General features: G+C 41.3%; 1 protein-coding gene across 1 annotated transcript; it reads right to left on the bottom strand.

Moving 5' to 3' along the window:
* Positions 1 to 21,539: 21,539 nt before the first annotated feature.
* On the bottom strand, positions 21,540 to 49,661 carry kcnk10a (potassium channel, subfamily K, member 10a). Its single transcript, XM_061929336.1, has 7 exons — positions 49,437 to 49,661; positions 34,348 to 34,718; positions 31,396 to 31,513; positions 31,162 to 31,322; positions 26,199 to 26,391; positions 25,818 to 25,960; positions 21,540 to 22,780 (listed from the first exon to the last, which is right to left on the bottom strand). Exons 1-7 carry the CDS (start codon positions 49,486 to 49,488, stop codon positions 22,106 to 22,108), a joined length of 1,713 nt encoding a protein of 570 aa, XP_061785320.1. The 5' UTR covers positions 49,489 to 49,661; the 3' UTR covers positions 21,540 to 22,105.
* Between the last annotated feature and the right edge of the window lie 22,428 nt (positions 49,662 to 72,089).

Below are 72,089 nucleotides of genomic sequence, written 5' to 3'. Positions count from 1 at the left end.
CGCCTATACTGTATGAAACTACAAAATAACAAACACGGAGGCTCCAGTTTACACGAGGACCACTTTATTTACCTTCTTTCAAAAACCTCCGCAACGTGACATCACTTCCGCTCTTAGCGCCTTCAAAATAAGAGCTTAAGGCACATACTGTATAACAGCGCATAACAGGAACTTAACATCACAAAGAAGAAAGCCCATGAAAATAGGTTACAAAAGTTATTTAATAAGAAGCCAAAAAGTGCAAAAACAATAATGTTCGTGTTGGAGGAGTTGTGAATTAGGTACACCTGCAGTCTGCAGGTGTATCTGCACAGCAGGCCAGCAGTTAGCCGAGTCATTGCGCAATCCATGTTGCGGCACTGAGTGACGTGCCTCAACTGGCTGCTGTTCACCGCACCGTCTCTTCTCAGTATTTGAACGGCAAATGTGAAAATTCAGCGATTTTGAATAAAAATAATCTAAAACTGGTGAAGTTAAACGGAAAATAACGTTATAGTATAATCACTGGATACATATAACAATTTATTTTTATTTTTTTGTCCCTGCAGTCATTCACAACTCCTCCAACACCAACATTATTGTTTTTGCACTTTTTGGCTTCTTATGAAATAATTTTTTTAAATAGATTCAATCTTGCACGTGGAAAGTTTAAGTGTGGGCTTTAGTTGATATAACAATTCTACGGCGGGGGTGCAGGAGGCGGAATTACTGGAGCCTCAGCCAGTGCATCTTTTGCAGCCGTTTTATGATCGCTCAGCACAAGAAATACTTTACACACATTGTTGACAAAATACACTGTACATTATATACCTCAGCTAACTAAACTATGGAAATGTATAATATAGTTCATATAGCAATACAGTCTCACTGCACAGCAGGCCAGCAGTTAGCCGAGTCATTGCGCAATCCATGTTGTGGCACTGAGTGACGTGCCTCAACTGGCTGCTGTTCACCGCACCGTCTCTTCTCAGTATTTGAACGGCAAATGTGAAAATTCAGCGATTTTGAATACAAATAATCTAAAACTGGTGAAGCTAAATGGAAAATAACTTTATAGTATAATCACTGGATACATATAACAATTTAATTTATTTTTTTTCTTTTTACATTTTTTTTCTTTCCATGATGGCAGGTGAGGCTTTTTGCCGATATCCGAAATTCCGATATTGTCCAACTCTTTACCGATACCGATATCAACCGATACCGATATCAACCGATATATGCAGTCGTGGAATTAACACATTATTATGCCTAATTTGGACAACCAGGTATGGTGAAGATAAGGTACTTTTAAAAAATTTTTATAAAATAAGATAAATAAATTAAAAGCATTTTCTTGAATAAAAAAGAAAGTAAAACAATATAAAAACAGTTACATAGAAACTAGTAACTAATGAAAATTAGTAAAATTAACTGTTAAAGGTTAGTACTATTAGTGGACCAGCAGCATGCACAATCATGTGTGCTTACGGACTGTATCCCTTGCAGACTGTATTGATATATATTGATATATAATGTAGGAACCAGAATATTAATAACAGAAAGAAACAACCCTTTTGTGTAAATGAGTGTGAATGAGTGGATGGGGGAGGGAGGTTTTTTGGGTTGGTGCACTAATTGTAAGTGTATCTTGTGTTTTTTATGTTGATTTAATAAAAAATGTAAAAAAAAAAACAAAAAAAAAACGATACCGATAATTAAAAAAAAACGATACCAATAATTTCCGATATTACATTTTAACGCATTTATCGGACATCTCTAGTTGTGAGTTCAAACCCCGGCCGAGTCATACCAAAGACTATAAAAAAACGGCACCCATTACCTTCCTGCTTGGCACTCAGCATCAAGGGTTGGAATTGGGGGTTAAATCACCAAAAAATTATTCCCGGGCGCGGCCACTGCTGCTGCTCACTGCTCCTCTCACCTCCCAGGGGGGGATCGAGGGTGATGGGTCAAATGCAAATAATAATTTCGCCACACCTAGTGTGTGTGTGACAATCATTGGTACTTTAACTTTAACTTGACTAGGAATCTCAGGGTACTTTACAATACATCCATCCATCCATCAATCTTCTTCCGCTTATCCGAGGTCGGGTCGCGGGGGCAGCAGCTTAAGCAGGGAAGCCCAGACTTTCCTCTCCCCAGCCACTTCGTCCAGCTCCTCCCGGGGGATCCCGAGGCGTTCCCAGGCCAGCCGGGAGACATAGTCTTCCCAGCGTGTCCTGGGTCTTCCCCGTGGCCTCCTACCGGTCGGACGTGCCCGAAACACCTTCCTAGGGAGGCGTTCGGGTGGCATCCTGACCAGATGCCCGAACCACCTCATCTGGCTCCTCTCGATGTGGAGGAGCAGCGGCTTTACTTTGAGCTCCTCCCGGATGGCAGAGCTTCTCACCCTATCTCTAAGGGAGAGCCCCGCCACCCGGCGGAGGAAACTCATTTCGGCCGCCTGTACCCGTGATCTTGTCCTTTCGGTCATAACCCAAAGTTCATGACCATAGGTGAGGATGGGAACGTAGATCGACCGGTAAATTGAGAGCTTTGCCTTCCGGCTCAGCTCCTTCTTCACCACAACGGATCGATACAGCGTCCGCATTACTGAAGATGCCGCACCGATCCGCCTGTCGATCTCACGATCCACTCTTCCCCCACTCGTGAACAAGACTCCGAGGTACTTGAACTCCTCCACTTGGGGCAAGATCTCCTCCCCAACCCGGAGATGGCACTCCACCCTTTTCCGGGAGAGAACCATGGACTCGGACTTGGAGGTGCTGATTCTCATCCCAGTCGCTTCACACTCGGCTGCGAACCGATCCAGTGAGAGCTGAAGATCTTGGCCGGAGGAAGCCATCAGGACCACATCATCTGCAAATAGCAGAGACCTAATCCTGCAGCCACCAAACCAGATCCCCTCAACGCCCTGACTGCGCCTAGAAATTCTGTCCATAAAGGTTATGAACAGAATCGGTGACAAAGGGCAGCCTTGGGGGAGTCCAACCCTCACTGGAAACGTGTCCGACTTACTGCCAGCAATGCGGACCAAGCTCTGACACTGATTATACAGGGAGCGAACTGCCACAATAAGACAGTCCGTTACCCCATACTCTCTGAGCACTCCCCACAGGACTTCCCGGGGTACACGGTCGAATGCCTTCTCCAAGACTTTACAATACAATATGCGATAAATGGCTCACGATGAACATATTGGGATATGGGTAAACAAAACAATGAAGGATCAATTATATATTTTTATTTTGCAGCTTAATTTAAGCAGAGTACAAACAGAAATAGTGCAAATACAAAGCGAACGTTCACATTGCAGGTTATGACGCTCAATACAGATTCTTTTGTAAAAAAAACCCATCTTTTTATGCATTTGTGCACATTACAAAAACAAACGTGATGTCTGATATAAGCACAGTGTGACCGGGAAAGGACCCGCATTACGCCACAAACGCTGCGGTGTGTTCACGGACGTAAACATGCCGTTTTACAATTCTGTCTACCCAACAGGCACAAGACATTTAAATAACTTTGAGAACTTGTTAAATTAGGTTCTGCCGTTGAGCAATTCAAAGCCAACGTTGAAACAACATGCTTTTTGACAACTTTTAATCAAGGTTGGGTTCTAACGTTGATTTGACCATTGAATTTTGGTCATTTATCAAACAATTATTCTACAACACAAACACAACGTTATAAAAGCATGCTTTTTGACGTTGATTTAATGTCAGGTCGTGACGTTGATTTGACCAGTGAAATTTGGTCATTTCCCAACCAACAACATTGATCTAACGTTAGACATCAACCTTGTCTCAATTTACAAATACAACTATTTTGCAACATTGTTTAGAAGTCAGTATTAAAACAACATGTATGCATAATCAACGTTGTATCAATGTCTTGTGCCTGTCTTCAGTAGGCATCCAAGGATTTTTTTTGCAACTGGAGTCAACATTTTCTTAACCAAATGATCTATTATCTATTATTATTTAACTAAACATTGAACATGTAGAATGTGCATTACTACAAACGGCATGGATAACTTTGATCGGATCGTCGCTTTAAAAGGCGACGTGGTCCCAGGTTGTTTTGTTCTAATGGCTTGTCTAAAAAAGGTGAGGGACTAGAATTGAAAATTAACAATTTATTCTACAGAACTCAAAACCAGTGAAGTTGGCACGTTGTGTAAATCCTAAATAAAAACAGAATACAATGATTTGCAAATCCTTTTCAACTTATATTCAATTGAATAGACTGCAAAGACAAGATACTTAAAGTTTGAAATGGAAAACTTTCTTTTTTGCAAATATTAGCTCATTTGGAATTTGATGCCTGCAACATGTTTCAAAAAAGCTGGCACAAGTGGCAAAAAAACTGATAAAGTTGAGGAATGCTCAGCAAACACTTATTTGGAACATCCCACAGGTGAACAGGCTAATTGGGAACAGGTGGGTGCCATGATTGGGTATAAAAGCAGCTTCCATGGGCCAGACTGGTAAAATCACGCCACGATAACTTAAAAATAAAGATAACTTCAGATGATTTTCTTTGTTTGAAAATACAAACCCCGTTTCCATATGAGTTGGGAAATTGTGTTAGATGTAAATATAAATGGAATACAATGATTTGCAAATCATTTTCAACCCAAAAGCAGTTGAATATGCTACAAAGACAACATATTTGATGTTTAAACTGATAAACATTGTTTTTTTTTGCAAATAATTATTAACTTTAGAATTTGATGCCAGCAACACGTAACAAAGAAGTTGGGAAAGGTGGCAATAAATACTGATAAAGTTGAGGAATGCTCATCAAACACTTACTTGGAACATCCCACAGGTGAACAGGCAAATTGGGAACAGGTGGGTGCCATGATTGGGTATAAAAGTAGATTCCATGAAATGCTCAGTCATTCACAAACAAGGATGGGGCGAGGGTCACCACTTTGTGAACAAATGCGTGAGCAAATTGTCCAACAGTTTAAGAACAACATTTCTCCACCACCTATTGCAAGGAATTTAGGGATTTCACCATCTACGGTCCGTAATATCATCAAAAGCGAAAGCCATTTATCAACAACACCCAGAAACGCCGCCGGCTTCGCTGGGCCAGAGCTCATGTAAGATGGACTGATGCAAAGTGGAAAATTGTTCTGTGGTCTGACGAGTCCACATTTCAATTTGTTTTTGGAAACTGTGGACGTCGTGTCCTCCGAAACAAAGAGGAAAAGAACCATCCGGATTGTTCTCGGCGCAAAGTTGAAAAGCCAGCATCTCTGATGGTATGGGGGTGTATTAGTGCCCAAGGCATGGGTAACTTACACATTTGTGAAGGCACCATTAATGCTGAAAGGTACATACAGGTTTTGGAGCAGCATATGTCGCCATCCAAGCAACGTTACCATGGACGCCCCTGCTTATTTCAGCAAGACAATGCCAAGCCACGTGTTACAACAGCTTGGCTTCATAGTAAAAGAGTGCGGGTACTAGACTGGCCTGCCTGTAGTCCAGACCTGTCTCCCATTGAAAATGTGTGGCGCAATATGAAGCCTAAAATACCACAACAGAGACCCCCGGACTGTTGAACAACTTAAGCTGTACATCAAGCAAGAATGGGAAAGAATTCCATCTGAAAAGCTTCAAAAATTGGTCTCATCAGTTCCCAAATATTTACTGAGTGTTGTTAAAAGGAAAGGCCATGTAACACAGTGGTAAAAATGCCCCAGTGCCAACTTTTTTGCAATGTGTTGCTGCCATTAAATTCTAAGTTAATGATTATTTGCAAAAAAAACATTACGTTTCTTAGTTCGAACATTAAATATCTTGTCTTTGCAGTCTTTTCAATTTAATATAAGTTGAAAAGGATTTGCAAATCATCTGTTTTTATTTACGAATTACACAATGTGCCAACTTCACTGGTTTTGGGTTTTGTACAAAAGGGTTAGGGTTAGTGTTAGGGCCCCTCCCAAGCGGGTGGCTTTTTGGGTCGGTTTCCTCTCTATCTGTTTCAATCAAGGGAGTAATCTACATGTGTGATTCATAACAGGTATTAACATACCACATGGTGCACTAATTGTGTTTGTTCCTTTCAGCAAGATGTACAGTATGTATGATCCCTAATACACTCCATTTTGTCCATATGGCAAACATTCCTCTAACAGCTACTTAGCAGGAAACTCATGTTCTGGAGCTGCTCAGGGGCAGGATCCGTGTGGGTGTACAAGAATATAGCCAAAAACAGTACAACCCACTGATCAATAAGATACAATTCCTGCCCATTGACCAAGCAGTTGAGAAATGACATCATCATTCATCGACACGCCTGTTGAGAACTGCAAGACCCAATAAAGACCAAATAAACTCATTCAGTTGTTATTCCAGCATTGTAGTAATGCACATTCCACCTCTACAGTGTTTGGTCTGGTTGAGCCAGAAAAAAAAGACGATAATCTGGATAACTTCCGAATACATTCCCCCTCGCTCTTCTTCGACCTTCAAACACAAGTCCAGAAAAGTACTCCCAGCTATACTCAGTGAATCTAATAGATTTGCAAAAACTACGTTTAGACGCTTGTTACTCATCATCCTCATATTTGATTAAATTATTGTATATAAAATCCATCCATCCATCCATCCATCTTCTTCCGCTTATCCGAGGTCGGGTCGCGGGGGCAGCAGCCTAAGCAGGGAAGCCCAGACTTCCCTCTCCCCAGCCACTTCGTCCAGCTCCTCCCGGTGGATCCCGAGGCGTTCCCAGGCCAGCCGGGAGACATAGTCTTCCCAACGTGTCCTGGGTCTTCCCCGTGGCCTCCTACCGGTCGGACGTGCCCGAAACACCTCCCGAGGGAGGCGTTCGGGTGGCATCCTGACCAGATGCCCGAACCACCTCATCTGGCTCCTCTCGATATGGAGGAGCAGCGGCTTTACTTTGAGCTCCCCCCGGATGGCAGAGCTTCTCACCCTATCTCTAAGGGAGAGCCCCGCCACCCGGCGGAGGAAACTCATTTCGGCCGCTTGTACCCGTGATCTTGTCCTTTCGGTCATGACCCAAAGCTCATGACCATAGGTGAGGATGGGAACGTAGATCGACCGGTAAATCGAGAGCTTTGCCTTCCGGCTCAGCTCCTTCTTCACCACAACGGATCGATACAGCGTCCGCATTACTGAAGACGCCGCACCGATCCGCCTGTCGATCTCACGATCCACTCTTCCCTCACTCGTGAACAAGACTCCGAGGTACTTGAACTCCTCCACTTGGGGCAAGATCTCCTCCCCAACCCGGAGATGGCACTCCACCCTTTTCCGGGCGAGAATATATATGTATATAAAATAATAATATAAAAAACAAATCTTTGTTAAATTGTACTTAAAAAACGACTTGTAAAAGAATGTTAGCAATTTTTGGGAAGACTGGTTTACAAAAACAAAAAAGCCGATGACCAAGGATTTCTGTGCATGTATGTGGTGCTGCATGTATCATGTAGACACTTCTTAAACACTGCAAAGTCCCTATCCAGCTTTGTCCTATCCACACTATAAAAGCCAAAGTGAGTCCACACTTTTGATTCCAATCATGCTGGCGCATCTTACAGTCCAACTTTCCCACATGAGTCAGCCATTCATCGTTTTTGGTAGAACGGCCATCTAGAAACCTAAAGGTTCCAGGTGCGAATCCAGCGTCCGCCATCCTAGTCACTGCTGTTGTGTCCTTGGGCATGAAACTTCAGCCACCTGGCTCCCAGTGCCACTCTCACTGGTGGTGGTGGTCGGAGGGGGTGGTCAGTCTACCCCAGGGCAGCCGTGGCTACAAATGTAGCTTATTAAGGAATGAATGTGAAGTAAATGAATGATGGCAAGACTCTGCAGCATCGCGTGGACATCGGGGGCAGTACCTCTGGATTGGCAGACTGGGGTGGTGGTTCCTCTCTTTAAAAAGGGGAACCGGAGGGTGTGTTCTAACTATCGTGGGATCACACTCCTCAGCCTTCCCGGTAAGGTCTATTCAGGTGTACTGGAGAGGAGGCTACGCCGGATAGTCGAACCTCGGATTCAGGAGGAACAGTGTGGTTTTCGTCCTGGTCGTGGAACTGTGGACCAGCTCTATACTCTCGGCAGGGTCCTTGAGGGTGCATGGGAGTTTGCCCAACCAGTCTACATGTGCTTTGTGGACTTGGAGAAGGCATTCGACCGTGTCCCTCGGGAAGTCCTGTGGGGAGTGCTCAGAGAGTATGGGGTTTCGGACTGTCTGATTGTGGCGGTCCGCTCCCTGTATGATCAGTGTCAGAGCTTGGTTCGCATTGCCGGCAGTAAGTCGGACACGTTTCCGGTGAGGGTTGGACTCCGCCAAGGCTGCCCTTTGTCACCGATTCTGTTCATAACTTTTATGGACAGAATTTCTAGGCGCAGTCAAGGCGTTGAGGGGATCCGGTTTGGTGGCTGCAGGATTAGGTCTCTGCTTTTTGCAGATGATTTGGTCCTGATGGCTTCATCTGGCCAGGATCTTCAGCTCTCACTGGATCGGTTCGCAGCTGAGTGTGAAGCGACTGGGATGAGAATCAGCACCTCCAAGTCCGAGTCCATGGTTCTCGCCCGGAAAAGGGTTGAGTGCCATCTCCGGGTTGGGGAGGAGATCTTGCCCCAAGTGGAGGAGTTCAAGTACCTCGGAGTCTTGTTCACGAGTGAGGGAAGAGTGGATCGTGAGATCGACAGGCGGATCGGTGCGGCGTCTTCAGTAATGCGGACGCTGTATCGATCCGTTGTGGTGAAGAAGGAGCTGAGCCGGAAGGCAAAGCTCTCAATTTACCGGTCGATCTACGTTCCCATCCTCACCTATGGTCATGAGGTTTGGGTTATGACCGAAAGGACAAGATCACGGGTACAAGCGGCCGAAATGAGTTTCCTCCGCCGGGTGGCGGGGCTCTCCCTTAGAGATAGGGTGAGAAGCTCTGTCATCCGGGGGGAGCTCAAAGTAAAGCCGCTGCTCCTCCGCATCGAGAGGAGCCAGATGAGGTGGTTCGGGCATCTGGTCAGGATGCCACCCGAGCGCCTCCCTAAGGAGGTGTTTAGGGCATGTCCGACCGGTAGGAGGCCACGAGGAAGACCCAGGACACGTTGGGAAGACTATGTCTCCCGGCTGGCCTGGGAACGCCTCGGGATCCCCCGGGAGGAGCTGGACGAAGTGGCTGGGGAGAGGGAAGTCTGGGCTTCCCTGCTTAGGCTGCTGCCCCCGCGACCCGACCTCGGATAAGCGGAAGAAGATGGATGGATGGATGGATGAATGATGGGTTCCCAGTTCTCACTATAAAGTGCTTTCAGGGTCTAGAAAAGTGCAATATAAATGTTATTATTCTGTGATTTCCATTTTGACTCAACTCATTGCGGATTGACACAAAAGAAGTTTAAAAAATAAATGATCAGTGGCTAGTGGATTTAAGAGCACATTGATAGTCATATCATAAGGTTACATATCGGGACAGCTCACCATATCGATATATTGTCACACTTAAAGGGCCTGATCTAATAAAGGTTTGTGTGTAATAAAACTTATGTAAACTTGATAATAGAGATGTCCGATAATGGCTTTTTTGCCGATATCCGATATTCCGATATTGTCCAACCCCTAATTACCGATTCCGATATCAACCGATACCGATATATACCGTCGTGGAATTAACACATTATTATGCCTAATTTTGTTGTGATGCCCCGCTGGATTCATTAAACAATGTAACAAGGTTTTAGAAGTTATGGAAAAAAATGCCAACATGGCACTGCCATATTTATTATTGAGGTCACAAAGTGCATTATTTTTTTTTAACATGCCTCAAAACAGCAGCTTGGAATTTGGGACATGCTCTCCCTGAGAGATCATGAGGAGGTTGAGGTGGGCGGGGTTGGGGGGGGGGGGTATGGGTAGGGGGGTAGCGGGGGGTGTATATTGTAGCGTCCCGGAAGAGTTAGTGCTGCAAGGGGTTCTGGGTATTTGTTCTGTTGTGTTACGGTGCGGATGTTCTCCCGACATGTGTTTGTCATTCTTGTTTGGTGTGGGTTCACAGTGTGGCGTATATTTGTAACAGTGTTAAAGTTGTTTATAAGGCCACCCTCAGTGTAACCTGTATGGCTGTTGACCATTTATGCCTTGCATTTACTTGTCTGTGTGAAAAGCCGTAGATATTATGTGATCGGGCCGGCACGCAAAGGCAGTGCCTTTAAGGTTTATTGGCGCTCTGTACCTCTCCCTACGTCCGTGTACCACTCCGTATGGCGGCGTTTTAAAAAGTCATAAATTTTACTTTTTGAAACCGATACCGATAATTTCCGATATTACATTTTAAAGTATTTATCGGCCGATATTATCGGACATCTCTACTTGATAACACACGCAAAGTAGATCTACTAAGCTCATGCGCGGACGATTGCGTCTCTCAAATGAGGAAAAATAGCGAGCCAATCCATTTGGCGTGTCCGTCTTCATGTGTACGGAGAATGTGATGATTATTAAAACTGAGAGAAGATGCAATTCCAATCATTTAGCAGCTAGCAATACAATTGATCAAGACTAAAACTGTTCTGGTGACGCTGTTTTCCGTCTTTATTCAGTATGTCTAAAATGTACGTGCAATATCTGTGAGAAAGGAGGCGATCGGGCTGCAAAGACAGATGATATTGAGAGAGAGAATATTCCGTCTGTGTGTCAACATATATGGGCTATCGAAAAATTAAAAATACAATAGACATATTGTCTATTCAGCAATATCCTTTTCAAATTGTATAGCTGCTAGATGCCTTAAGGGGCTGATTAAAACAAATCAGATTTTTCTAGTGTTTTTTTTGTGACGTTCGTTTTTTCATATAGGAAATATAATATAGCTCCTAAATGTCTTGCATTAAGCATCTTCTTGTATCTGAATCATTCTCTCCTCCCCTGAGCTGCCACCTGGTACAGGAGGTTGAGTGTCCCAATAATCCTAGGAGCTACATTGTCTGGGGGATTCTATGCCTCCTGGTTGGGTCTCCCAAGACAAACAAGTACTAGGTGAGGGGCCAGACAAAGAACAGCTCGAAGACCTCCATGAAAAGAAAAAATCAAGGACCGAGATTTCCCTCACCCAGACAGTGGTCACCGGGGTTTTCCTTTGGAGACAGGCCTGGGAGGTGGGACTCGATGGCTTTGCACAGCCCAACGAGGCTCGGTGGGTCCCCTTCCAATGGGCTCACCACTCATAGGAGGGGGCATAGAGGTCAGGTGAAATGTGGGCTGGGTGGCAGTAGAAGACAGGGCCCTTGGGTTTCCGATCCTCGGCTATAGAAGAAAGCTCTTGGGACGTGGAACGTCACTTCTCGAGAGGGGAAGGAGCCTGAGCTGGTGCGCGAAGTGGAGAAAATCCAGCCCGATAGTCAGACTCACTTTGACGCATGAGTGATGCCGTCAAGCTGAAGGAGTCCTATCAGATCCTTTTGGCAGGCAGCGTAGGGGTACCATCAGACCAAGTGGTGTGTGGCTTCGTGGTCGTAAACGCAAAAACTTGAACATGCGAGGAGTTCAGCTAAGCCATGGAAAATAAGTTCTGGATGGCTTCAAAGTGATTCTGGACCACCATTCGCCACCTCAGGAGGAAGAAGACTCGCAAGAGGAAGCAACGCCTCGGAAATCGGTGGTGGACTCTCGTATTTCTGGGGCTGAAGTTGTCGAGGTAGTTAAAAAGCTCCTCGGTGGCAGGGCCCTGGGAGTGGATGAGATCCCCCCAGAGTTGCCTAACGCACTGGATGCTGTGGGGCTGTCTTGGGTGACAAGACTCTGCAACATTGCGTGGGCATCGGGGGAGGTGCCTCTGATTTGGCAGACCGGGGTGATGGTTCCTCTCTTTAAAAAGGGGAACTGGAGAGTATGTTCCAACTATTGTGGGATCACACTCCTCAGGTGTACTGGAGAGGAGGCTACTGTGCATAGTCAAACCTCAGGTTCAGGAGAAGCGAGTGGTTTTCGTCTTGGTCGTGGAAATATGGTTGGATTCCGCAAAGGCTGCCATGTTGTCACCAATTCCGTTCATAACTTTTATGGACAGAATTTCTAGGCGCAGTCATGGCGTTGAGGGGATCCGGTTTGGTGGCTGCATGATTAAGTATCTGCTTTTTGCAGATGTGGTCCTACTTGCTTCATCTGGCCAGGATCTTCAGCTCTTACTGGATCGGTTCGCAGCCGAGTGTGAAGCGACTAGGACGAGAATCAGCACCTCCAAGTCCAAATTCAAGGTTCTCTCCCAGAAAGCGGTGGAGTGCCATCTTCGGGTTGGGCTGGAGATCTTGCCCCAAGTGGAGAAGTTCAAGTACCTCGGAGTCTCTTTCACGAGTGAGGGGAAAAGTGGATCTTGAGATCGACGGTGGGGCATCTGCAGTGATGTGGAGCTGAGCCGGAAGGCAAAGCTCTTCATTTACCGGGGATTGTCATTCCTATCCTCGCCTATGGTCATGAGCTTTCGGTTATGAGGACAAGATCACGGATACAAGTGTCCGAAAAGAGTTTCCTCTGTCGGGTGGCGCGGCTTTCCCTTAGAGATAGGGTAAGAAGCGCTGTCATATGGCAGGAGCTCAGAGTAAAGCCGTTGCTCCTCCACAAAGAGAGGAGGCAGATAAGGTAGTACGCCTGAACGCCTCTCTGGGGAGGTGTTTAGGGCACTTCTGACTGGTACAAGGCCACGGGGAAGACCCAGGACACGTTGGGGGGACTATGTCTCCCAGCTAGCCTGGGAGCGCTTCGGGATCCCCCGGAAAGAGCTGGACGAAGTGTCTGGGGCGAGGAAAATCTGGGCTTCTGTGCTTAGGCTGCTGTCCCTGCAACCCGACCTCGGATAAGCAGAAAAAGCTAGATGGATGGATGAATCCTTTTCAGACTCAGCATCACAGCACGGCAGTGGCTCCCGTAGTGCACCTTCAGCGTGTTAAAAGTAGGTTATGTTGTCTTGATCGCGCTTTAATATAGCCCAGAATAGGTGGTACATATTATATTTGTGTGCTGCATGTCAATATAATGACAAAACGCCACAGGTTTGACAAAATGATGTCATAATTGTGGAGGGAAATGAGTTCCTCCATGGTGATAGCCGGTAAACATGCAAAAATCAGATTCACACTAAAAGTCTGCACCACTGCACTTGTTATTAATTGAAAACGCAGGCTTAGTAGATCACACGAAATACACCCACTAACAGTACATTCAATTAGTAGTTTGCACACACTGTTTAGGATCTTAGTAGATCAGGCCCCTTAGTGTAGCTGATGCAATGACACTGCGTTTAGAATTCAATTTCGTGGCACCGTAAGATTTATAGGATAGAACAATGCGAGACACAAACATCACATTAAACAAAAACATTCACACAAAACGTAAAATATGTAAATCCAGTGTTCCAAGATGGGTAAAAATAAGATGTGTTCATTTCAGTTTGTTTAAAATGGTGATGCAGAATGGATGACTGTTGTTTGTTCGGGCAAGCTAGACTTTTAAACGGCGACCTTTCGCCGATCGATTGATTGGTGCAGATGGCACATGACTCCTGAGCGATGGAGATGGAATTTGACAATGAGTGAGTTGAACCAGCAAGCCTTATTGAAGATGATTATTGATTGTGTATGAATGTTCTCACATCTAGTCTATAGTGTATTCTCAGGGCATTCAATCCATGGCAACTGAACTGTTCAGTTTGTCTTAAAAGAAATTACTAAAGCTACGTTCACACTGAAGGGTGGGATAATTCACATGTCCAATTTTTGCCAAATCTGATCTTGTCAATGCGAACGCAATCCGACCTGCATGCAGACGTGACGTCATGATGTCACCAGCTCAGTGGCCTTGTGGTTAGAGTGTCCAACCTGAGACTGGGAGGTTGTGAGTTCAAACCCCGACCGAGTCATACCAAAGACTACAAAAAAAATGGGACTCATTGCCTCCCTGCTTGGCACTCAGCATCAAGGGTTGGAATTGGGGGTTAAATCACCAAATGATTCCTGAGCGTGGCGCACGCTACTGCTCCCCTGACCTCCCAGGGGGTGAACATGGGGATGGGTCAAATGCAGAGGACAAATTTCACCACACCCAGCGTGTGTGTGACAATCATTGGACTTTAACTTTAACTTTGACACAGCGTTTACGCAAGTAAACATGGCTTTAAGTCGGTTTCGGTCTTGGTGCATTTGTGGCAATTTTTCAAGATTTCGTGCAATTAAAGTCAACATTTTCTGAAATTAATTATTGCGCATAGAATATTAAAAAGAAAGAGGATAAGTATTTTGGCTCTGACGTTTGCGGGACAATTTATTTTCACGTCTGCTCCGAAGAGCGTGTCTGCGAGGCATGAGTGGTGGAACATTGACATGAGTTGGTAGAACACATTTTTCACCTGTTTTCTGCTCATTTGTTAACTGTCTATTTTGGCAAATAATTATAACATTTATCACTTTTTGACACATTTTTGGTCGGACGAATGCGATCGGAGTGTTCCCACTGCAGTCGCATTGCATACTTAATGTCATGACCTGTTGCCCGGGTCATGTCTTAGTTTGTGTTTAGTTTATGTTTTCCTATGTTTAATTCTGGTTTTGTTCCTATCACCATTTGGCTCTTTTTGTTTCCATTCCATTGACTTGAGCTGAAACCTGTCTCTCATTATGATTAGCATCCTCACCTGTTGTTAGGCTAATTGTCTCCCTCATTTACACCCGTCTCGCTATGCAGTGAGCGCGGGTTCCAATGTTCGCTCTTTGCTAATGTGGTGTATTATACCGTGTACCATTTTTTTATATTATTGTGAGCTAGCATGTGTATGTATATCACCACCTCCAAAGTTATGGTACTCCCGTATACTAAAGTAATGTCCGATCATTACCTTATAAAATTCGAAGTTCTGACTCATTGTCAACAAACTAATAATAATAATAACTGCTATAGCAGCCGCAACATTGATGCCGCCACAACGATGACTCTTGCTGACCTACTGCCTTCGGTAATGGCACCATTCCCAAATTATGTCGGCTCTATTGATAACCTCACTAACAACTTTGACAATGCCCTGCGCAAAACCATTGATAGTATAGCACCGCTAAAACAAAAAAGGGCCCCTAAAAGGCGCACCCCATGGTTTACAGAGGAAACCAGAGCTCATAAATTATCATGTAGAAAGTTGGAACGCAAATGGCGCGCGACCAAGCTTGAGGTTTTCCATCAAGCATGGAGTGATAGTTTAATATCGTATAAACGCATGCTTACCTTAGCTAAAGCTAAATATTACTCAAATCTCATCCGCCTCAACAAAAACGACCCTAAATTTTTGTTTAGTACATTAGCATCGCTAACCCAACAAGGGACTCCTCCCAATAGCTCCACCCACTCGGCAGATGACTTTATGAATTTCTTTAATAAGAAAATTGAACTCATTAGAAAGGAGATTAAAGACAACGCATCCCAGCTACAACTGGGTTCTATGAACACAGATACAACTGTATCTACGACGGATACTGTAATACAAAATAGTCTCTCTCTTTTTGATGAAATAACATTAGAGGAACTATTACAGCGTGTAAGTGGGATAAAACAAACAACATGTTTACTTGACCCACTTCCTGGGAAACTTATCAAGGAGCTTTTTGTATTTTTAGGTCCATCAGTGCTAAATATTATAAACTTATCACTTTCCTCTGGCACTGTTCCCCTAGCATTCAAGAAAGCGGTTATTCATCCTCTGCTCAAAAGACCTAACCTTGATCCTGACCTCATGGTAAACTACCGACCGGTGTCCCACCTTCCCTTTATTTCGAAAATCCTCGAAAAAATTGTCGCACAGCAGCTAAATGAACACTTAGTGTCTAACAATCTCTGTGAACCTTTTCAATCCGGTTTCAGGGCAAATCACTCTACGGAGACAGCCCTCGCAAAAATGACTAATGATCTACTGCTAACGATGGATTCTGATGCGTCATCTATGTTGCTGCTTCTTGATCTTAGCGCTGCTTTCGATACCGTCGATCATAATATTTTATTAGAGCGTATCAAAACACGTATTGGTATGTCAGACTTAGCTTTGTCGTGGTTTAACTCTTATCTTACTGACAGGATGCAATGCGTCTCCCATAATAATGTGACCTCGGACTATGTTAAGGTAACGTGCGGAGTTCCTCAGGGTTCGGTTCTTGGCCCTGCACTCTTTAGTATTTACATGCTGCCGCTAGACGACATCATACGCAAATACGGTGTTAGCTTTCATTGTTATGCTGATGACACCCAACTCTACATGCCCCTAAAGCTGACCAACACGCCGGATTGTAGTCAGCTGGAGGCGTGTCTTAATGAAATTAAACAATGGATTGCAACTCAACGCCAAGAAAACGGAAATGCTGATTATCGGTCCTGCTAAACACCGACATTTATTTAATAATACCACCTTAACATTTGACAACCAAACAATTACACAAGGCGAATCAGTAAAGAATCTGGGTATTATCTTCGACCCAACTCTCTCGTTTGAATCACACATTAAGAGTGTTACTAAAACGGCCTTCTTTCATCTCCGTAATATCGCTAAAATTCGTTCTATTTTATCCACTAGCGACGCTGAGATCATTATTCATGCGTTCGTTACGTCTCGTCTCAACTACTGTAACGTATTATTTTCGGGTCTCCCTATGTCTAGCATTAAAAAATTACAGTTGGTACAAAATGCGGCTGCTAGACTTTTGACAAGAACAAGAAAGTTTGATCATATTACGCCTATACTGGCTCACCTGCACTGGCTTCCTGTGCACTTAAGATGTGACTTTAAGGTTTTACTACTTACGTATAAAATACTACACGGTCTAGCTCCGTCCTATCTTGTCGATTGCATTGTACCATATGTCCCGGCAAGAAATCTGCGTTCAAAGAACTCCGGCTTATTAGTGATTCCCAGAGCCCAAAAAAAGTCTGCGGGCTATAGAGCGTTTTCTATTCGGGCTCCAGTACTATGGAATGCCCTCCCGGTAACAATTAGAGATGCTACCTCAGTAGAAGCATTTAAGTCCCATCTTAAAACTCATTTGTATACTCTAGCCTTTAAATAGCCCCCCTGTTAGACCAGTTGATCTGCCGTTTCTTTTCTTTTCTCCTCTGCTCCCCTTTTCCTTGAGGGGGGGGCACAGGTCCGGTGGCCATGGATGAAGTGCTGGCTGTCCAGAGTCGGGACCCGGGGTGGACCGCTCGCCTGTGCATCGGCTGGGAACATCTCTGCGCTGCTGACCCGTCTCCGCTCGGGATGGTGTCCTGCTGGCCCCACTATGGACTGGACTCTTACTATTATGTTGGATCCACTATGGACTGGACTCTCACAATATTATGTCAGACCCACTCGACATCCATTGCTTTCGGTCTCCCCTAGAGGGGGGGGGGTTACCCACATATGCGGTCCTCTCCAAGGTTTCTCATAGTCATTCACATCGACGTCCCACTGGGGTGAGTTTTTCCTTGCCCGTATGTGGGCTTTGTACCGAGGATGTCGTTGTGGCTTGTGCAGCCCTTTGAGACACTTGTGATTTAGGGCTATATAAATAAAGATTGATTGATTGATTGATTGATATTTGGTCACAGAATCTTTTAGAGGATTATTCTACTAAGGTCAAAAGTGCACATGTCCATCACAGCTCGTCCAGAGAGTGGGGGCTTTTTCCCCCAGGACATTGAGGAACTTAAAGGATAGTAGCAATTGGATTTTAGGAGGAAGTGTAAACACAATAACGACACCTGGTAGGAAGCCCTCACAAGTAGGAGTAGAGGATAGGGGTCGGAGGTCCCCCGACTCAAACCGATCACAGGAAATAGGCTGATTGGCCAAGCAACAAACTGGGTGTTGTCCAAACTGGCCGGCCCCAAGGCTAGAACAACAAAGGGTAACTGTCTTCGTGTAAAAGGTATTTAAGGACAGTTGTCCAAGAAGACAGCAGAAGAATGATCAGGCTCATACTCTTTCTCCTGGAGCTGCAACTCCAGTCTGAGGCTCGCTGAAACCAATTGGTTTTTGTTTGAGAGATTCCTCGTTGGTGTCTTTTTGGCTCATCACCCATCGCACGACCAACCAATTAACAACACTACAATTACGTTGTGTCTGATTAGCTCAAGCCTGTTGCTTTTTTGTTTTTTGCTTATGTTATTTGGTTGCATGTTCCTGCTGTACTTCCTTGTGCTTGAGAGAAGATCAAAGCGCTTAATTACCTGCTCACCGCCTCTGCCGCTTCCTGCCTTTCCTTTTCGCATCCTGAGAATGCAATCGTCGCCGGATGCGACCACAACGCAACACATATCCGATTCATATCCACATACGAAAAAAGACCTGGGTCGGGTATGAAAAATTTGGAATTGCACTATTGATATTCGCATGAAAAAATCCAATACAGGTCGCATATGGGCAAAAAAAATCAGAATAGACCTGCAGTGTGAACAAAGCCTTAGATTGGTCAGATCTAGTCTGGACACGTCAAGTCAGACAAGTCAGTAAACATGAACTGACGAGGCTAGTTTAGATGGGGAGGCGAAACATCTTCTAAGGCTATGTTCACACTGCAGGGTCGGATTTACAATTCGAATATTTTTGTCAAATCCAAAACTTTTTTATGGAGTCGTCCTAAAAAATTCCAATGTGAACGCAATTTAACCCGCATGCAAACTTGACCTCATGACATCACACGTTTACGCAAGTAAACATGGCTTCAATTCTCATAGGTCTCAGTCATGGCACATTTGTGACTATTTCAAGGATTTTGTTCAATCAAAGTCAACATTTTCATTGACAGTTGAGAAGGAGGGCAAGCACTTTGCCTCTTGCAGTTTGCAGGACATTTTACTTCCACATCTGCACCGAAGAGCGTGTGAAATATTGATGTGAGTTTCTCAAAAACTAATTATTTTCACCTGTTTTTTCTTCATTTGTCAACTATTTATCTTCTAACCGTCTATTTTGGCAAAGAATAATGATAGGTATCGCTTTTTGATGACGTTCTGGTTGGATGAACGCGACCGGAGCGCATACATATCCGATTTATATCCACATGGGTCGGATATGAACATTTCGGAATTGCACTGTTGACATTGACATGAAAAAATCTGATACAGGTCAGATAAGGGCAAAAAAATCGGAAATGACCTGCAGTGTGAACGAGGCCTCAGACAAACTAAACAGTCCAGTTGCCATCCATTGAATGCCTTGAGAATGACTGTGGATTCTAGGCCTTATTTCTAAACCAAAACCAGAGTGAACTTACTGACGCTGAATGACCGGAGTTTCCTTAGAAGATGGAAGCGCCGCTGAACTTTCAGGTAGATGGAGTAGGCGTGCGTGTTGAGGGGTCGACAATGCCACTCCCCAAATATTTGAAAGACTGCACCTGCTTCACCAGCTGACCATCAATACCAGACAGCCACCGTTCATCTGATCCCATAGCACCACTCACTGGTTTTGGTAACATCGAGCTCGAGGGAGCTTTTCTTAAAAGTGCCCATGAGTTTATGGACAGCGTGGTCAGCAATTTCCTGTCTGCCACATAAGCTACGTCATCCGCATTATTTTTAAGAGTCGTTTCTGTCAGCCTTGTTACTGACAGTTTGGTTATGTTTGGCTTTTCCTCTGCGTTTGTGTTTATTTCCTGTCAGCGCTCTTATTTTGGTTGCATTTCCTGCATGTCTCCCTGAGCGCTTGTTTCACTCATTGGCAGCCTGGCACACCTGGTTGCAATTGCCAATCAGGCCACTATTTATGCCTCCCTCGCCCTCCAGTCAGGGCTCGATGATTGTATCCTGTATACTGTTGCCTGTCTCCTGGTTCCGGTTTTCCCTGCATTTTGACATTAAAGTCATGTTTTCCTGCGCTACGCCTGCCATCACTGCGTCTTGGGGTTCAAGACCGACAGCAGTCCTTGACAGTTTCTGTTGCAACTGATGTCGTTGGTGTACACAGAGAGGAGAAAGTGGGATATGATACAATATTAGGTTAGTCTTTAAAAACAGTTGACCAGATTTAAAACCATTTACCAACCCATGCCATGGCCTGTCCTGCAGAAAGCTCTTAATCCATAAAATCAGTGCTGGATGAACAAGGAGTGTCAACAGTCAGTGCATTCAAATGCTAGTATTGACACTTAAAAACTTATAGAACATCTGCTAAAAAAAATCTCGATATTGGACTCCAGCTGCCTACCAGAAGAGTCATACTCACGACATGAGTCAAACATGCATCTTCCAGTCCACATTTTGGCACTCTGCAGTAGGTCCAGTCCTTCTGCCACCATGCTAAAGAAATCCGTATCGTATTTTTTTTTTTTTTACCAAAGTCGTTATCCTTTAGCACTTGTTGAAAAGACCACTTTGTTTTACTCCAGACATCAACAGAGTGGTTTAGAATTAGACAAAGCTATGACAATAAAATACAGTGGTACCTCGGCCTACCAGCTCCCAAGCTCACAATTTTTTGCGATGTGAGCTGTCTCTTAGATAATAGTTATGCTTTAGGTTGATAGCAACAATTCAAGTTACCAGCCTCTCCACCGTTAGTGGGCTTAGCAAATTTCAGAGTGAACCCGTAAAAACTGACCAGAACATCAGAGTCTTACTCGCTGGCATTAACTTATAGCACGAGATGGACTTAACGTTGTTTTTCCAACCACATGAAGGAAGAAAGTGAGAGTGAAGGACAGTGCATAGAAGAAGAAGTGGATGATGTGCATTAAAAAAAGAAAAAAATCATCAAAAACATGACCGAGGTATGTGTGTATCCGAATGTAGCACTGCCAATTTACTGAAAGAAAAGGAGTGGATGAAAGCTAAAAAAAAACAGCCAAGGACGTTAAAATAATATATAAATGGCATAAATGTATCTGTGAAAATGTAGAGAAGCTGCTGATGGTGTGTTTGATGGAGAAGGAGTTGAAATAATACTATAAAAGTCCACTCTCTAAGGTAAATGCTGTACATTATAACATTACTTCATAAAACTACTGTAATTATTCATACTACATTCTATTGACATGTTTTTTAAACAATATTTCTTATTTAAAAGTTGTTTTTCTTTTTAAAAGTCATGTTAAAATGTTGATGTGTTCGGGGGCAGGAAGCACCAATTACCGTATTTTTCAGAGTATAAGTCGCACCGGAGTATAAGTCGCACCTGCCAAAAATGCATTAAAAAAAAAGGAAAAAAACATATATAAGGTCGCACTGGAGCCCGGACAAAATATGAAAAAAAAATGCGACTTATAGTCCGAAAAATACGGTAGATACATTTCAATCCATTTTAATAAGCTTTGGTGATTTGAGACACGAGTGCTCTAACTTGAGCTATATACACACATATATATATATATATATATATATATATATATATATATATATATATATATATATATATAAATATATACATATATACATAAATGTATATATACATATATGTGTATATATACATATCTGTATATGTATATATATGTATGTATAAAGTTATTTTTCTGTAACACTATAATTAACATCTCCTTTTATGGTCAGGGTGTGCTGTCCTGACTTAGCACACACCCAGGAAGGAGGAATATAAAACTGATGGTTTGGCTTCTCCAAGTTAGGAGTGCCTCATTTTTGACTTGACCTCCTCCAGGAACTGCAGTCCTGTATAATGACGCTCGCTTGTAATAAAGCAACTTTTAGTTCAGTAAAGCGTCTCCGACGTCTCTTTTAGCCGCACTGCCGTGTCGCCCTTCTGCCCGGGAGAAGGTGACAAGACCAGAAACACACATAGCAACGGAACACAACTTGAAAAGTGCTCTGGCAGTGGGTTTTTTTTTGTTTTTTTAAACTGTGATTCGTTCATTTTGCTGTCAATTAAAAAGGGATTCAGGCTCAGTAAGATCATCCTAACCTCCTGGCGAAGGTAATTACACTGGCAGGCCGAGATACCACTTTACTGTACGTTCATCACTTCTGTGGAGTAAGGGGAGTAGTGTTGAACATAAAGTACACAAGGAGACATAGTCTCAGCACACACTGGAGAAAGGACAACTTAAGGCACGAATGGTGGGATTTGAAACATGTGGTGTCGATGTAAAAACAACTATGGGCCCATCTCATGATGCAGCTCTTGCATTTCAAGTGTTTCCCCTCCGTTTGGTTCAAGGAACAACCCGTTGTGCGACTTGCAGGCTTGTACGTTTCGAACATCTACAAACAACGGAAACTCTGACAGACTGGTATTGCACTCTTTGTCTTCGTTCTCTTCCTGATCCTCTTCCTTCCTCTTCCCGTCGTCCATAGCGAGCGTGGTGCAGTCGAAGGTGGGCGTGCTCCAACCGTAGGCTTCACTGCAAGGACGGCGAGCGTCTTCAGGGATGTTCTTTTTCAGGTCCCGATTCCTGTTTCGTTTGGCCGGTTTGGGGACGGAGCCCAAGCGGTTAGAGATGTCGTCCTCGGATTCGTGGTTGGATTGCCGGTCACAATGCTCGGCTCCCCTTAGGCGGAGATTGTTCAACTTTGCCTCGATGCTTTCCTGAGAGGAGGTTTTGTAGTTGTTGGTATCCAAGCTATTGAAGACGGCCCGGCGTTCTGGAGAAAGCACGTCCAGAGAGAGGGCGCGCTGATCCAGGCCCAGTTGTCGTCTTTCCATACTGCGAATGGTGGCTGCTCGTTGGAGCTTGTCGCTGGCCTCCACGCTCATACGCCGCCTCGTTTCTCTCAGCTCTGCTCGCACGTTAGCTTTCCACTCTGCTGCATGGGCTTTGATTTCCACAACCTTTGGAAAAACACACAAATTACTTTAGTGCAGACCCCGGCCAAAAAATGTGGCCCGAATAATTGTTTTTAGATCTTTAAGATGGAAAGTGTAGCTGCCATTATGATGTGCAGTGATGTTTTCAAATGACCGTAAGTCTTGAACTATACAAAGTATTTCAATGGTTGGAATCTGTGCTTTTGCATGATATACTAGTTACTATGGTAATCTAATTAGTTACTATGGTCATCTAAGTCACAGCAGCTCAGACGAGGCACCAAGCAGTGTGGGTGGGGAGCGTTTCCACAGAGTGTTTCCAGAGCGGCCAGCCTGAAATGTGGGTGTCAGGGACAGACGCGGAATGAGATTTTTACAACAAATATCTAAAGCTTAGTGATATATCAGATATATCAGATTGTAGGTGGGTTTATGTTTTACCCTTCGCGTTCATATTTCGCTGTGTTTGTTGCATTTTTGTTGGGATTCGCTTGATTGTAAAATGTGTCGATCGAGAGGGGGTGTGATGTTTATATGTGGTCAATATTCAGTGTTTTATCGTTCATAGTTATTATTGTATTAACATTCTTTATTTTCATGTATATTCTCGATGTCTCGTTCAGTAAAAAAAAAAAAAATTCCATTCCGTTTTTTAAGGCGGTCTGTCATAACTTTTTTAGCATTCAATCAGACATTATTGTGAGGTTTTGTATTAGCGTTCCTAAAAACAGGACCCAATCACACATACTGTACAGCAAATTTTCACAGCTTACATATATATATATATATATATATATATATATATATACTGTATATATATATATATATTAAAAATGTGTCTGGGGGCCGGTATATCTATCTATCTATCTATCTATTCACATCATATATATATATATATATATATATATATATATATATATATATATATATATATATATATATATATATATATGTGATGTGAATAGATAGATAGATAGATAGATAGATAGATAGATAGATATACCGGCCCCCAGACACATTTTTTTCTCTAAATTTGGCCCCCCGAGTCAAAATAATTGCCCATGCCTGCTTTAGTGTCTGTAACAAGATAAAGCTCAAAACTCTCAATTCATTGAGCAAATTATGAGGCCTAATGAAAGTGCGCCCGAACTGAGGTCCTCAAAATCACAAAAGTCCTACATCCGGATTTCCACTGGAAGCAGAATGGCGCCGGCACGGTGGCGGAGTCGTTCCGTTTCCAGTCTAGTACCCGCTCTCTTTTACTATGAAGCCACGCTGTTGTAACATAATCATTAACTTAGAATTTAATGGCAGCAACACATTGCAAAAAAGTTGGCACACGGGCATTTTTACCACTGTGTTACATGGCCTTTCCTTTTAACAACACTTAGTAAACGTTTGGGAACTGAGGAGACCAATTTTTGAAGCTTTTCAGGTGGAATTCTTTCCCATTCTTGCTTGATGTACAGCTTAAGTTGTTCAACAGTCCGGGGGTCTCCGTTGTGGTATTTTAGGCTTCATATTGAGCCACACATTTTCAATGGGAGACAGGTCTAGACTACAGGCAGGTCAGTCTAGTACCCGCACTCTTTTACTATTAAGCCACGCTATTGTAACACATGGCTTGGCATTGTCTTGCTGAAATAAGCAGGGGCGTCCATGATAACGTTGCTTGGATGGCAACACATGTTGCTCCAAAACCTGTATGTACCTTTCAGCATTAATGGTGCCTTCACAGATGTGTAAGTTACCCATCTGCTTTTGTTTTGAAAAGCGGTATATGTATTACTTCCGTGTGGACTATGTTCGTGCGTGATTGTGAGTGAATGTGAACAGCGGCAATCACAAATTACAAAATACATTTAAAAAAATCATCTATGTCGTGCGTGCAATACAACTGTGCTGCTTTTATTTTGAAAAGTGTTATTTATGGGCGTATGTCCGTGTGTAACCTGTGAGTGAGGGTGCACAGCGACAAGTGATGTACGGTTACCCCCGAGACGCTAAAAAGAGAAAAGTTGATGACGAATGCCGTGTTTTCAACAAGACATGGACTGCCAAGTATTTCTTTACAGAAATTAAAGCTAAAGCCGTGTGCTTAATTTGTGATACACAGATTGCTGTGTTTAAAGAATATAATTTGAATCGCCACTACACGACGAAGCACGAGGAAAAATACCGGAATCTGTCTGATGAAGCACGTGCCAGGGAGGCTGATACGTTGATGGTAAAACTGCAAACCCAACAAGGACTTTTTGCCAAATGTCACACCCCCAGAAATGCAGCTGTCAGGACAAGTTTCGTCATTTCTAACAATATCGCCAGAAAAAGTAAGGCGTTTTCTGACGGAGAGTTTATTAAGGAGTGCTTATTGGACTCTGTTGTGCTGATATGTCCCCGGAGAAGAGGGGCGCATTTGAGAACGTGTCACTCTCCCGACGCACTGTAACGAGGCGGGTTGAGACCATCGCTGGAAACTTGGAGCTTCAGCTGAAGAACAGAACGGCCGACTCTGACTGTTTTTCGCTGGCTTTGGATGAGAGCTGCGATGTACGTGACACCGCCCAGCTGCTCATCTTCTTACTTGGGATAACTGCAGACTTTCAAATCACGGAGGAGCTGGCAGCCATGCAGTCAATTAAAGAGACAACCACAGGTAATGACTTGTTCACATAGGTAAATGCGTGTTTGGACATGTTAGGACTGAAATGGGACAAGCTGGCAGGTGTGACAACAGATGGTTGTCCAAATCTGACGGGAAAAAATGTTGGACTTTATATAAAGTGATAGAAATTGACATTTTTGCATTGTATTATACATCAGGAAGTGTTGTGTAAGACAGTGTTAAAAATAAAACCATCAAAAGCAATCTGCTTTTGTATAAAGTTAAGTTAGGTTAAATGAAATTATTATTATTATTATTATTTATCTTACGGTATATCAAAAATAATTTGAGCACAATTTAATTGAAATATTGTCGGTGTGGCCCTCCAGCAGTGCTCGGGTTGCTCATGCGGCCCCCGGTAAAAATTAATTGCCCACCCCTGCTTTACATACATACCTCTTCTTTAGTCTTTTTGGAAAGCACCCTCAACCAGTCACCAATCATATTTAACACAGCCGCAAAATACGCCAGACCACCCAGGATCCAGAACCACACAAGTGGTCTGTACCATTTGCGATATGCAATTCTGCGGTTTCCACCTGCAGGGGGAAATATCCTCAATTACATGACTAGATCAATTATTAACATTAGAAGGAATGGCATATTTGTAATGTTTTAATGTCATCTTTTAAATTCCACTTTTAATACAGAAAATGCTCATTTTTAAGTTCAAGTACGCATTTCAATAAACAGTCAGAAGTATGTCCATCATGGTACAGAAGCAATTTTACTCTGTTTTTTTTCTTCTTTTTTTCCATAGAATAAATAAGTCTTTACCTGCCACATAGTCTCCTATTCCAACAGTTGTCAGGGTGATGACAACAAAATATGTCGACTCCAATGCTGTCCAACCTTCGATGTACTTGAAGATCACAGCTGGGATGGTCACAAACAGAATGCAGCCCGCCAGGATGAAGAGGAGAGTCGAGGCCACTCTGATTTTTGTCTGACTGATCTGGTTGTGTTTGTTCTGTTTGCAGAAGCCATCCAACACACACACACACACACACACACACACACACAAATTACTGTGTTATCACCATTGGAGATAATTTACTATTCTACGACAGGAATGATTTGGTGTAATATGCTCTGTAATAAATAAATAAATGTGTTGGAAATTGTTGATACTGTATTATTTTTTTTGCAAAAGTAAGAAAAAAAACCACAGAAATCACTGGAATAATTGAAAAATGAAAAAAATGAAAAAATACAGAAGAATGCGTTAAAAATTGGAATGGAAAATATGCATTAAGTTGGAATTAGAGTTCAAAAGAACTTTAAAAAAAAACAATTAATACAACTAGTGTGTACAAAAATGATGATACCTTTAAGCAAATATTAAACCTTTTAAACTAGAATAGACATAACTAACATATACAAATAAAGTATCTAAAAGCTTATTTATTTTGAACAAGGTTAAATACAGTTTCCAACAACGATGAGAATGTTGTTTGGCTCAATTATTCGACTTTATTTCAATTATTGTGCAGAAATATGGGGAAATACATATCACAGCAACATGATGCCTTTATTTTAGGGATGTCCGATAATGGCTTTTTTGCCGATATCCGATATTCCGATATTGCCCAACTCTTAATTACCGATACCGATATCAACCGATACCGATATATAGAATTAACACATTATTATGCCTAATTTGAACAACCAAGTATGGTGAAGATAAGGTCTTTTTTTTTTTAAATAAGATAAATCAATTAAAAACATTTTCTTGAATAAAAAAGAAAGTAAAACAATATAAAAACAGTTACATAGAAACTAGTAATTAATGAAAATTAGTAAAAAATTAACTGTTAAAGGTTAGTACTATTAGTGGACCAGCAGCACGCACGATCATGTGTGCTTACGGACTGTATCCCTTGCAGACTGTATTGATATATATTGATATATAATGTAGGAACCAGAATATTAATAACAGAAAGAAACAACACTTTTGTGTGAATGAGGGAGGGAGGTGTTTTGGGTTGGTGCACTAATTGTAAGTGTATATTGTGTTTTTTATGTTGATTTAATAAAAAAAAAGTTTTTTAAAACAACAACAAAAAACGATATCGATAATAAAAACAGCGATACCGATAACTTCCGATATTACATTTTAAAGCATTTATCGGCACATCTCTACTTTATTTGTTTTACAGAAAAGATCAATTTTTATTTTTTTTAAAGTAGGATATAGAGACCACACAAATCCACTCTTGATTATGAGTATTTTGTATTATTTCCTGTCCAGCGGTCTTATTGTTAGTTCCATTAGCCTCCATTTGCCACCACTTCTTTGGTCTGAGCGCTGGCTCCCTCACCCTTCCCTGGTTGCCAATTAGGATTTGTATTTTGTAAATTATCCAGCCAGATACAAAGGACAGGACAGGATCATTATGCCTTGCTTTGTTTTGTTTTAGACCTCGACCTGCTGCATAATGTTGCCTGCGCTTCACTGTTTTGCTTTCTGTGCAATCCCTACTGCACTATTTTTCTCTGCATCCTTATGCAGTTACATTTGTGCCTTAATATTTAGGTAGATTTTGAGGACAGACAAATATAGACTTAAAAAAAAAATGTGTTCTATTAAATAATTAATTTAAAAAAAAAGAATTTAGATATAGCAGCAGTGGTGAGACTCTTTGTGCAAATTACGATTCAATAGTAAGTTGTGTGTATTATTTTCATATATCATAAATTTATAATCATATCTAATTATTATTAATATGTAAATAAGTCTTCTCCTTTGGCTGCTGACATACTGTATGCTGTAACATATTGCGTAATGTCCGTTTTTTTGAAAAATGATCAAGCACACCGAAGACTACATTTGTGAGCAGTGACGTGCCGACATGGTGAACAGGCGTCCTTGTTTTTTTATGTTTTGTGCCTTCTATATCCACGGAATGACAAGACACTGTGCTGCTCCTCCCCCCGGTCAACGTAAACGTGCAGCTCAAAAAAGTGTGTCGTATCTACCATTCACCCTGGGCGATGAAAATTGTCCCGTAATTGAGAGCCGAACACTTCGGTATGTAACCCCTAAAAGGTAGAAACGTTTTTTTTTTTTTGGGTTGTTTTTTTAAACCTTCATTTACTTAGGTAAGTCCCATTGAGATTAGGAATCTCCTTTTCAAGGGCGTTCTGCACACTCATACACCAGTATGGGTGCCACTGGGAACCCGGTGGGTGGAGTGTCTTGCCCAAAACGCTACGGCCGTGACCAGGATGGCGAAAGCTGGAATCGAACTTGGAACTAGTGTTGTCCCGATACCAATATTTTGTTTCTTATTGCAAGTTTGTCCTTAAATAAAATAGTGAACATACAAGACAACTTGTCTTTTATTAGTAAGTAAACAAACAAAGGCTCTTAATTTAGCTGCTGACATATGCAGTAACAGTGTGAATGTTGTCTGTCTATCTATGTTGGCCCTGCGATGAGGTGGCGACTTGTCCAGGGTGTACCCCGCCTTCCGCCCGATTGTAGCTGAGATAGGCTCCAGGGCCCCCCGCGACCCCAAAGGGAATAAGCGGTAGAGAATGGATGGATGGATGTCAACATTATTAAAGACAAGTGGTAGAAAATGAATTATTAATCTACTTGTTCATTTACTGTTAATATCTGCTTACTTTCTCTTTTAACATGTTCTATCTACACTTCCGTTAAAATGTAATAATCACTTATTCTTCTGTTGTTTGATACTTTACATTAGTTTTGGATGATACCACAAATGTAGGTATCAATTCGATACCAGGATCATACATTGATCATATTCAAAGTCCTCATGTGTCCAGGGACATATTTCCTGTCTTTATAAACATAATATACATTTTTTTTAAACGAAAGAAGAGTTTGTGATGCTAAAAAATTTCGATGGAATCATAGTAGTATCGACTAGATACGCTCCTGTACTTGGTATCATTACAGTGGATGTTAGGTGTAGATCCACCAATGGCGTTTGTTTACATTGTGACGCCGTTGAGCTACAATGTATAGTGAAGCATGTTTAGCTATTCCTCGTCCTGCAGGGATGATACTTGTAAGACACTTACTTTATTTGTCGCCATGGAGGCGAGGATTAGTGATTTAGAAGTAGCTAAAACACGACTGCGGATGGACTTTAGCCGCTAGCTAGCTAGCCATGTCTTCAGTGACGTGCAGTCACTAGAGGCAGGTGAGGCAGGGCCTCACCTGCCATCATGGAAAGAAAAAAAATGTAAATATAAAAAAAAAAAATTAAATTGTTATATGTATCTAGTGATTATACTATAAAGTTATTTTCCATTTAACTTCACCCGTTTTAGATTATTTTTATTCAAAATCGCTGAATTTTCACATTTGCCGTTCAAATAGTGAGAAGAGACGGTGCGGTGAACAGCAGCCAGTTGAGGCACGTCACTCAGTGCCGCAACATGAATTGCGCAATGACTCGGCTAACTGCTGGCCTGCTGTGCAGATACACCTGCAGACTGCAGGTGTACCTAATTCACAACTCCTCCAACACGAACATTATTGTTTTTGCACTTTTTGGCTTATTATTAAATAACTTTTGTAACCTATTTTCATGGGCTTTCCTCTTTGTGATGTTAAGTTCCTGTTATGCGCTGTTACACAGTATATGCTTTTGAGCTCTTATTTTGAAGGCGCTAAGAGCGGAAGTGATGTCACGTTGCGGAGGTTTTTGAAAGAAGGTAAATAAAGTGGTCCTCGTGTAAACTGGAGCCTCCGTGTTTGTTATTTTGTAGTTTCATACAGTATAGGCGACATTTATAAACCCTCGGTTACACTTTTTTAAATAGATTCAATCTTGCACGTGGAAAGTTTAAGTGAGGGCTTTAGTTGCGGTGCATGGACTTAATTTCTAAGTAAAGGTAAGACCATAATAACGTTTTTTTTAATTAAATGTGCTTTTTTGTGTGCTACAGTTTGTATGTGTAAAGTTAAAGTTAAGTTAAAGTACCAATGATTGTCACACACACACTAGGTGTAATGAAATTTGTCCTCTGCATTTGACCCATCCCCTTGATCACCCCCTGGGAGGTGAGGGGAGCAGTGGGCAGCAGCAGCGCCGCGCCTGGGAATCATTTTTGGTGATTTAACCCCCAATTCCAACCCTTGATGCTGAGTGCCAAGCAGGGAAGAATGCTGGTATGAGCTTTTAAACATAACCCGTTAACTGCTGCCAATCAAATGGTGAATAAGATACTCTTTAGGGTTCATATGTTTGTAAATCTGACTGTGATGAAGTCAGTGCCTCACCAGCCATCAACCTCACCGCATGTCACTGCATGTCTTAAAGCACTTCTTCCTGAGGGCGTTTCAGTTTTATAACTTCACCTTTGTTAGTTCTTGAGCCGAAATGCGTCTGTTCTCCCTTTTCTGTCTACACACTGTGTTTGCTTGTAAGTACTCTGTGTGTGCGCTGCCGAACATGCTCCTCTGCTCGTAAACCAACAATGACACGACGTGACGACGACGCGGGGGGGCGGGAGACCGGCACTTTTTAGAGGCGGTATAGTACCGAATATGATTCATTAGTATTGCGGTACTAAACCAATATCGGTATACCATACAACCCTACTTGGAACCCTCTACCATTCGAGCCACGCTACCCCAATGAAGATGACTAAAAAGAATGTGATATAAACTTGAACTTTTTCGTTCTTTCTTTAATGTAGGAGTATCGTGTTACTGAGTGTTACATACGTCTAAATCATCACACCAAAAAATGTCACTCACCCGGAACATTTTCTCCACTTTGGCAATACTTTTGACAAATATGGTACCTAGCTGGTCTCCAACCCCTGCCAACAGGAATCCAAACAGTGGGATGCCGAATATTGCATACAAAATGCAGAAAATCTTTCCCCCCTTCGTGCTCGGGGCAATGTTACCATAACCTATAAAGATAACACACAATAAATTGTGTTCTGCAACAAACACAGTAAGTCTTTTTAGTGAACATGGGAGTACCAATGGTTGTGATGACTGTCCCAGCAAAGAAGAAGGCACTACCCAGATCCCAGTGGCTGGAATTGTAAGAGGTATCTCCAACGGGACTGACACCTGCGTTCACAGCTTCAATAGAGTGCTGCGAAGAGAAGAGAGGCTTAAATTGCGTCTTATGTATCAGAATCAGATTTATTTGCCAAGTATGTTCAACACAAGAGTATATTACATTATTGTGGGAGTATATAGATGGTGTGGAATGCTACTTGCGTGGATGAGGACCATGGACATGAGTTTGGAGTTTTGGAAAGACATTTCAATGCCCATTTTTTAAACATACAAATACAATTACCGTATTTTTCAGACTATAAGGCGCACTTAAAATCCTTTCATTTTCTCAAAAATAGACAGTGCGCCTTATAACCTGGTGCGCCTAATGTACGGAATCATTTTGGTTGTGCCTACTGACCTCAAAGCTTTTTATTTGGTCCATGGTGAAATGATTCGTGTGACCAGTAGATGGCAATCACACATAAGAGATATGTGTAGACTGCAATATGACTCAAGTAAACAAAACCAAAATGTTATGTGTTCCATTGAAAATACAGAACATTACACACGGCCCTCAACAATCCATCAAAATGTTTTAGTATGACTTTGGTAAGCTATGAAGCCGCACCGCTTGATGGATTGTACTGTGCTTCAATGTACGAGTATAATTATGGTGTGTGTATAAGGTAAGACATATTATCTGGCGTTTTGTTTCGCAATATTATGTCAAATCAACGTTTCTTACCTTCTGGTACCTGCTGATCTGTATTTGGGATCTGCATACGTCCTGAAAATTAGCGCGCCTCCGCCTTTGTAGTCCGTGCCGACAACGTAGTCGATAAGCTTCTTCTTTTTCTCTATCTTCTTGTTGTGGGACATTCATCCTCCGCTGTTGCCATTTCTAATATAAAGTAGTGTAAAGTTCTTACTTATATCTGTCAGTAAACTCGCCATGAAAGCGCTAAAACATACCGGTGTAGTGAGTTTACATTATTCACCCAATGAACTTTAGTTATTAGAGAGTTCCGGTCTTGTTGTTTTACTAGTGAGTCACGGATGAGGAGATGCTGCTCCGTTATTGATTGAAGTAAAGTCTGTATGTCATTGAAACAGTTAGCTCCATCTTTTGACACTTCTTCCACTCCTGTCCTTGCACGCTACACCGCTACAACAAAGATGACGGGGAGAAGACGCTGCCAAAGGTGAGCCACGTAAATAAGACCGCCCACAAAACGTTACATCCTGAAGCGACTGTCAGAAAGCGGCTTGAAGGTGATCTGTAAAACATTTTGACCAAAGAACCACCATTACATGTTATGTAGACCACAAGGAACTGTTTTCAGTTTAGAAAAAAATCATAATATGACCCGGAATAGACCCGCTCATCAGCAGTGCGCCTTACAATCCGGTGCGCCCTATGGTCCAGAAAATACGGTAAATGACATATTCAATGTAAATTAGCATCGGGCTAGCACATTTTGAAAAAAGTGGAGCCTAACAGTACTTTTAAGTGTTTTCTATCAGGCATGCTTGCTTTGTTGGCATTAAAAACTGCAACATTACAAGAAGGTAGTCTGACCGAGTACGCTCTGAATGCTGCTTGAGTGATTGTTTGCCCGACAAGTGTTTGAGCCGGACGTGACGTCACGTGCAACAAATGTATTGAACGTTCTATTTTACGTTTAGTAACGACAGAATTCAGTCGGTGTCTATAAAAGTACCGAATTCAGTACCCATCAACAGCCTTGGGTATGTGTGCATTTTAACACTTTTGTCAAGGAGCCAAATGAAATGTATTACTGGAACCATACTTGCCAACCCTCCCGGATTTTCCGGGAGACTCCCGAAATTCAGCGCCTCTCCCGAAAACCTCGCGGGACAAATTTTCTCCCGAAAATCTCCCGAAATTCAGGCGGACCTGAGTGACGTGTCGACAGCCTGTTTTCACGTCCGCTTTCCCACAATATAAACAGCATGCCTTCCCAATCACATTATAACTGTAGAATGATCGAGGGCGAGTTCTTGGTTTCTTATGTGGGTTTATTGTTAGGCAGTTTCATTAACGTCCTCCCAGCGCGGCAACAACACACAACAACAGCAGTCACGTTTTCGTCTACCGTAAAGCAGTTCGTCTGCCGTAAACAGCAATGTTGTGACACTCTTAAACAGCACAATACTGCCATCGACTGTACATGCATATGTGACAATAACATCTATGTCTTTTAAAGAGTGCAGTGCACAACTGCGCACACAACAAGGAGACGAAGCAGAATGCATCATCAGAGAGGGTGTTCGGCATGGTTAGAACATTAGTGACAGAGAATAGAACAAGGATGGACAATTCAACCCTTAACTCAACAATGAGTAGATGAGTGTTATGTGTGTGTATATGTGTAAATAAATGAACACTGAAATTCAAGTATTTCTCTTATATATATATATATATATATATATATATATATATATATATATATATATATATATAATAAAATAAATATATATATCTATATATATATATATATATATATATATATATATATATATATATATATATATATATATATATATATATATATAAATACTTGACTTGGTGAATTCTAGCTGTAAATATACTCCTCCCCTCTTAACCACGCCCCAAACCACACCATCCGCCGCCCCCCAACCAACCCCCCACCCCCACCTCTTAAAATCGGAGGTCTCAAGGTTGGCAAGTATGACTGGAACTGAAATGAGGTCGGATTCGATGTTCTTGTGTGAATTCCCAAATGTTGACAGTGAGTTATTGTAACATAAACACTGCCAACATGTCTGAATCAATCAAGCTTAACTTCAGATCAGATCAATATGAAGCTCAGCTTTGAGTAGATGAGTTCTTAATGGACCCAACGGGGGGCTAAGATGGAAGAGATCAGCGTCCGCTCTTACTTTGATGATCACCTCCAGTTCGTCCGGGGACACACACGTGTGTTTTTGCAGGAACGCTGCCTTCTCGGCGGTGATGGTGATCTTCTGGTTGTTTTCAAATGGCTGCTCCAGAGCCCGAAACATCAGCCCACCGGCCACCAGGTAGACCACCACCACGACAAACACCGCCAACACCGTCTTCAGTTTCATCATGGTGAAAGGAGCTGAGCCGTCAGCCTCCATGCTGGCCACCACGCTGCTAGGCCGAGAGACCCGGGGCAGGGTGCACCCCATGGGGTTCTGCATGGTGGCGACGCTGGCGTGCACAAGACTGGACTGCAGCATACCGGGCTGCATCTTCTTGGGCGGGACCAGGTTGGTCTGAACTGCCACTGAAAGACAAGAATAATCTCAATCTCAGGCGGTGTGTGGAACAAAGTCACCCCGGAACGTGAAAAACATGCGACCGGCATCAACATTCAGTGATCAACTCTACAAGGGCGTTTTCAGTTTTGGATGTTCCTGTTATTTTGGGATTCCAGAGCATTCATGAAATATAAATTGCATACAAAAAAGCATTTTATCAAGCATATGTTCACGTAAATAAAACATCACGGATATAAAAAAAAATACATTCAAATGACAGATTGTTGTTACTGTATTCACATTTTAATGTCTACAACAGGCGTTTAGGTTTTGTGATGCTGACAATTGTTTTTTTACTTAAATATATCATTTTTCGGTAGGTTGTGAGTTCAAACCCCGGCCGAGTCATACCAAAGACTATAAAAATGGGACCCATTACCTCTCTGCTTGGCACTCAGCATCAAGGGTTGGAATTGGGGGTTAAATCACCAAAAATGATTCCCGGGCGCGGCCACCGTTGCTGCCCACTACTCCCCTCACCTCCCAGGGAGTGATCAAGGGTGATGGGTCAAATGCAGAGAATCATTTCACCACACCTAGTGTGTGTGTGAGAATCATTGGTACTTTAACTTAATTTAACAAAATATGTTCTGCCATGATGCCAGTCAAATGACACCTCAAGTACATGTAGAATCTTGTCTAATCCTCTCGATCTATTTTACCCGAACCCAGTGGTCCCCACAGTGGGCCAAACAAAACGATGGCGACGACAACGAAGAAGGTATAAACCGGGGGTCAGCAACCCGCGGCTGTCAAGCCGCATGTGGCTCTTTAGTTCCGCCCGAGTGGCTCCCTGGAGCATTTTTAAAAAAGGATGGAAAATGGAAAAAGATGGAGGGAAAATAATTGTTTTTTGTTTGAGGACAAACATGACACAAACCTTCCCAATTGTTAGAAAGCCCACTGTTTAATATGTGTGTGTGTGTATGCTTCACTGATGAGAGTATTTGGTGGACATCGTTTTGTCCTCCTAATTTTGGCGGTTGTTGAACTCACCATAGTGTGGACCGCGACGCAACAGTTTGTTTACATGTAAAATCTTCCACTCCTTCTTTGTATCATTTTGTCCACCAAAAGTTTTATGCTGTGCGTGAATGCACAAAGGTGAGCTTTGTTGACGTTATTGACTTGTTGGAGTGCTATTCAGGCATATTTGGTCAGTGCTATAACTAGCTATTCAATGCTAACATGTTATTTAGGCGACCTGTATGTACATATTGCATCATTATGTCTCATGTATAGGTATTTTTGAGCTCATTTCATATCCTTTGCTTTTATCCACTTTGTATATAATTTATATTTGAATGTCTCATGACACATTATCTGTATGTAATATTGGCTGCATTTCAGATAGTTGTTTGTGTGCCATGTTGTTCCAGACCATAGCAAACATTACCTAGCTTGCCAAAAATTGTAATAAATCTATTAAAAGAAGACAGCCTTAAGTGAAGTGATTTATATTTATATAGTACTTTTCTCTAGTGACTCAAAGTGCTTTACATAGTGAAACCCAATATCTAAGTTACATTTAAACCAGTGTGGGTGGCACTGGGAGCAGGTGGGTAAAGTGTCTTGTCCAAGGACACAACGGCAGTGACTAGGATGGCGGAAGCGGGGATTGAACCTGCAACCCTCAAGTTGCTGGCACGGTCGCTCTACCAACTGAGCTATACCGCCTTAACTTGGACACACATATCTATACCGTTGGCCATTAAAAGCCAGTAATTTCCTGGAGTTATTGTTATGATCCGCTGCCCGGATCATATTTTTGTTTTTGTTTTCAAGTCACTTGTGTTTTTCAGCACCTCTTGAGTTTGTTTCTGTTGCCATGACGGCAGATTATAGTCACCTGCCTCTGGTTAGTGTCCCGGACGCGCACCTGTTGCCCGGGCACTAATCAGAGGGCTATTTAGTTTACGCGCTGGCCTCATTCGGTCTGTTGGTTTTGTTTGCTCCTACGCAACAAGTTACGCTCCTAGTTTCGCTCATAGTTTACATTTTTGATATTAGCATCTTTGCTACCCTCTTGTTTTCCGTGCCGTGGTGCACCGCGCAGCATTTTGTTCTGCAATCAGAATAAATCATTTATTCTCACCTGCAAGCCGCTTCCTGACATCCCTCTGCATCTTGAAAAGACGACCTCCGGCATCACAATGCCTCAAAGGCGTAACAGTCATATCACCTTCTGAGTAGCCTCTGATTTACTAATGGTTTCTAATGTTGTAAAAATGTGTTGAATAAATATTACATTTCAACATTTCTGTCAACTAAGATTTAGTCATTTTGATAGTAGGCTATTATAGCTAATATAGACACTTACATCATGTGTTGTCTTCATTATAAGACTTATATACAGCTTTTAATTTTTTGCGGCTCCAGACAGATTTGTTTTTTGTATTTTTGATCCAATATGGCTCTATACTGTTTTGGGTTGCCAACCCCTGGTATAAACAATGTACAGAGGCTGGTGCAGAAAACAGAAGAATGACTCTTAGAGCAAAATTTAGAAGGTTCAAACGTAAAAGTGAACCTTCATCAGACCCATGTGTGTGAATGTGAGTGTGAATGTTGTCTGTCTATCTGTGTTGGCCCTTCATCAGACATCATTTTTTAAAAGTATATTAGCATCTATCAGCTATGAATTTGAACAAATAAATTGACATTTAGAAATATACAGGCACATTGGTATGGGCTTTATTGCCGAAAATGTATAATGTTATATTATAGCCTCACGCGATAATTACCGTATTTTTCGGACTATAAGTCGCAGTTTTTTTCAGTTTGGCCGGGGGTGCGACTTATACTCAGGAGCGACTTATGTGTGAAATTATTAACACATTACCGTAAAATATCAAATAATATTATTTAGCTCATTCACGTAAGAGACTAGACGTATAAGATTTCATGGGATTTAGCGATTAAGAGTGACAGATTGTTTGGTAAACGTGCGACTTATATATGTTTTTTCCCTTCTTTATTATGCCTTTTCGGCAGGTGCGACTTATACTCCGGTGTGACTTATACTCCGAAAAATACGGTATATACTATATCACAATATATTATTTGGTATGTAAATGATAATAGAACATTTCAAAACGGGTTACAAAGGCTCCAAATTCAGCTACTGACGTAATGTACAGGCCAAAATTTTGGACACACCTTCTCATTCAAAGTGTTTTCTTTATTTTCATGACTATTTACATTGTAGATTGTCACTGAAGGCATCAAAACTATGAATGAACACATGTGGAGTTATGTACTTAACAAAAAAAAAGGTGAACTAACTGAAAACATGTTTTATATTCTACTTTCTTCAAAATAACCACCCTTTGCTCTGATTACTGCTTTGCACACTCTTGGCATTCTCTCGATGAGCTTCAAGAGGTAGTCACCTGAGATGGTTTTCACTTCACAGGTGTTATAGTTTTGATGCCTTCAGTGACAATCTACAAGGTAAATAGTCATGAAAATAAAGAAAAAGCATTGAAATGAGAGGGTGTGTCCAAACTTTTGGCCTGTACTGTACAGTATGCAGTAACATAGTTTGTCATTTATTTGGTAAAAACTATTACTAATTTATTTGCTAATTCTGTTACGGCGCACGCACAGTCTGCTTCTTCCTCGTCTGCGGGAGCACTTGGAGGATCCGCTGACAGAGCAGCACGCCCACGCAGCTACAAGCCTGCAGACGATTGGCAATCTACACACCTAGAATTGATGAGGGCGAGCTGCTTAAAGGACCCAGGGATCCTTGCGGAAACTTAGTTTCTCTATGGTGAACCTGTTTTACTTCCGTTGCCTTGGTTTCGAGCTGTACGTCTCGCTCCCTTGGACTCCCCCCCTCCCTGGTTCTCGACTGCCTTCCCGTTCCTCGACTCCTCGCTCGCCCCTGGACTCTGACGCCTCTCTCTCGCCCCAGATCACCTGCCTGCCCCATGGACTGCCTCGTTCGCTCTCGCCAACACTTGGTAACACACACTTCAGCAAACTACACACATAGTCTTACACCACACACTCTTGTATTTTGGTCACACACTCCATTCTTTAGTTTAGTAGTATTTTTTGTTATTATTATATATACATTGACTATATATATAATACATTAATGAACATTACTGCCCTCTGGTGTCTGAGCCGTCACCTCCCCTTAGTAAGACATAACAAATTCACTGTTAATAGTTGGTTACTTTCTGTGGTAAAACGTTTCTAGCTACACTGTTCAAATGTAATAAGCACTTATTATTCTGCTGTTTCAATACTTTACATTATTTTTGGGCGATACCACAAATTTGGGTATTGAGACTGGAGGAGATTCAGATGAAGAGACAGGGCTAAGCGCCGGGACGGACAGGCTTCACAGTGTCTTGGCTGAATGAGCAGGTATCGGACACCTCGGTCTCCAGATGCATCCTCGCTCATCCATGCGGACTGGATACTGGTCGAGTTAGTGGGTGGCCGAGAGTGGAGTCGGCTCTCTTGGTTGCTTTGTTGGGTCTGCTCCTGTCTCTGGCCATGCTCCCTCCACCCCAGCAGACAATGGCGTGGAACACCGCAGAGGCCAGCACAGTGTATAAGTTTCTTTTATTTTTTATTCTTAGCTGTATGTAGAAGTGGCTGGTTGCATCAGCTCTGCTCTTTTAATGTCTTTAATGTCCTTTGTGTTCTTTGATGTTTCCCTCTTACACACATGTAAGAGGGATGTGTGCTATGGCCAGTGTTGGGTTAGTTACTGAAAACCAGCAACTAGTTACAGTTACTAGTTACTTTATTTCAAAAGTAACTCAGTTACTAACTCAGTTACTTAAACCAAAAAGTAATGCGTTACTGTGAAAAGTAACTATTTAGTTACTTATATATATTTTTTTTAATTTTTTTAAGGCCCCATTTAATGCCCTTTTAGCCTTAATTTTAGTACTGTTATTGCACTGGAGAATAATACAATCTGTTGTTCAACTTGACATGCATTTGCATCATTGAACTCTGCTAAGCAATGTGCTCTACATACAACACACAAAGACAAAGATATGTTTTAAAGGGCCAATTTGTTTCAGACCAGAACAAATTGACAAAACTATTTTAAATAGCTGCAACTTAACATACATAAGTAACAAACAGCATAATAACAACATAGCTGTAAAACAAGAAAGGCACACACTACATACATAAAGCCTAACCAGGCGTTTTCTCAAGGAATTCTGAAATAAAATCATGTCTGAAGCCCAGAACACTCTACACATTTCCCCACTTAGTTTAGAGAAAAGGAAATATTAGCCTGGCCCACTAGTATCCCTCTTTAGGTTTGTGAACTTTATAGTCTAAACATTTAGAGTGATGTGATAATCAAACACTCTAAAAGTTTAAAATGAAAGAGTATATAAGAGAATTGACAGAGTGTGTGTACCTTCACGTGTGCAGTGCCTCGTTAAAATCCAGCCGCTGTTGGAGGTGGAGGTGAGTGTGTCTCTTTACTAGCTTCGTCGAAGCATGTTGTTTTTGTCGCTGTTTCAGCATATTTGAAACTTACATTCAGCTAAAATGTTCTTTTCTTTGTGGTCGATAAAAGAAACGTACTGAAAATATCTCCATTTTAAGAAACTCGGCTTCGGGGTTCGCCATGACGTCTTGATAGTAGACACAGACACGCCCCCTCCCCCACGCACACACTCACACACACACACGTACACACAGACAGCGCGCGGCGCGCCTCTTTTTTGTCGCCTCTTCAGCAGCGACACTCAGATCTTCTCAGTTTCTAGCCGATACTACATAAAAAATAACGCAAAATAACGCAGTAACGCATCATGTAGTAACGGTAACGGAGTTACTGAATATAAAAAATAACGCGTTAGATTACTAGTTACCGCCGATAGTAACGGCGTTACAGTAACGCGTTACTTTGTAACGCGTTAGTCCCAACACTGGCTATGGCTATGATTTGTTTTTTCCCTTGACCTCAGTCTGGACCCCCTCTCCAGGGGCCCAGGCTTAGACTAATTTTTTTATTTTATTTATTTATTCCCCCCCCCCCTACCATTGTTTACCTGTATCTCACTTTTTTTGTAAGGGGCGCCGGAAGTTGGCAGACCCGTCAGCGATCCTGTTCTGTCTCCCTGTAATGTTTGTCTGATCTTGAATGGGATTGTGCTGAAAATGTTCTGATTCTGAGTCATACCAAGTTACAGGAGCAGTATTGATCATAGGGAACCCACGCAGTCCCGGGGAGAACATGCAAACCAACCCCACACAGAAAGACAGCGAGCCCAAGAATCAAACCCACGATCTCCGTATTGTGAGGCATCAGCACTTGATTACATTTTTGATTCCAATTATAATCAGATAAAAACACAGGATGGTGGTGTAACAACATTTATTAAATATCTAATTTCCTACTAAATCCTATGGTTTTGCCCTTAAAGCCCTTCTGTGTACAGGGATTTATTTCCTGAGTTTGTAAACAATAATAATAAGGAAAAATGTTTGGATAATAAAAAACATCAATCTTACCACTGTAGTATTGGTCTTACACTGACCATATACCTGGTATCATCACTGTCGATATTTGTATCGATCTGCCTACCTTTGTTCACATTCAGAAGCTCGAGTTTAGCGGTTAACAAATCTTCCTATGGTGTGTAGTGTAGCATGTTTAGCTATTCCTCGTCCTCCAGTGATAATGGTACTTAGTTTATTTGCCGCCACGGAGGTGAGGATTGCTGACCTTGCACTGTGGAAAGATGTTAGCGCTAGCAAGAATGCTACAAGGCGTTGAGGACGTGTTCATTTGCTTGTCACTGTCAAATTTGCGAGACACCGCTAGAATGTGTCACCATTATGCATTAAAAGAATGTATTGATAGTAAAAGCTATATTGTCAGCCAAATTTATTATACCGTATTTTCCAGATTATAGGGCGCACCCGATTATAAAGCGCACTGCCGATGAATGGTCTATTTTTGATCTTTTTTTTCATATACTGTATAAAGCGCACCGGATTATAGGGCGCAATAAAGGAGTCATATTATTATTGGGTTTTTTTCTAAATGTAAAACACTTCCTTGTGGTCTACATAACATGTTTTTTTGGTCAAAATGTTGCATAGATTATGTTTTACAGATCATCTTCAAGCCGCTTTCTGACAGTCGCTTCAGGATGCGCCGTTTTGTGGGCGGTCTTATTTACGTGGCTCACCTTCGACAGCGTCTTCTCCCCGTCATCTTTGTTATAGCGGTGTAGCGTGCAAGGACGGGAGTGGAAGAAGTGTCAAAAGATGGAGCTAACTGTTTTAATGACATTTAGACTTTACTTCAATCAATAACGGAGCAGCATCTCCTCATCCGTGGCTCACTAGTGCAACAACAACGCCGGAAATGTGTCCCGTGAAAAACCGTCCGACCGGAACTCTCTAATAACTAAAGTTCCTTGGGTGAATAATGTAAATTCACTACACCAGTATGTTTTAGCGCTTTCATGGCGAGTTCACTGACAGGTATAAGTAAGAACTTTACACTACTTTATATTAGAAATGGCAACAGCGGAGGATGAATGTCACATAACAAGAAGATAGAGAAAAAGAAAAAACTTATCGACTACGGTGTCGGCACGGACTACAAAAGCGGAAGCGCGCAATTTTTCAGGATTTATGCAAATCCCAAATACAGATCAGCAGGTACCAGAAGGTAAGAAAAGTTGTTTTGCATAATAATGCGAAACAAAACACCAGATAATGTCTTAACTTATACACACACCATAATAATACTCATATGTTGAAGCACAGTACAATCCATCAAGCGGTGCGGCTTCATAGCTTACCAAAGTCGTACTAAAACATTTTGATAGATTTTTGAGCGCTGTGTGTAATGTTCTATATTTTCAATGGAACATATAACATGTTGGTGGTGTTTACTTGAGTCATATTGCCATCATAGTGCAGTCTACACGCATCTCTTATGTGTGACCATCTACTGGTCACACTTATCATTACACCATGTGCCAAATAAAATTGCTTCAAGGTCGGTAAGCAAAACCAGAATTATTCCGTACATCAGGCGCACCGGGTTATAAGGGGCACTGTCGGGTTTTGAGGGAAAAAAATGATTTCAAGTGCGCCTTATAGTCCGGAAAATACTGTATTTATATCGTCTATATTGTGCAACCCTACACACACACTTTGGTTAAGTTGTTCAAAAAGAAACCTGTTGACTGCCGTGCACAGCAGAGCACATTTAACAACGCAGCTAAAAAAGAAAAGCCAGAAAAAAAGCAGAAATGTTATAAATCAGTGGTCCCAACTTTTTTTTTTTTTTTTTATTAAATCAATATAAAAAACACGTCCGAAAAATACCGTATTTTTCGGACTATAAGTCGCAGTTTTTTTCATAGTTTGGCCGGGCTCCAGTGCGACTTATATATGTTTTTTTCCTTCTTTATTATGCATTTTCGGCAGGTGCGATTTATACTCCGGTGCGACTTATACTCCGAAAAAATCCGGTACATTATATATCAATAAAGATCAATACAGTCTGCAGGGATACAGTCCGTAAGCACACATGATTGTATTTCTTTATTAACCCCCCCCCCCCCCCCCCCCCCGGTCTGTGGGACAAATTTTCAGGCGTTGACCTGTATGCAGCTACAAAAAGGTTGGGGACCACTGTTATAAATAACCAACTGACTGAAAAAGCACTTAGCGCAGACCTCCGCCATGAAGGCTCTATCTTCCAATAGTAAAGAATGCCTTTTAAAAATCCTAATTTCAGAAAGTTATCTAGATCACACCCAAAATCTAATCACTTGTTCTTTATCTCATTTCTGACATTTCCTGAAAGTTTCATCTAAACCCACACATGACTTTTTGAACTATGTTGCCAACTAACTAACAAGCATACAAATAAAAACAAAACACGTAATAAAAGGATAAATTAAATCTTCTTGTGTGTTGTGTGTGCTTTTATTTTGAATTTTCTGTCAATTCCAAACAGGCTGAATGCAAACAGGTCACTCTTTGCATCTCCCAAGTCAGCTGGGCACAATTGTTCTTCAGCAAAATTTAAATAACACCGTAGTGAACCCTCTATTCACTCTTTGTCTCTGTGGGTGGGGGCAAGCCCACTGTCTGCACACACAGAAGTTCAGCCTGCACAAAAGGTAACGTACAAGATTCTTGTCAGATTTCTAGAATTTCTTCAGAGTTCCATCAATGTAACCTTAAGACAAGGAATATTGGGCTCACAAATGTTAAAGACCACTAAATCGTAATTGTTTTTGTTTAGATTAGAATAGAATAGAATAGAATAGAAAGTACTTTATTGATCCCTGGGGGAAATTCAGCACCACAGTTCGCTCACAATAGACAATACTAATAATAAATAATATAATATATATATTATATATTATATATATAATATATAAATAATATAAATATCTTCTACATATGCTGCCATTCTGTTTTTGTTTTGGCAAATATCTGATAAATTCTAAAAAAAAAAAAAAATACACATATTTGACTGTGGACACTCTTGTGATTTTGATAACATCGGACCGTCTGCCCTGCAGGATGAATTTGAGGACTAGTAATAGACAAGTAAGAGTGAAAAGCAAATTTCATTTTCGCTCGCAAACAAATCATTCTAATTAGGATTGTTCGAGACTCTCCTGAAGAACAGTGCGGTGAAGCCACAACAAACTCCTTTTTTGCCTCTCATGGACACACACCTGTTGTTGTTGACTTTAGACCGACTGGCGGCTGCAAGAGCGCCAAGGTCGCGGAACAGAGCCTAGCTGCAGGCCTACCCACACACATACATCCACGAAAGATACACGCCACACACACATACCCAACCACCCATCCCAAGCGGCTGAGCAGCGCTTTAAATGGCTGCGGCCGTACTCCGTAGCCCCCACTCTGTTGCAAGTCTTGTGGATTCTGTGTAACACGTTTATGTGTGCTTATGGCTATTGAACATAACTTTCTTTTTCTAAACCTATGAAGTAAGAAAGTGAGTGCTAATAAAAAGTAGTAGATCATATTATTTGAAATAAAGAGAAAAATCGACCAAAGCGTGAAAGAGCGCGTGGTCAACTTAGTGAAGCAGTTGGAGCTCATCACTGCAAGTCTGCACCATATTGAAGCAGAATGAATCTATAACTTCAGACAAGGACGTCAAAAAATATCTCAAGGGAGGACATGTATTCATTATAATATGGAACGGCTGCTGATGGTGTGTTTGACGGGAAAGCAGCTGGAAGGAGATACCGTGGAAGTTCGCTCTCTAAGGTAAATGCTAGGGGTGTGGGAAAAAATCGATTTGAATCGCGATTCTCACGTAGTGCGATTCAGAATCGATTCTCATTTTTTAAAAATCGATTTAAAAAAAAAAATGTATTTATTTAATTTTTTATTTTTATTTTTTATTTTTTTTAATTAATCAATCCAACAAAACAATACACAGCAATACCATAACAATGCAATCCAATTCCAAAACCAAACCCGACCCAGCAACACTTAAAACTGCAATAAACAGAGCAATTGAGAGGAGACACAAACACGACACAGAACAAACCAAAAGTAGTGAAACAAAAATGATTATTATCAACAACAGTATCAATATTAGTTACAATTTCAACATAGCAGTGATTAAAAATCCCTCATTGACATTATCATTAGACATTTGTAAAAATTTAAAAAGAGAACAATAGTGTCACAGTGGCTTACACTTGCATCGCATCTCATAAGTTTGACAACACACTGTGTCCAATATTTTCACAAAGATAAAATAAGTCCTATTTTTGGTTCATTTAATAGTTAAAACAAATTTACATTATTGCAATCAGTTGATAAAACATTGTCCTTTACAATTATAAAAGCTTTTTACAAAAATCTACTACTCTGCTTGCATGTCAGCAGACTGGGGTAGATCCTGCTGAAATCCTATGTATTGAATGAATAGAAAATCGTTTTGATTCGGGAAAAAAATAGTTTTTGAATCGAGAATCGTGTTGAATTGAAATTTTTTTTATTTTGAATCGAATCGTGACCCCAAGAATCGATATTAAATTGAATCTAGATATGTATTATCTTATTTACCTGCTGAAATATGCGGTCGCATATTGCATCATTTTAATTTCCTAAAAACGTATTATTAGTCTAAGATAATTAAGTTAATTTACCTATAACATCTTGTTACTTTCTGCTGTAACAGGGTTCTATCTACACCCCTGTTAAAATGTATTTGTTTCTGTTGTTTGAGTATTATACATTAGTTTTGCGCGATACTACATATTTTGATATCCACTCAATCCCAAGTAGTCACAGGGGCAGTATCGGTCATACCAATGCTAATACCGATACATGGAATTTTCAAAATATTTAAATAGTTACACATTTATAATCAGACAAAAATGTATTTTAAATATTCTCAATGTGTTGTTTTTCAAGGTACAGTAGAAGCATTTAAGTCCCGTCTTAAAACTCATTTGTATACGCTACCCTTTAAATAGACCCCCCCCCCCCCTTTCAGACCAGTTGATCTGCCGTCTCTTTTCTGCTCTGCCCCCCTCTCCTGCGCAAAGAGGTTGTCAGGTGACCACAGATGATGCGCTAGCTGTTCAAAGTCGGGACCCGGGGTGGACCACTCATCTGTCTCTACGCTGCTGATCTGTTTCCACTCAAGATGATCCCCTGTTGGCCCCACTATGGACTGGACTCTCACATTATCAACTAGATCCACTCGACGTCCATTGCACCGGTCGCCCCGGGGGTGGGGTCCCCACATCTGCGGTCCCCTCCAAGGTTTCTCATTGTATCCCATTGGGTTGAGTTTTTTCCTTGCCCTGATGTGGGATCTGTCATTGTGGCTTGTGCAGCCCTTTGAGACACTTGTGATTAAGGGCTATATAAGTAAACTTTGATTGATTGATTGATTGATTGAAGGTACACAACCAATTAAACTTCCAGGGTGCACTTATGAAAACAGTGACATATATTCCAGTGTTGTGTGACAATAATAATATGTACCGTATTTTTCGGACTATTACATTACCGTAAAATATCAAATAATTTTATTTAGCTCATTCACGTAAGAGACTACACGTATAAGATTTCATGGGATCTAGCGATTAAGAGTGACAGATTGTTTGGTAAACGTATAGCATGGAGGGCTGCAACAACTAATCGATTAAATCGATTAAAATCGATTATAAAAATAGTTGGCGATTAATTGAGTCATCGATTTGTTGGAACTGTGCTATGCGCATGCGCAGAGGCTACGTTTTTTTTTTAACCTTTATTTATAAACGGCAATATTTACAAACAGCTGAGAAACAATAATCTAAATAATAGGGGTGTAACGGTACGTGTATTTGTATCGAACCGTTTCGGTACGGGGGTTTTGTTTCGGTGCGGAAGTGTACCGAACGAGTTTCCACACGGACATATTAAGTAGCGTACTGCACGTTGTGTAAACAATACTCCAAATGCTAACGGGCTACGATAGACTGACCATATGTCCTCTTTTCACCGGACATGTCCTCTTTTGCGGAGCTGTCAGGGCGGAGTTTCATAAATGCCTCAAATGTCGGGCATTTTGCGTTAGGGTTGTGTGTATTTTCAATGTACGTTCAGGGTTAAGAAGGTTAAAAACACAACAAATTGTGCGCGCAGCAGCATTGGTGAGGGAGGGGGAGAGACAGAGAGAGTTGTGATAAACGCGCATGCGTCGTCAGGCTCTGCTTTTTATCCATAGATTTATCAGATTTAATTTTTTATTATCTATAGCAGGGGTGTCAAAAGTGTGCATTTTTGTAACATTTTCCTTGTTTTATTTGGCAAGTTGAAAGAACATGGCGCCAGTATGCTGCGGGTTTTTATTCAATAAAATACTGGAAAGGATAGAAATGTAGTTTGTCTCTTTTATCCGATTATTAATCGATTAATCGAAGTAATAATCGACAGATTAATCGATAATCAAATTAATCGTTAGTTGCAGCCCTAATAGCATGTTCTATATGTTATAGTTATTTGAATGACTCTTACCATAATATGTTACGTTGACATACCAGGCACGTTCTCAGTTGGTTATTTATGCCTCATATAACGTACACTTATTCAGCCTGTTGTTCACTATTCTTTATTTATTAGGGCCCGCCATGGCCCATTGCAAAAGGACTCCCACAGGGAGTCCTTATGCAATGGGACATAAGGACCTATTGTTATTCGATCGTTTTTTCTTTCTTATTATTATAATTTTACACACACATCAGTAATATACGGCAAAACTTTTTATCAAAGAACCAAACTTAAAAACTCAAAATTGCGCTCTAGCGCCCCCTAGGAAAAAAACAAACTAGACTGCCTGTAACTCCCACTAGGAAGGTCGGAAAAATATGAAACAAAATCCTCTATGTAGGTCTGACTTAGACCTAGTTCTCATAATTGTATGTCTTCGGGCTAAAATCAACAGGAAGTTGGCAATTCCCCCTTCAAGACAAAAAAGTACTAAAAACAGTCACTTTTGCCTCTTTGAGCTGTAATTTGACCCCCTTAACATGCTTCAAAACTCACCAAACTGAACACACACATCAGGACTGGCAAAAACTGTGATCTAATGAAAAAACCTAACCCCAAATTCAAAAATTGCGCTCTACAGCAATTTGTCAATAAAACTGATAAAAAACTGCTCCTGGGAAGGAAAAAATTACAAAACTGCCTGTAACTCCCACTGGGAAGGTCGGAGAGACATGAAACAAAAACTTCTATGTGGGTCTCACTTAGACCTACATTTCATACATTGACAACCCCCAGCAAAAATCTACAGGAAGTTTGCTATTCCCCCTTCAAAACAATTTTTTTGTAATAACCGGTCACCTTCCTTCAAAAACGAACTCCTCTGAGCGCGTTTGTCGTTTCGCCTTCAAACTAACACAGGAGAGAGATTGAACCCCTGTGAATACAACAACAGAAGCGCTTTTTAATTAAGTGCTCCGGTTTTGATTTTATGACCCTTCAAAGACCCGCTGCACTCATGCTGCTGCGGTGCTGGTTTTTTAAGATGGCTGCTTAAAAGCAGGAAGCACCAACGTGCCCACACAATGCAGACAAGGTAGGTACACTAGACAAAAGTCTTGGGACACTTCCGACTAAAAGTAGACAAAAGTATTGGGACACTTAGGACTAGCACCTGCCAAATACGCGGGCCCGTCCAACGCTGCTTGCAGCTTTAATTTTAAATTGCCTTTCAAATGTCTATTCTTGGTGTTGGGTTTTATCAAATAAATTTCCCCCAAAAATGCGATTTATACTCCAGTGCGACTTATATATGTTTTTTTTTTCCTTCTTTATTATGCAGGTGCGACTTATACTCCGGTACGACTTATACTCCGGAGAATACGGTAAATTAAAAATGATAGGATGGAAGCCTGTGCAAACCCACAGACGTGACACTCATGCAAGATTCGATGGTTTATGATGTTTAACATCCCTCCACTGCACCACAACACCATTTGTTTTCACCAGATTGAAGGAGCTGCAGTCCACTAACTTGACTATACATTTTTCATGAGCACATCTGGTGGAGAGAGAAAAAAAATACCCATGGAGAGAAAGATGAGGAGTTGATTGCAGCATGTTTGCAAATAACAGGCGAGCATTTGGCATAAACGTCAAGTGCGAAATAAACAAAGATGTCTAACCTGGTGAAGGGCTGGTCCTTGGTTTTCTTGGGTTTTCGCTTGGAAATTTCATCTTGCTTCTCCAGGCTGGTGGTGGTTTTGCACTTGAAATGGATTATTCACTCTCTCGTCCGCCGTGACTTTAACCGGGAGTGGATTTTGAAAAAAAAACCAAAGAAAAAAAACATCTTCTTTTCTGGTTATACTCGCCCTTTCGCCGCTTACCTCCGGTGGTCCTCGGGAGCGCGCAGAGGCGTCAGGAGAACATCAACATCCTGCGGCGTGTCCGTGCGTCGTGCTGCAGAAACACGCTGCATCGTGGGGAGGACGGTCGGTCAGGCACCGCGCTGCTCTGGCTGGCGTCGCAGTGACGTCATGCCATGCCAGACTGTTTACTCGGAGCATCCCTGCAGGGCAAGGCAGGACAGAGAAATAATAGCTGCATTACTATGGAGATACTGCAGGAGCAGGGCCGGCTCTAGATCATTTGGCACCCCGGGCGAGGGGTAAGGGGGTAAGCCCCCCCCCAGAAAAGTTTCCCCTAAATGTGGTGATGGAAACTCCTTCCATCGTCTCTTTTAGGGAATGTGAAGTCTGAGTTTACCTCCGTAGTAGTTCAGGATTTCAGCAGGATCTACCCCAGTCTGCTGACATGCAAGCAGAGTAGTAGATTTTTGTAAAAAGCTTTTATAATTGTAAAGGACAATGTTTTATCAACTGATTGCAATAATGTAAATTTGTTTTAACTATTAAATGAACCAAAAATAGGACTTATTTTATCTTTGTGAAAATATTGGACACCGTGTGTTGTCAAGCTTATGAGATGCGATGCAAGTGTAAGCCACTGTGACACTATTGTTCTCTTTTAAAATTTTTACAAATGTCTAATGATAATGTCAATGAGGGATTTTTAATCACTGCTATGTTGAAATTGTAACTAATATTGATACTGTTGTTGATAATAATCATTTTTGTTTCACTACTTTTGGTTTGTTCTGTGTCGTGTTTGTGTCTCCTCTCAATTGCTCTGTTTATTGCAGTTTTAAGTGTTGCTGGGTCGGGTTTGGTTTTGGAATTGGATTGCATTGTTATGGTATTGCTGTGTATTGTTTTGTTGGATTGATTAATTAAAAAAAATAAAAAATTAAAATTAAAAATTAAATAAATACATATTTTTTTTTAAATCGATTTTTAAAAAATGAGAATCGATTCTGAATCGCACTACGTGAGAATCGCGATTCAAATCGATTTTTTCCCACACCCCTAGCATTTACCTTAGAGAGCGAACTTCCACGGTATCTCCTTCCAGCTGCTTTCCCGTCAAACACACCATCAGCAGCCGTTCCATATTATAATGAATACATGTCCTCCCTTGAGATATTTTTTGACGTCCTTGTCTGAAGTTATAGATTCATTCTGCTTCAATATGGTGCAGACTTGCAGTGATGAGCTCCAACTGCTTCACTAAGTTGACCACGCGCTCTTTCACGCTTTGGTCGATTTTTCTCTTTATTTCAAATAATATGATCTACTACTTTTTATTAGCACTCACTTTCTTACTTCATAGGTTTAGAAAAAGAAAGTTATGTTCAATAGCCATAAGCACACATAAACATGTTACACAGAATCCACAAGACTTGCAACAGAGTGGGGGCTACGGAGTACGGCCGCAGCCATTTAAAGCGCTGCTCAGCCGCTTGGGATGGGTGGTTGGGTATGTGTGTGTGGCGTGTATCTTTCGTGGATGTATGTGTGTGGGTAGGCCTGCAGCTAGGCTCTGTTCCGCGACCTTGGCGCTCTTGCAGCCGCCAGTCGGTCTAAAGTCAACAACAACAGGTGTGTATCCATGAGAGGCAAGAAAGTCAAGGTCCCCTGGGGTGATATTTGATTCAATCAATCAATCAATGTGTATTTATATAGCCCTAAATCACAAGTGTCTCAAATGGCTGCACAAGCCACAACGACATCCTCGGTACAAAGCCCACATAAGGGCAAGGAAAAACTCACCCCAGTGGGACGTCGATGTGAATGACTATGAGAAACCTTGGAGAGGACCTCATATGTGGGTAACCCCCCTCCCCTCCACAAGGGAGAGGGGAGCAGAGGAGAAAAGAAAAGAAACGGCAGATCAACTGGTCTAAAAGGGGGGTCTATTTAAAGGCTAGAGTATACAAATGAGTTTTAAGATGGGACTTAAATGCTTCTACTGAGGTAGCATCTCTAATTGTTACCGGGAGGGCATTCCATAGTACTGGAGCCCGAATAGAAAACGCTCTATAGCCCGCAGACTTTTTTTGGGCTCTGGGAATCACTAATAAGCCGGAGTTCTTTGAACGCAGATTAGTATTAGAACCGGCCCGCAGGCCACAGCCGCCTGCTGCCGTTTTGCACGCACCAATACTCCATCAGTGTTGGCGCTATATTTCAAAATGTGGGCCATCAAGTCATAAAAATGGTCTCCTACGGTGCGTTTTTGTGGTCCCACGTTTTTGTAACTGTTTTCAAAATGATAAATGTATAATAAATGGAAAAAGGTTGTCATGGTTAGAGTGTCCGCCCTGAGATCGGTAGGTCGTGAGTTCAAACCCCGGCCAAGTCATACCAAAGACGCACTCAGCATCAAGGGTTGGAATTGGGGGTTGAATCGCCAAAAATGATTCCCGGGCGCGGTCACCGCTGCTGCTCACTGCTGCCCTCACCTCCCAGGGGGTGATCAAGGGTGATGGGTCAAATGCAGAGAATAATTTCACCTCACCTAGTGTGTGTGTGACAATCATTGGTACTTTTATTTTTGTTTTAACGTTACTTAATTCATTTAAAAAAATAATACAAAAGAAAACACAATTTTATGCATATGTAAATGTATTGCTTCCTCCCACCTCCAAAAACATGCACCTGGGGATAGGTTGATTGGCAACACTAAATTGGCCCTAGTGTGTGAATGTGAGTGTGAATGTTGTCTGTCTATCTGTGTTGGCCCTGCGATGAGGTGGCGACTTGTCCAGGGTGTACACCGCCTTCCGCCCGAATGCAACTGAGATAGGCTCCAGCGACCCCCCGCGACCCCGAAAGGGACAAGCGATAGAAAATGGATGGATGGATGGATGGATGTAAATGTATTCAGCAGAGGTGGGACCAAGTCATTGTTTTGCAAGTCACAAGTAAGTCTCAAGTCTTTGCCCTCAAGTCCGAGTCAAGTCCCGAGTCAAGACAGGCAAGCCCCGAGTCAAGTCCAAAGTCAAGACTGGAAAGTCTCAAGTCAAGTCCTAAGTCCTGCCTTTTGAGTTTCGAATCCTTTCAAGTCCTTTTAACCACAGACTAATATATTAACACAGATTGTGTATGCTTTTCAAACGCTGTATTTATTTATTAAAACAAGTGCATTTTAAATTGCAGGAAAGAAAATTGTGCTGACATTGCACTTTATAATAGCACTATTAACCAGTCATTTTAAACATTAACTCATTCCTTTATAGAACAAACACATTGAAAAATAAAGTGCAAATGTACTTATTTGTACAAAAGTGTTAACATTGAAAAAACATGACATATACGTGAACATAACAAAAAAGTTGTACTTTTTATATGTCAGGGCCCTATGCTGCATTGCATTTGCAAAAGACCAAATTAGCCAAGAGTCTGTCAGTCATTTGTGCACGATGGGAGCGTAGTATGATGCCACCATGGCTGAAAACTTGCTCCACTGGAGCACTGGAGGCAGGCACTGCCAAGACTCTCATGGCCACTCGGAACAGTGAAGGAAGAGTCTTCATGTTCAATGCCCAGAACAAAAGGGGGAGAGAGTTTTTTTGGGTTGGTGCACTACTTGTAAGTGTATCTTGTGTTTTTTATGTTGATTTAATTAAAAAAAGAAAAAAAAAAAAATTATTTCTTGTGCGGCCCGATACCAATCGATCCACCACTGAGGTAAACAACCAACAGTATGTCAGAAAGCTAGCTAAAACGGTACACATATTCATAATATAGTATACATTTTAACTAACCTTTATTTTACTATTTTTGTCTTTTTTTAGGTGGCTAAAATACGCGGTGCTGCTGACCGTCGTCTAACGTTACGTGTGATATATTGACTAACGTAACCCTGCTTAAAAAAAATCACTGAACAAAAAGTATGAATAAGGTAGTGAACTGCAACAGATTCCCGTGTTTGCAATAACGTTATAACGTTAGCAGTGAGTTTACAGCCTCACTGATTTAACTACACAGCAAATAAAAGTCACGTTACTTAGCCAATAAACGTTATCTTACATTCAAAACTTACCGTTCTTTGTGCAACTTCAAATGCCGGACGAAGTTGGAAGTTGTTGCCTCTCCATCAGTAATTTTCGAACCGCATGTGTTGCATACTGCAAACCGTTTTGTGTTGACCACCTCGTAATTTTTATACCCAAACAAAATTATTTTAGGTATCATTTTTTGTTCACTGGCGTGTGGTTTGGACATGTCTTCTTCGTTGGTTGTCCTGCAATTTGATTGGATGAATGCTGTGTGATGAAAACAAAGTAGATCTAATTTGATTGGCTGTTGTACTGAGAGCACACCAGCTGACACACGCAACGCTGATAGACAAGTACACAATGAAAAATACGGAGCGCTCCCGAATAACTTTTTCATCTTTGGGTTTTGGGGAAAGTAGCAAGTCATGTCAAGTCATGTCAATTCAAAAGGCTCAAGTCCAAGTGAAGTCACAAGTCATTGATGTTAAAGTCTAAGTCGAGTTGCAAGTCTTTTTACATTTTGTCAAGTCGAGTCTAAAGTCATCAAATTCATGACTCGAGTCTGACTCGAGTCCAAGTCATGTGACTCGAGTCCACACCTCTGGTATTCAGTTATAAACATTCATTCACTTTCTTCTTTCCTTCATGGATCTTTTTCTATGTTTTTATTGTAATATTTTCAGGATGTGTTTGTTCTACTTTTGGCCAAAGTAAGACAAAGAAAACAATCTGAAGTTGACTTTATTTTTTAGTTTTAATGCCATGATTTTAGCATGATTTTAATAGTGCACAGATTTTCCTCCATGCGGCCCCTGAGCTAAAATGAGTTTGACACCCCTGTATCAGTCAGCAGGATGGATGGGGGCAGCGTTGATAGATTCACAGGCATCTGTTGAAGCTGAGGATGTTTTTTTGATTAATTGAAACTTTTACTAGTAGATTGCACAGTACAGTACAAAGTCCGTACAATTGACCACTAAATGGTAACACCCGAATACGTTTTTCAACTTGTTTAAGTCGGGGTCCACGTAGATCAATTCATGGTATGTGTCTTCAGGTTGTTGGATTGTAACATTGAGTCTGCTGCTACTGCTTCATTATCCTGTAAGAAAATTAAGCCTGTCACTGCGGTGTCTCCGAGAATTGAACACAGGCTGAAAAAAAAAAAAAAAGATATGGTCATATCAGGAAGAAAGTGAAGAAGATCGATGTGCGTGCATGGCCTAAACTGACTAGGGGGAAATCAGTGCTGCACCTCGTTTGAAAAGATAGTTGCTACAATGATTTGTAAAACCTCAGAAGAGGCGGGTGACTCTGAATACCCATCCATCCATCCATTTGTTACCGCTTGTCCCTCTCGGGGTTGCGGGTGGTGCTGCATTAGGGCGGAAGGCGGTGTACACCCTGGACAAGTCGCCACCTCATCGCAGGGCCAACACAGATAGACAGACAACATTCACACTCACATTCACACACTAGGGCCAATTAAGTGTTGCCAATCAACCTATCCCCAGGTGCATGTCTTTGGAGGTGGGAGGAAGCCGGAGTACCCGGAGGGAACCCACGCAGTCACGGGGAGAACATGCAAACTCCACACAGAAAGATCCCGAGTCCGGGATTGAACCAAGGATCTTTGTAATTTGAGGCACACGCACTAACCCCTGTACCAGCATATTGCCCGAATGAATGTTTATAACTGAATAAATTTACATATGCATAAAAAATACCAAGTACATGGTAATTGTTATATATTGTATGTATGATATAAACAATAATGGTAAATGGGTTATACTTGTATAGCGCTTTTCTACCTTCAAGGTACTCAAAGTGCTTTGACAGTATTTCCACATTCACCCATTCACACACACATTCACACACTGATGGCGGGAGCTGCCATGCAAGGCGCTAACCACGACCCATCAGGAGCAAGGGTGAAGTGTCTTGCTCAAGGACACAACGGACATGACGAGGTTAGTAGAAGGTGGGGATTGAACCAGGAACCCTCCGGTTGCTGGCACGGCCAATCTCCCAACAGCGCCACGCCGTCCCCTATAATATAATATAATATATCAGTATATATCATATACTGTACATATATTATGTAAATATTACCTATATGTTATATTTTTTATTGCTACTATGGTACATTTTTAGTCTACTTTATACCTGCATTGTCCTTTCCATCCTTACACTTTCCATCCTTTGTAACTGAGCTACTGTGTGGAACAATTTCCCTTGTGGATCATTAGTGTGTCTAGGTCTAAGTCTAAACTTGTTTTATTTTGTATACTTTTTTTTAAATGAATTAAGTAACATTTATGACAACCTTTTTCCAAAACACAACATACAAGTAAAAGCCAGTAAATTAGAATATTTTGAAAAACTTGATTTATTTCAGTAATTGCATTCAAAAGGTGTAACTTGTACATTATATTTATTCATTGCACACAGACTGATGCATTCAAATGTTTATTTCATTTAATTTTGATGATTTGAAGTGGCAACAAATGAAAATCCAAAATTCCGTGTGTCACAAAATTAGAATATTACTTAAGGCTAATACAAAAAAGGGATTTTTAGAAATGTTGGCCAACTGAAAAGTATGAAAATGAAAAATATGAGCATGTACAATACTCAATACTTGGTTGGAGCTCCTTTTGCCTCAATTACTGCGTTAATGCGGCGTGGCATGGAGTCGATGAGTTTCTGGCACTGCTCAGGTGTTATGAGAGCCCAGGTTGCTCTGATAGTGGCCTTCAACTCTTCTGCGTTTTTGGGTCTGGCATTCTGCATCTTCCTTTTCACAATACCCCACAGATTTTCTATGGGGCTAAGGTCAGGGGAGTTGGCGGGCCAATTTAGAACAGAAATACCATGGTCCGTAAACCAGGCACGGGTAGATTTTGCGCTGTGTGCAGGCGCCAAGTCCTGTTGGAACTTGAAATCTCCATCTCCATAGAGCAGGTCAGCAGCAGGAAGCATGAAGTGCTCTAAAACTTGCTGGTAGACGGCTGCGTTGACCCTGGATCTCAGGAAACAGAGTGGACCGACACCAGCAGATGACATGGCACCCCAAACCATCACCCAACCATGCAAATTTTGCATTTCCTTTGGGAATCGAGGTCCCAGAGTCTGGAGGAAGACAGGAGAGGCACAGGATCCACGTTGCCTGAAGTCTAGTGTAAAGTTTCCACCATCAGTGATGGTTTGGGGTGCCATGTCATCTGCTGGTGTCGGTCCACTCTGTTTCCTGAGATCCAGGGTCAACGCAGCCGTCTACCAGCAAGTTTTAGAGCACTTCATGCTTCCTGCTGCTGACCTGCTCTATGGAGATGGAGATTTCAAGTTCCAACAGGACTTGGCGCCTGCACACAGCGCAAAATCTACCCGTGCCTGGTTTACGGACCATGGTATTTCTGTTCTAAATTGGCCCGCCAACTCCCCTGACCTTAGCCCCATAGAAAATCTGTGGGGTATTGTGAAAAGGAAGATGCAGAATGTCAGACCCAAAAACGCAGAAGAGTTGAAGGCCACTATCAGAGCAACCTGGGCTCTCATAACACCTGAGCAGTGCCAGAAACTCATCGACTCCATGCCACGCCGCATTAACGCAGTAATTGAGGCAAAAGGAGCTCCAACCAAGTATTGAGTATTGTACATGCTCATATTTTTCATTTTCATATTTTTCAGATGGCCAACATTTCTAAAAATCCTTTTTTGTATTAGCCTTAAGTAATATTCTAATTTTGTGACACACGGAATTTTGGATTTTCATTTGTTGCCACTTCAAATCATCAAAATTAAATGAAATAAACATTTGAATGCATCAGTCTGTGTGCAATGAATAAATATAATGTACAAGTTACACCTTTTGAATGCAATTACTGAAATAAATCAAGTTTTTCAAAATATTCTAATTTACTGGCTTTTACCTGTAGAATGTGAGATATAACAGGGCAATGCATACATTTATCATTTGTTTCCAAAACGCTTACAAAAAAGTGGGACCCCAGAAATTTACTGTGGGGCCCCATTTTTATGACTTGTGCTCATGTTTTATTTGTGTAGCATGTAGCTTTGATGTTAGCGACCTCGCTTTATGGTTCTAAAAATAGTTAAGCTACAGGAAAAGCCACTCGTTCAAAAAGTAGCTCAGCTAACTGCCGAGCTACTGGGAAATATAGTTAAAACGACGCAGCTTAGCTACGTGTAGCTTGTTACTGCCCATCACTGCTTAAATCTTCCTGCAAAAAAGCAGATACGAGCAAAAAATAAAAAACTATACAATGGAATAGATCTTTATCAAAAAAAAGATATGATTGATATCAAGGATTATACATCCGTCGCATTCTCAGACATATCAAACTATTGTGTTCCAGACGCCATTACATAGGACAAAACAGATGGAAACTTGGAAAAGCATGGAGGTCTACAACTTGTATGTGCGTGGCTGGGTCAAGGAAATTGGTATCAAGACTCTCACGGATAAATATACATCGTTTTTGCTCGGGTAAAGTTGCATTTCATGATTTAACTTCACGTCTACTGATGTTTGTTGCTGTTGCACGCGCCGTTTACGAGTAGCGTGTTTTTCCCCATCTTTATCAATCAATCAATCAATCAATGTTTATTTATATAGCCCTAAATCACAAGTGTCTCAAAGGGCTGCACAAGCCACAACGACATCCTCGGTATAGCCCACATAAGGGCAAGGAAAAACTCACCCCAGTGGGACGTCGATGTGAATGACTATGAGAAACCTTGGAGAGGACCGCATATGTGGGTAACCCCCCCCTCTAGGGAGACCGAATGCAATGGATGTCGAGTGGGTCTAACATAATATTGTGAGAGTCCAGTCCATAGTGGATCCAGCATAACAGTAAGAGTCCAGTCCACAGTGGGGTCAGCAGGAAACCATCCCGAGCGGAGACGGGTCAGCAGCGCAGAGATGTTCCCAACCAATATACAGGCGAGCGGTCCACCCTGGGTCCCGACCCCGGACAGCCAGATGGCCACCGGATCTGTGTGTCTTCCCCTCCACAAGGGATAGGGGGGAGCAGAGGAGAAAAGAAAAGAAACGGCAGATCAACTGGTCTAAAAAAGGGGGGCTATTCAAAGGCTATAGTATACAAATGAGTTTTGAGATGGGACTTAAATGTTTCTACTGAGGTAGCATCTCTAACTGTTACCGGGAGGGCATTCCATAGTGCTGGAGCCCGAATAGAAAACGCTCTACAGCCCGCAGACTTTTTTTGGGCTCTGGGAATCACTAATAAGCCGGAGTTCTTTGAACGCAGATTTCTTGCCGGGACATATGGTACACTACAATCGGTAAGATAGGCTGGAGCTAGACCGTGTAGTATTTTATACGTAAGTAGTAAAACCTTAAAGTCGCATCTTAAGTGCACAGGAAGCCAGTGCAGGTGAGCCAGTATAGGCGTAATATGATCAAACTTTCTTGTTCTTGTCAAAAGTCTAGCAGCCGCATTTTGTACCAACTGTAATCTTTTAATGCTAGACATAGGGAGACCCGAAAATAATACGTTACAGTAATCGAGACGAGACGTAACGAACGCATGAATAATGATCTCAGCGTCGCTAGTGGACAAAATGGAACGAATTTTAGCGATATTACGATATTATCAAAATATAACTACAGATGTCAACATTGTGTATGTACTGAAAGCTTCATTTATGATTGTTGCCTTTGTAACTCTTTTAGGTTTTGCTCACATTTGCTTTCTTTTATTTCGTTGACCACAGATGAATCGCTAGCTGTCCAAAGTCGGGACCCAGGGTGGACCACTCATCTGTGCATCAGTTGGGGACGTCTCTGCGCTGCTGACTTGTCTCCACTCAAGATGATCTCCTGCTGGCCCCACTATGGACTGGACTCTCATACTATTAAGTTAGATCCACTATGGATTGGACTCTCACAATATTATGTTAGATCCACTATGGACTGGACTCTCACAATATTATGTTAAATCCACTATGGACTGGACTGTCAATATTATGTTAGATCAATTATGGACTGGACTCTCAATATTATGTTAGATCCACTATGGACTGGGCTCTCACAATATTATGTTAAATCCACTATGGACTGGACTGTCAATATTATGTTAGATCAATTATGGACTGGACTCTCAATATTATGTTAGATCCACTATGGACTGGGCTCTCACACTATTATGTCAGATCCACTATGGACTGGACTCTCACAATATTATGTTAGATCCACTATGGACTGGACTCTCACTATTATGTTAGATCCACTATGGACTGGACTCTCACAATATTATGTTAGATCCACTATGGACTGGACTCTCACAATATTATGTTAGATCCACTATGGACTGGACTCTCACAATATTATGTTAGATCCACTATGGACTGGACTCTCACAATATTATGTTAGATCCACTATGGACTGGACTCTCACAATATTATGTTAGATCCACTCGACGTCCATAGCACCGGTCGCCCAGGGGGGGTCCCCACATCTGCGGTCCCCTCCAAGGTTTCTCATTGCCATCCCATTGGGTTGAGTTCTTTCTTGACCTGATGTGGGATCTGAGCTGAGGATGTCGCTGTGGCTTGTGCAGCCCTTTGAGACACTCGTGATTTAGGGCTATATAAGTAAACATTCATTCATTGATTGATTGATTATTTAGACTCGCCCAGGAGGTGCTTTTTGTAGCACTCGTAGCAAAGTTGTGCTTAAGAAGTACAAATAATATCAAGACAATATTTAAATGGGAAATACATCAAACAAACCTTTAACGAAGCGATCACTGCAAACCCATGCATTCTTCGACTCTGCTCCCTTGGACTGGAGTGTGATCTGCATGCTGTTCTTGCACTCTTCTTCCCTTTTTAATTATTTCACGGGGAACTCCGAAAAATTGTTGATCCTTTTCGCGATTTGAACGATCCATACAGCCAAAAACAACGCAAGCATAAGGGCAATTTTTTCTTCGACAAAGGCTAAATGGTGCCCAGTTCCCACTGAGAACAGAGCTCGCATATTTAATCAGTAATATCCCAGCAATTGTCCTATGCTTCAGAGTTCCTTGAGAGGTTATCAAAAAGGGCAGAAAAGTGCAAGATTTGTGGTAACTACAGCGAGAAAAGCATGCAGCTTACACTCCAGTCCAAGGGAGCAGAGTCGAAGAATGCATGGGTTTGCAGTGATCGGTTTTTCAAACATAAGAAGATGCCTCAAACTCCCCCGGTAGTGTCCACTCTTGAAGGGAATGTCATAGAAGTGATGCATGAATATAAATACCTTGGTTTTTTAATTTAAATCTCACTTTTAAACCTTTTATTGATCAACTGGTGAAGAACTAAAACTTAAATTGGGGTTTTTCTTCCATAATAAGAGATGTTTTTCTTTTGGTGTAAAAAAGTGCCTTGTCTCTGCCACATTTTTATCTGTGCTAGATTATGGTGATTAATTTTTTTATGTGAATGCTACTCATTCCTGTCTTTGGATGGTGGACTGTAGTGGTGTGCCGTCAGGGCCAGCAAGGCCTTCTCTGCTGGCTTAACGTAACCAGAAATCGTGATCATAATTAAAGATAAAAGTATTTTTTTAATTTACTTTCCCTAAAGATCTAAAAGTATTCATTTTCTCTTCATGTCATATTGTGCTCCTTCCAGCGCTGTTGTTTTTAGTTAAGAGTTTTTATCCAATCAGAATTCAGCTAGCTTATGTTGCCATGCTGTACCAAATCTGCCCGAGGCCTTCAGAATCAACAATGCAGGCGTCCGTGCTCTGTAAGTGAACGGGGACATACAGTTGATAGACAGTTGCAATAGCCAATCAGATCACGAGTTGTTGTCAGTAAGGTCTTCTAGATGGCCTAAGGTTGAATGCAACGTTTACGTGTCCTGTGATTGGATACTTACTTGGGCCGTTAGCGGATGAATTTGAGAACACATACAGTTGATAGACAGTTGTGGTAGCCAATCAGACCACAAGTTGTTGACCGTAGCCTATCTAGGTAGCCTGATGTTAACGAGACTGTGATTGGATACTCACTTGTCAATCTGGAAGTGTTGACCCACAAAAGAAGGAGAACAAAACTTTGGTTTGGTGGCAGATATATATTTGCAAGGCCATTTTCAAGAAGGATATTTAAAAAGAAACTACATCTTGTGAGACGATGTCAGCGATGAAATGGGGAAATGCCCGCCATTTCCACTTCAATCAACTAAGGGTACCACTGGCTTATACGGCATCCAATGGGTGGAATATTTACCATATTTTCACTTTTAAAATGGTTTTTGCTATTTTTATTTTGACAGTACCACTTAAGATGTGTTTTAATTGCTGATGCGGGTTTATTGATTTTTAAATGCGCCAGAAAATAACCCGTTTTGTACAATGTCCAGTAGTGCGCAAATTTGTTCCTGTATAGTATTTCTCTAGCAATGTGGTGATATAAATTATGGTATTTTAAGGGGTAATTATTGAAGTCGGACATCACGGAAGGCCTAGGTGGGAAACGCACGGCCCGCCACTAGTGGACTGTGTTTACCATGCTTCTTTGAGGTTCATCACAAACTGTAGAGCCGTGACACACCACTGTGACTTGTACCCTCGAGTGGGATGGCCTTCTCTGTCCACTAGGAGACAGTGTCATTGGTACACTTTTATTTACAACGCTCTTCTGGGACTATTTCCCAATTACGTTAGTACATTAATTACACAGAGAAGTACGGACTCTTATGCACTGAGATCCAAGGATCAGCTGTTGCTCTCTGCCCCTTTTGCTCGCACTGAGCTGGGGATAAAAGCTTTTATCTATGCAGCTCTTTGTGCTTGGAACGTGTTACAAAGAGACTGGAAGCTGACTGAATGTTTATCCTTAAATGCTTTTAAATCTAAACTGAGAGAATTTGAAGGAGCCTCAGTTATCTGTAACTGTTTTACTTGATGTCCATCCTGTCATTTCAATATGTAATGTGAATGTATTTGTATGTGTAACTTTGCTGCCTCTTGGCCAGGACTACCTTGAAAAAGAGGTGTTTAATCTCGATTGGATTTTTATTTCCTGGTTAAACAAAGCTTAAATAAAATAACATTTGTAAAAATCGGATGATCCACAGCCCCTGCACATTAAACAAGAAGAGGAGGATCCACCGCTGCCAAACATTTAACAGGAAGAGAACAAACTCTGGATAACTCAGGAAGTAGATGCCACTGATTGGTGTCTCTTTGAAGACTGAAGACCATAAGGACAAACCACATGAGTCTATACAACGTCATCACAGTCCAAGAAAGAAGAAGAGAAGGGTGAAGCCTCCAAGCAGCAGCTCACCACAACACACGACAACATAAGCTGATAGAGGATCACAAGCACACAATCACTCAGCTCCACTATCAGATAGAGATGACACAATGTCACACTCTCCCGAGAATGAAGACAGAGATGACGCCCATAAATCTTTAGGCGGCGATACAGACTTTGAAGATTACATGTGGACTCAAACTTACAACAAACACTCTGAATGTTCTAAAAAGAAGACAGGTAAAAATGTTTGATACTGCTCAGTTTGTGATAAAAAAAATAAAAAAACATTTCTAAATGGCGTTATTTGACTTGGCTCATGCAAACAAACACAGGAGAAAAACCTTTCAGTTGTTCACTGTGGTAAAAAAAATATTTCAAAGGGGACACATGCTGTTACACATGAGGACACACACACAGGAGAAAAACCTTTTAGTTGCTCATTTTGTGGGAAAAAATTATCTGACAAAAATAATAAGATACCACACATAAGAAGGCTCACTGGAGAAAAACCCTTTAGTTGCTCAGTTTGTTGTTAAATCTTTTCAGACAAAAGTAATATGTAAACACACATGGCATCACACACTAAAGAAAAGCCCTTCAGTTGCTCAATTTGTGGTAAAATGTTCTCAGACAACTAAGATGCTGTCACACATTAGAACACAAACAGGAGACACATCTTTTATGTGCTCAGTTTGTGGTAAAAAAAAAATGTACTAAACAGGCAAATATGATATCACACTTGAAAACACACACAAGACAAACACATTTTATTTGCTGAGTTTGTGGTAAAAATTTCACTCAAAAGGCAAATATGCTATCAGACATGAGAAAGACTATACAAATGGGACCCATTACCTCCCTGCTTGGCACTTAGCATCAAGGGTTGGAATTGGGGGTTAAATCACCAAAATGATTCCCGGGCGCAGAGAATAATTTCGCCACACCTAGTGTGTGTGTCAATCATTGGTACTTTAACTTTAACTTTTAAAACACACAGGAGAAAAACCTTTTAGTTGCTCAGTTTGCGGTGTTACATTTCCTTGGAAGTCCTCTTTGAATAATCACCTGCAAAGTCACTGTTGAGTCTTTCCATATTCACTGGCTTTTTTTAATTGTTGTGGCCTAATATGTCTGGATTTACGGCAGATAATTTTTGTATTAATTTTTTTATGTTTCAGCAAAAGTTGCAATATTTGGAGGCATCAGCGCACGAAAGCATGCCCAAGTGTTTGACTTCACTGCACAGAAGGATGTCCAATATTGGGCTTTCTTACCAATATGCGATATGCCGATATTGTCGATAGTGATACTGATATTAGATTAGAATAGAATGCCTTTATTGTCATTATACAATTGGAAAACAATATTATATTATATTTAATGCTGCCCTTTTTGGGGTTTTTTGTAATATTGTACATGGTAATTGTGATTTGTTATATATTGTATATATTATATACAAATTTAATATAATATAAGTCCAGGGTGTACCCTGCCTTCGGCCCGAATGCAACTGAGATAGGCTCCAGCACCCCCCGCGACCCCAAAAGGGACAAGCGGTAGAAAATGGATGGATGGATATCAGTATATACTATATACTGTATATATAATATGTAAATATTACAAATATGTTATATTCTATATTGCTACTGTGGTACATTTTTAATCTACTTAATACCTGCATTATCCTTTCCATCCTTAGCCTTTCCATCCTTTGTAACTGAGCTACTGTGTGGAACAATTTTCCTTGTGTCAGTAAGTCTAATTATATGGCTTCACCTATAAGTGCACACAGCTGAGAAATAAAAACATAAAAGAGGAATACTATTTTACAGTACGAAATTAACTATAGCAGAAATATAAGTATGAATATTGTACATTATGAAATATAATCTGTTTCAAAGTATAAGAGTATAAATATTGAACAGTATAAAGTGCAAACTATTTCAGGAATGTACAAAGTATAAAAATTGCACAGTATAAAGTGGTATCTATTGCAGAAATATAAGTATTGCATTGTATGAAGTGGTAACTATTGCAGAATCTAAAGATAAAAATATTGTTCAGTATTAAGTGTACACCATTGCAGAGATCTAATGAATGTTTTAGTGGAAATATTAAATATTGCACATGCCAGAAGTGTGTGTGTGTGTGTGTGTGTGTGTGTGTGTGTGTGTGTGTGTGTGTGTGTGTGTGTGTGTGTGTGTGTGTGTGTGTGTGTGTGTGTGTGTGTGTGTGTGTGTGTGTAAGGATGTCAGTCAGTGCAGGTTCAAGTTCAGTGCAGTTACAGCTCTGGGGAAGAAGCTGTCCTTGAGTCTGTTGGTCGAAGCTCTGGTAGACTTGTAACGTCTGCCAGAGGGCGACATGTCGAACAGATGAAAGCCGGTGCGGGAGCTGTCCTTTTACAATGTTTCTAGCTCTGATCAGGCAGCGAGAGTTGTAAACGTTCTTTAGGGAGGGGAGAGTACAGCCAATGATCTTCTGTGCTGTGTTGGTTACTCTCTGAAACCTCTTCCTGTCTGCTTCAGTGCAGATGTGATGCAGTAAAGCAGCAGGATCTCCATGGAAGAGCGGAGGAAGTCTTTTATCCATGAATTGGTGTGTGAGTGGAGGCCTCGGTCTGAAAGTTTGGATGATTGTGTTATAGGCTTGTGTAAGGCTACTTATCTTAATAAGTAGCCTTACAGAGTAAAACAACATGCACTGAGCCTAGTCTATAAAATCCGCTACACCTCCCTGACACCAAAGTACATGTCAAACTACTTCCTTAACGTAAATGACTGCCATAACCACAACACCAGGGGGAGCTCCACTAACCACGTTGAACCCAGATTCCGATCTAACAAAGGTCTTAACTCATTCTCTTTCTATGCCACATCAATATGGAATGCACTCCCAACGGGTGTAAAAGAAAGGGCATCTCTATCCTCCTTCAAAACCGCACTAAAAGAACACCTCCAGTCAACTTCAACCCTGAACTAACACCCTCCCTTCCTCATCATACCTCTTCGGATTGTAAATAATCAAATGTAAATAATCAAATGTAGACACTTTTTCTTATAATTTCTGATCTCTCTCTCTGTGTCCACTACTTGCTGTACATATCTTACCAAGTCAGTACTGCACTGTTCCAATGTCCATTTCTCTGATGATGCAATTGTTGATGACTGAAGTGTTGATACCAACCAAACCTAACCCCCCTCCATATCCCACACCCCGGATTGCAAATAATGTAAATAATTCAATGTATATACTCTGATGATTATCTTGTGTGATGACTGTATTATGAAAATAGTATATATCTGTATCATGAATCAATTTAAGTGGACCCCGACTTAAACAAGTTGAAAAACCTATTCGGGTGTTACCATTTAGTGGTCAATTGTACGGAATATGTACTTCACTGTGCAATCTACTGATAAAAGTTTCAATCAATCAATCAATACAAAGCTCTCTTGATGTTCTAGGTGGCTCAATGCAGTGTGGAAAGCTATATGGCCATGGCGTCCTCAGTTTGTTCTATAAGCAAACTGTTGTGGATCAAGGGTCTGAGGAAGGTTGGCTTAGATGTTGTGTAGAACCAGCCAGCCTCTCAAAGCACTTCATGATGTGCGGTGTTAGCGCAACTGGACAATAGTTGTTGAGGCTGTCTGTGGAAGACTTCTTGGGCACGGGTATGATTGTGGTTTTCTTCAGGCAGGATGGAATGGTGGCTTGTGACAGGGAGAGGTTGAAGATGTTGGTGAGGACTTGTGACTGCACAGGATTTGAGCACCTTCCCTGGTACCCAATCTAGGCCTTCCTGGGGTATACTGCTCTTAGCAGCCTTCTCACTTCCTGCTCCTGTACATAGTGATGGTGCTGTGTGCTGGTGGGGACCAGGGTGGTGTGTAGAGATTTCTCAAACCTTGCGAAGAAGCAGTTCAGAGCCTCCTCCAACCAGGCGTCGGATTTCCCAGGTGTGATGTTACAGCCCCTGAAGTTTGTGATGTGCTGTATGCCTTTTCATACCTGTCGAGGACTGTTATCAGACAGGGGGTCCTCTATCCTCCTCCTATGTTCATATATATATATATATATATATATATATATATATATATATATATATATATATATATATATATATATATATATATTTATTTTTAATTTAATTTATTTTTAATTTTATTTAAAAAAAAAAAAAATTTAATTTATATATATATATATATATATATATATATATATATATATATATATATATATATATACATATATATGTATATGTATATATATATATATATATATATATATATATATATATATATATATATATATATATATATATATATATATATATAACCCAAAAGACAAGATATTTAACATTTGAACTGGTAGACTTTTGTTATTTTTTGCAAATATTAGCTCATTTGGAGTTTGATGCATGCAGCATTTTTCAAAAAAGCTGGCATAAGTGGCAAAAAAGACTGATAAAGTTGAGGAATGCTCATCAAACACTTATTTGGAACATCCCACGGGTGAACAGGCTAATTGGGAACAGGTGGGTGCCATGATTGGGTATAAAAGCAGCTTCCATGAAATGCTCAGTCATTCACAAACAAGGATGGGGCGAGGGTCACCACTTTGTGAACAACTGTGTGACCAAATTGTCTAACAGTTTAAGAACAACATTTCTCAACGAGCTATTGCAAATAATTTTGGGATTTCGCCATCTACGGTGCGTAATATCATCAAAAGTTTCAGAGAATCTGGAGAAATCACTGCACGTAAGCGTCAAGACCGAAAGCCAACATTGAATGCCTGTGACCTTCGATCACTCAGGTACTGCATCAAAAAGCGACATCGGTGTGTAAAAGATATCACCACATGGGCTCATGAACACTTCAGAAAACCACTGCCAGTAACTACAGTTGGTCGCTACATCTGTAAGTGCAAGTTAAAAGCGAAAAACATTCATCAACAACACCCAGAAACGCAGCCGGCCTCGCTGGGCCCGAGCTCATCTAAGATGGACTGATGCAAAGTGGAAAAGTGTTCTGTGGTCCACATTTCAAGTACCCCGCCTTCCGCCCATGTACAGCTGGAATAGGCTCCAGCACCCCCGCGACCCCATAGGAACAAGCGGTAGAAAATGGATGGATGGATGGGTCCACATCTCCAATTGTTTTTAGAAACTGTAGACGTTGTGTCCTCCGGACCAAAGAGGAAAAGAATCATCCGGATTGTTATAGGCGCAATGTTGAAAAGCCAGCATCTGTGATGGTATGGGGCTGTATTAGTGCCCAAGGCATGGGTAACTTACACATCTGTGAAGGCACCATTAATGCTGAAATAAATGATAAATGATAAATGGGTTGTACTTGTATAGCGCTTTTCTACCTTCAAGGTACTCAAAGCGCTTTGACACTACTTCCACATTTACCCATTCACACACACATTCACACACTGATGGAGGGAGCTGCCATGCAAGGCGCTAACCAGCAGCCATCAGGAGCAAGGGTGAAGTGTCTTGCTCAGGACACAACGGACATGACGAGGTTGGTACTAGGTGGGGATTGAACCAGGGACCCTCGGGTCGCGCACGGCCATTCTTCCACTGCGCCACGCCGTCCCTTAAGGTACATGCAGGTTTTGGAGCAACATATGTTGCCATCCAAGCAACGTTATCATGGTCGCCCCTGCTTATTTCAGCAAGACAATGCCAATGTCACGGTCCGGCGCGTCCCAGACTGGTGGCAGCGAACAGCTGCAATCAATCGCCGGCAATCAACACACCTGGGACTGATGAGGGCGAGCTGAATAAAGACCAGTGGACCCAAGGATCCTTGTCGGAACTTAATCTTCTGTCGTGTACCGTAAGCCGACTACTCAGCTTTATGCTCTCTCTCTCTCTCTTTCTCTCTCTCTCTCTCTCTCTCTCTCTCTCTCTCTCTCTCTCTCTCTCTCTCTCTCTCTCTCTCTCTCTCTCTGTGTGTCCCCTCCGTGTTTTATTGTTCTTACTTGTCGTCCTCCCCAGCAGTCTGCCTTCGTCCCCGCGTCGACGAGCTGTCAGTCATAGTTTTCTCTGCGTGCCGGACTGCCTCTTCGATCCTCGACCCCCGCTTGGACACGGACCTCCTACGCCTCGCCATTCGCTCTGACCATCTGCCTGCCCCACGGACTGCCTTCATGTCCCTCCTCTCGAGTCAACCCTAGGTAAAACACTCAAGTAATTACCCACACTTCTAGCCTAGTTTATATATATATTTAGTATTGTGTATTATTATATATATATTGCTGCCATTAAATTCTAAGTTAATGATTATTTGCAACAAAAAAAATAAAATTTCTCAGTTCAAACATTAAATATCTTGTCTTTGTAGTCTATTCAATTGAATATATGTTGAAAAGGATTTGCAAATTATTGTATTCTGTTTTTATTTACGAATTACACGTGTGCCAACTTCACTGGTTTTGGGCTTTGTAACATAAATATAATAGAATATTAATTAAGTAGGTTGTAGGTAGCATAGGTTGATAGGAATAGATTAGAAACAGAATAAAATAAAAAGGAAAATAGAATAGATTATGATACTGTAGTGCAAATACAATGTAAAAACAATGACAATAAACCAAACCAAATAAAAGCCGCATTTCAAAGAAAAATGTCGGATTGGCAGAAGTTAGGCAGATAATTGTACGATTTTATTTCGTACATCTTTGAATTGTATTACACACAATTTACAAGCCTTTAGTAATGTTTTGAATGTTTTACTGTAGCAGGTGGTGCTTGGCAACACCAACCTTGTGTGAACCATAGTCGTCCTCAATAGACGACACTGAAAAGCCTACCCAACAAAAGTTTTAGTCATGGGGACCTGTGGGATAGAGAATGCGTTAGCAGGCTGGTAGGGCGGTGAAGATCAAAGCTCCCTAGATAGTCAAGTGCATCTAGAATTTTCTACAACTGATCATGACCAAACAGCTGAAGTCATCGTCGGGTCGTGGAAAAATAGTCACGTCTCTTGGCTTTATTGCACCTAAGGAATTTAAAATTACAAAGCTAATGAATTTCCACATGGAGATTAATAAAGCATTTCTGATTCTAAGAAAAATAATGTTTGCCAACAAGCTATCAAAATTGTGAATACATGTGAATCCAAGACTTCAACTGATTGTAATGGATTTGATATGGAAACGATAAAAAGAGTGATAATAGAGATTTCCGAACATTTAACGTACATCAATCAATCAATTTATCATTTCAAACAGGCTTCCAAACAAAAAGAAATTGGCTAATGTGTTTACAAACTATACAGTTGGTACGGCAAGTATTCACACCCCTTTGAAATGTCACTTTGTTTCATTGCAGCCATTTGCTAAAATCGAAATGGTTAATTTTGTTTCTCATTAATGTACACTCAGCACCCCCCGTGTCAGAAAAAAAAAAAATGTAGAAATGTTTTCAAATTTTAAATAAAAAACTAAAAAATCACATGTACGGACTGGACACTGGCTGAGAGTTAGTGGGCGGCCGAGGGTGGAGTCGGCTCTCTTGGTTGCTTTGTTGGGTCTGCTCCTGTCTCTGGCCATGCTCCTCCCACCCCAGCAGACGATGGCGTGGAACATTGCAGAGGCCAACACAGTGCATAAGGGTGTGGAAATTATGTTTTTGTTTGGTTTCTTGTCTATGTGCAATCATGTGTGCGCAATAAATACTATTGGCTAATTATTTTTATTTATTTTTTTACTTCTGTAGCTGTATGTAGAAATGGCACTGGTAGGGTGGCAGTTGGTTGCATCAGCTCTGCTCTTTTAATGTCTTTATTGTCTTTTTTGTTCTTTGATGTCTCCCTCTTACACATATGCTTATGTGTGCTATTGCTATGAGGTTATTTTTCCTTGGCCTCAGTCTGGACCCCCTTTCCAGGGGCCCAGGCTGAGACTGAATTTTGTTTTCCTCAGACCCGTCAGCGATCCTGTTTTGTCTTCCTGTAATGTTTGTCTGCTCTTGAATGGGGTTGTGCTGAAAATCTTAATTTCCCCTCAGGGATTATTAAAGTATTTCTGATTCTGATTCTGATTCTGATTAATTTAGTATTCAGACCCTTTGCTCCGTACTTTGTTGATGCACCTTAGGCAGCAATTACAGCCCCAAGTCTTTTTGATCACGATGCCACAAGCTTGGCACACCTATCCTTGGGCAGTTTGCTACTGAGCGGATTGGGAAATAATTCTTACATGAACTCAAATTAGTGCCCAGTCAAACATATCTGAGAGAAATTATGACAGAAAGAGTTAGATTTAATTCTCCATTAGTGAAAAAAGAAAAAGTAGGCTCTTTTCTCATGCAGGGCAAAGGGCACCACTATCTGTGTGGTTGCTTGCTACCATGCATTCTCTCCACCTGATTCTTGAACTGGTACATTGGCTGCCTCTCGTGGTAGGCCTGCGCTAAAGAATCACTTAATTAAATATTCAAACACTGTGTTACTGTTCAAACTGTGTGTAATGTTATAGTGGGAAAATATACATATATATATATATATATATATATATATATATATATATATATATATATATATTTGTTTAAAACAAATCTGTGCCTTGTTTTTAATGAATATTTAGGCCAAGTCTGTCATTACGCTGGTACTTGGAGAGCCAAGTGTTTTCTGAGGTGAAACAAGTTTGAGAAGCACTGCTCTCGGCATCAATGTGTTTGTTTTAACTGTTTGTTGGAGCTTTTTAAGCGGTTTTTTAATTTATTTTTTATCTACATTGTTGTCCCCTTTGTTTGCTGTCGTCCTCTTTGCACAATTAATCATATCATCTTAATTAACTAATTAGAAAGATATGGAATCAGATAGGGATGTCCGATTATGGCTTTTTGCCGATATCCGATATTCCGATATTGTCCAACTCTTTAACTACCGATACCGATATCAACCGATATATACAGTCGTGGAATTAACACATTATTATGCCTAATTTGGACAACCAGGTATGGTGAAAATAAGGTACTTTTAAAAAAAAATTAATAAAATAAAATAAAATAAATAAATTAAAAACTTTTTATTGAATAAAAAAGAAAGTAAAACAATACAAAAACAGTTACATAGAAACTAGTAATTAATGAAAATTAGTAAAATTAACTGTTGAAG

The sequence above is a fragment of the Nerophis lumbriciformis genome, linkage group LG34 (genome assembly GCF_033978685.3).
Source record: "Nerophis lumbriciformis linkage group LG34, RoL_Nlum_v2.1, whole genome shotgun sequence".
In the NCBI taxonomy this organism is placed as follows: Eukaryota; Metazoa; Chordata; class Actinopteri; order Syngnathiformes; family Syngnathidae; genus Nerophis; species Nerophis lumbriciformis.
The sequence above is the reverse complement of the archived record's forward strand: the minus strand, read 5'-3'. Positions and strand labels throughout refer to the sequence as shown.

Coding starts and splice junctions, on each gene's coding strand:
- kcnk10a (XM_061929336.1), bottom strand. CDS start 49,488: ATGAAATTTCCAAGCGAAAACCCAAGAAAACCAAGGACCAGCCCTTCA. Junction 26,392..31,161: donor AAGTGGAGAAAATGTTCCGG/GTGAGTGACATT, acceptor TTCTGCAAACAG/AACAAACACAACCAGATCAG. Junction 22,781..25,817: donor CCAAAAAGACTAAAGAAGAG/GTATGTATGTAA, acceptor GTTTTTCCAAAG/GTTGTGGAAATCAAAGCCCA.